We start from the raw sequence: 72,089 nt of genomic DNA on the forward strand, positions 1-72,089 counted from the left end.
ATGGATTGCAAGAATATTGTCATTCTTACTTTCCAGTATCCATAATTTGTTTTGTCAAAGAGAGGAGGACGAACAGAGGAGCTTCCTTCTTCGAAGCTGAGATGTTGTAGTTGTCATGCTAGATGATGGTCAAATCAAAGTAATAGCAAACCTGTACTCTGATACCAAATGAAAGTGCACTAGGATCGAGGCAACGAGTACTAGAGGGGGGTGAATAGTGCTTTTAAAAATTGTCTACGGAATATTGAAGGATTTTGCAAATCGAAAATCAAACACACAAAGAACACAAGATTTTATCCTGGTTCGGTCTAACCCGACCTACATCCAGTCTCCAAGCAAAACCCGCTTGAGATTTCCACTATCAACCTTGTTAACTACAAGATCACACAGACCAAAACCGGTTCCACTTTCAGTAACAACCCTACAGAAAGCAAACAACTCCTTTAAACCAAGGAGTCATTTTTACAGAAAAATAAGTAACAACTTACAATATAACCTATGAGCCTTTCTTTTGAATGCAAATGAGATGCAATTGGCTTTTGAGGTTGTTGAAATACTCTACTCACGAATTCACTATCTCACAAAGTGATTTGAGTGAAAAACTGAAGTGAAAATATCAAGTGAGTGAGAAAATAAATACTTGAATGAATAAGAGTGAAAAGCAATAAGTAAATGATTCAAATTGATTGAATTCTTGTTGTTTTGAGTGTAAAATGCACTCATATTTATAGTTAAAGTTTTCCATACGTTGAGAGTATGAAAGGGTGTCAAAACTGTTCATTTTGAATGATCAAAACGTTTGAAAAATAAAAAGACATGCCTTTTTGAAGTTTCAGGAAAACGGCAAAATTAGTCGACTGAAACATCAGTTAGTCGACTAATAGTTAGTTATTAGTAGACTGACAATTATCGTCGGTCGACTGATCTGTTAATCGAGCCGTTTGAAAATCTGAACTTTTGAAACTTAGTCGACTAGAGAAAAATTAGCTGACTGATAATATCATCAGTAGACTAAAAAACTTTTCAGTCGACTGCTGCTAAAATCTTCTGAAAAACAAACATTCTGTTCGGTCGACTGATAAAATCATTAGTCGACTGTTGCTAAATTTTCAGAAAACACATGTTATGTTCAGTCGACTGATAAAACCATTAGTCGACTGCTGCTAATTTTCCAGAAAACAGACATTTTGTCCAGTCGACTGATAAAACCTTCGGTCGACTAATTTGACAAAAGTGATTTTTTAGAAAATATGGCGCGAAAGGATTAGTCGACTGGTAAGTCGATTGGTCGACTAATAAACATGAAAATTTAAGAAAAGAGTTTTCTAAAAAGATTTTCAAGAGTGTTTCTTTTAGAAAAGTTTTTCTAAAGACTTTTAAGGTGAAATGCAACCTAAATATGCACTCTAAGTAAGGCTCTTACAAGAATCTAAGACTTTTAATGATTTAAACATTTGCACACTAGTCTTCAAAGATTCTCCATCGAATTCTTCAATTTCTTCATAGCCTTAGCTGAAATGCAGTTGATTCCACTTGCTCATCATCAAAACCTTGTACTTGAAGTATCATGTATGGCTTCATTGTCGTAACAGTCTCACACATGCTATGGGTTATTTTTTACATAGCTAAGTGCATTTTTCTTCATTTTCAAGTATAATGTTTTTCACACATACTAATTGTTATTTTTCACATAGTCGTGTGGTCTTTTCATTATCACATGAATCATATTCTTTCTACATATAGTATACTATATGGATTTAGCCATGACATCATACTTTCATATACTCATTTCACATAACTATATGGGGTTTCTTATCATGTCACAATTTAAATCATAACCCTTATTCAAACCAATACATTATATTGTAGGTCTCACTTTATAAATTATGATTTGCCAAACATAATAAACACTCTCACTATTCAAAATTTCACCACAGAATACTCACATTATCCATGTGCATCATCATCACATGCAACATGTTTTTAACTCTCATCAAGTTAAACACCACCTGATCATTTTGGATCAATGTATATATTCATACCCAAACAGTAATAAATATGATTAATAAAATTATGAACGTCATCATGTTGTATTCCACGCATAAAGCTTCTAAAGCATAAAATCATGCATTCATACAAGCAAATCATAGGAGTATGATTTATGATGACTATTTATCTTACTTTTTCAATACATTACAATTAAGCAATATGTGCATATTAAAACATCACAAACTAGAAGCAATATGCATTAGAAGTAAGGCATAACATAAGTCTCATGTTCATATTTAATTTGGATATGCACCAAATCTATAATCAATGGAAGTTATCATTTTCATATCCGATTATCATTTGGATATGCCAATCACATTCTTTTTTCAAGGATTTAATATCATTAAATAAGCAATCAAACCACAAGTTTGTGTACATATAAGTTCAGATCCATTGTCACATCAAAGCAAAAAATTATACCCATGTCCATTGGATTTATATGAGTTCATAACTAAAACTGACTTGAGATGTTAGCATCAAGTCCAACATGATTCATAGAGAAAAATGGATCTCTATGCAAACTTAAATAGTTCAAGCAAAATCATGGTTCACATAAGATTTATCTGTAGTCCAAATTAGAGTTACTGAAAGCACCTAGGTAAGTGGGGAAGCGCACTTCGAAAATGTGAAACGTCGTGCTTCCGAAACGTGCGGAAAAGCACCATTTTTAAATGGGAAGCACACTTCCCTTTAATAAGAAACATACTTCCCTTTAATGGGAAGTGCGCTTCCCATCACGCTTTCTTTATTTTTTTTAAATTATATATATATATTTGCTTCTTCCTCGCTTCCTAGGTCACTTCCTAGATGATTCTCGATTCGCTCTTAAGTGGTTTCACACTTCTCGTTTCCTAAAATTTTGAAAGTGCCTCGCTTCTCATATTGCTTCTCGCTCTTGTTTCCTCAACTGACAATCATGATCCAAATCAATATCCTTAAGTTTGAAATTCAAATAGATTTATATAACATATCTAGTATTATACTTTTTTGGATCTATCACTGGATTTATCTAATAAAAAGACTCAATAAGAAACTACCCAAAATGCATACATCAAATAGTTTCACAAAACTAAGTTAAATAAACTTTACATAGATTCACAAAACTAAGTTAAATAAACTTGAATACCACAAGAGTTATCCACATCCTGCGTAGAGGAAAACCTTAAATTTTATGGTTTTTGTAACACCGTGGGATGCGCGGAATGCCATCCACAGCATCCAAAATACAACCTTATTTTTTTTCCACCCCTTACAAAAAGAATAGGATGCGGGAAACCATTTTAAAAAAATGCATCGACAAGCGCACCACGCCCGTCGATCTCTCTCTTTCCTGTGTAGTGGCGGCCGCTGGAGGAGGGAGGCGAGGCCAATGGCCGACAGAGGGGGAGGTGAGGTCGACAACCGACGGAGGGCGAGGCGACGACAGTGGCTAGTGGAGGGGGGAGGCAAGATCGTCACCGCAACCGTCGTCTTCCTCCTCCTTCGTTGTCTCTTTCTCTCTCTGCTTCTTCTGCATTAGCGGCCACCGCCGATTCCGATGCAACCGCCCAGTGGGGGGTCTCCGACACCTGCAAGACCACCCACGGCACGTCCACCAGATGAAGTACTGCAGAGATCGAGCATCTGAAACATCTTCTCCTTGGTGACGGACTCCAGAAAGCTGAAGAGCAGGCACGCCCCTTCCCTCGACTGTGTGGCCATTGTTCCTGATTTATAATTTTAAAATAATTGGGGGTTTGTGAGACGAGAATAATGCAAAGATGGGTGAAGAAGATTTTTTCTAATCTTTTTTTCTTTCTCACACTCCTCGCACCAGAACAATTGTCTCACTCATTTTTCCTCCCCTGCTCTGCCTATGCTCGCCGCCTCCTTCTCAGCCTGCATACCCAACAACCAAACATCGAAGATCCTCAAACCGGACCTTAATAGTGCGAGTCGCAGTGCACGCCAACGATCATATGGTTACAGCAGGGACAGGACCGAGCCCGCAGTCATTGAAGCTCAGGCTTTCTGGAAAGATCTGGTGTTTGTCCCAATTGTTCGCAGCAAACAATGAACATTTAGAACACAACTTCCGAGTACTATCCAAACAAATGTTGGACTTGCTACAGTTACGATACGAACAAAACTAGTGTTTTGTTTCATTTTTTTCTTCATTTCGTCCAATCCTGGACAAACCATCAATTATACCTGAATGCATACCTAGAAAATTATTCTTGGATCTCATAGTGCTAACATGGATCCATCTCACCTATATCACGCAAGTCAAATACCCTTTTTGAATTCAATGGTGTTGCCTAGATCCAAAAACATTCAACCGAATCTATTCATATCCATTTAGGTTTGAACAGATTCAATATGTTTTTAATGGATCCAAAAGTCTATTAGAATACATGTTCCAACTTTTCAACTTGCTCACATGTCTACTTTATTGATCAAAGCATCATATCCAATAGTATGTGATTCAATCCAATTTGATCCATCATAAAATCTAGACCAATACTAGGTCATAATGAATCTATATATTAATAAGATTCAAACATGAACAAATTATAAAGAATATTAAAGTAGACAAATCTAGACCCATACATTAATGCTAAAAAAGTCATCATAAATAAGTTTTAACTAAAGCTAGTGAAGATACTCACTTGATAATAGCAAACTATTAACTACGGTCAGAGGTAGTAGTCACCGACAACTATTAAGTATGGCTAGGGGTTGTAGTTAATGACAATAGTCATTGATGACTATTAACTATGGCTTATGATCGAAGTTAATGGTATTTTTTTTACATGCATAGATTAAAGATCTACTGAATATAAATGCATCAACATTGCATCATATGCAATTATCAGAAAAACACATTAATGAAGCAGTAAGAACTTAAAATGTTTAACAGCTAAGAAATTTCACCAGTGAGCAGACGCCTGGATATTTTGAAGCCTATTTTATGAATTTTAAACTCGTGGTTGTTTTTATATCAAAGTTTTGAGAGTAACGATTTTTTATTTTGTCAAAAACAGAGTTAAAATGAGTTTGAAGAGTGCCTGACAAGTTTTAGGGGCAAAATGATTATTTCAAAGATAGTTTTGGGGACATTTATGACCCGATAGTCATAATTGTCCACACCTATGTCGATTGACTCAGGGACATATTTGTCATTAAATTTTATGTTAATAATATTTGGTAAATTCTTTTTTATACGAATTTATGTGAAAATTTCATAATTATAAGAGGGTATTTTGGACCTAGTTACTTTAACTAAATTGGAACCTAGTTGGTAAAACTAGACCCAACCATGAAGTCATCTTTAGTTGGACTTGGGTTGGGTCACAACATCCAAACCCAAAATCCATTTAAAAAAAAAAATAACACACGTATTCACATAACCCCCTCCACTTATCTTCTCAATCTTTCCACTTGTTTTCCAATCACCCTCCACGTTGTTGTGCATGCCTCTTTCCATTTGTCATCCCATCACTCTCTCCCTTACCATATAAATACCCTCATACAATCCCTTTCCTCTATCATTATCCACTCCACTTCTCTCTGCTCCCTCTCGTTCTATCTTATCACGGTGAGACCCTCACCACCTGGCCACTCACCCTTGCTACCACCACCGTGTTGATGTTTTACCCTCATAGCCACCACCCAACTTCAATTCTTCTCCTTGCACCTTGCACCACCACCACTAGCCATTATTCTTGCTAGACTGTTTGAGCAGCCTCCACCTGCTCAGCCACAACTTGATTTGCTTAACCATCTTTTAGATATTCTGATTTTTGAGGTAGGTGTTCTTACACGAATCATTTGGTATTATGTGACATTAAAATATATATTTTTACATAATGCGTACAAAAATCATGCAAAATTATCTCAATTTTGAAGGAGATAACTAAGCTTGTGAAGCACATGAGTCGACTCCTGTAGGCTAAGGTCGACCCTGTATTGGTTCACAGAGTCATTATTCAAGCTCGAGGGTCGACCCTGTTGTATACGGTGTAAACCTAGACCAATGAGGGCTGACCCCTATTTCTGAAGGGGTCAACCCCTGCAGTGTTTTATGTTTTCTGAAACTCACAAGGGTTGACCTCTGGGTCGACTATTGCTGGGTATTGACCCTTGACACACGAGGGTTGACCCTTATTTCTTGAGGGTTGACTCTTGTTGAGTCTAGAGTTGATCCTTAGGTATCTGGGTCGACTCTTGCTGAGCAAGAGTCGATCTTAGAACTTTGTGCATCAACTCCTGGTTCTAGGAGTGTCGACTCTGGTGTATAATTAAATGTTGGATTCTTCGATGTTTGGCTTATTTTTCTCAAAGAACAATGTTATGTAAATCTTCTTGTTAAAAATCCCCTAAAATAAGAGTTGACTTTTCTGATCAAGAGTCGACCCTTGGCTCTGTGTGAGTTAATGGTATGATCAAGAGTCAACCCATGACATGATATGAGTCGACTCTTTTGAGGAGAGAGTCAACCCATGTATGTTTGTGAATTCACTCTTTTGAACAAAAGTCTACTCTTCTCAAGAAAGAGTCAACTCCTTTTGAATTGTGTAAGGCAACTCCTCTGTTAAAGAGTTGACCTTTGGCACTTCATGAGTCAACCCTTCTTACCAAGAGTTGACTCATGATAGGGAGTTAACTCTTCTGAAGAGAGTTTCAACCTCAATGCTTTGGGAATCGACTCTTCTAAGCAAAGAGTCAACCCTGGAGGTTGATGGGTCGACCTTTACTGAATTGAACAATTTTTTTTTAGAAGATGTCAACAACGAAACTTTGTGAGTCAACTCCTGAGTTAGGTGAGTTGACTCCTAAGTTGAAATTACCTCTCCTTTGACCCTGGTTGTGGATTTATGATGATTTGAACCCAAGAAAAAAGTTGTTTAACTGGATATAGGCATGATTAATTGGGATGAATCCAGTTCTTACCTTATTTTTCAAAATACCTTGTTGGTTTCCAAATACAAGTGTATTAACTTTTGGAACACCAGAACTTGTATGCATAATGAAATGAGATATTACCTTTGGCAATATGCATAAACTATTGTGGCTCATGTGGAAGCCTGAAGTTTGAGGAAACCGACTGATAATTGGGGTGTGGCATGCACTTATTTTTTTGTATTGTAAGACATGTAAGTCATGAATGTACTAATGATAGCTCTATAATGAGCTTGGGGTTATGAAGAGCCCTTATGAGTGCAAAGACACACATGTTGAATATGCACACTTAAATAAATGATTCACTGACACTAGTGATATGCTCAAATGGTTCAAGGCACCCAAAAAAATGGATGGGTTATGAGATAGATAACCCCCAAAACCCATTACGAATTTGTGTTACCTTAGAGAGAGTAGGCGGTATAAATGTCGAGTGACACATGATAGGTTCATTTATCTTCTTGATATTTTATGAGAGCAAGGCGTCCCAGTTGGTCTACAGTCACTCAGAGGTTAGAAGGTTGGGGTTATCAATGTGTCATAGGTGATAGGTCTCCAACTACTGCAATTACTACAAGATGCATCCTAATTATTGTCTTATAGTGGCAAACGGAAGCTATCTCTCAGCCATTGGTCGCTCGCTTGGACTCTTGAGCAACTAGTTCTTCAGGCAATTTAAAATATAATAGCATAATACACACTCGAAGTGATTTGTTCTATTATGATGTTTATGTGTCCCCAAGTACTTGGGGGAGCCTTCAATCAAAGAAAAACAAAGACCTTGTTAATCACACAATTTTGTATTGAAAACATGCCTGAACATATTAGATAGATAAGTATACATGTTGCATGGTTTTCATTCCATATCTACTAGGCTGATAATTTCTATGAATATCTGAAATGTGATATAATATATGTAATATAGTTTCTTGCATTTTTTTTTGTATATACTTGTCAAGCTTTCATGAGTTTGGCCCCTTAAAGAGAATACATACAATGAATGCCTTGTTGAGCAACGCAGGCCAGGATGTGAGGCGAGGATAATGCACCAGGGCTTCTAGGCTTTATTTTTGATGATCTGAAAAACTTGTTAAAAATTTTAAACTCTGAATTGTCTAAACCTTGCATCATATTTATTTTGAAATGATATCTATTTTTGCTCAAATTTGCCTTGTTTTATTTACTAGCATTTAAATTACTCTGATTTGTTTGAAAAACAAAAAGGGTTGAGATTCCGAATATAATTCTCATTATTAGACCTGAATCCAAGCCTTATGGGAAAAGTTGAATCCAGACCTACCTGGTTCACACCACACCTGTTACCTGCCTGAGGTTTGCTAACTTAGGCTAATCAAACGATTTCTCCTTGCTTTAGACCTCATTTTATATTGACAAAGAAAAATTTTAAATTTTTCCTAAAATTTTTCCTTGCTTTAGACCTCATTTAACGCTTTTCCAAAATCTTACATTCCTTATCGGGTTTTTTCACAAGCATCCTTCAGTGTAGGGCAAAAAGGTCATTTAACACTTTCTATGAAATCGCCTCTCTTATTTGGAACTTTCCAAAAGCATCCTTTCATAATTCATATAGGTCAAAAGGTCATTTAACGGTTATTTTCAGAACCATCCATACCTTATTGGGCCTTTCCATAGCATTCTTGATGATGGGAAAAAATATGGATTAGTATCGTTATGGCAGGGTGTGTTTGAAAAAACACGAAAAAAAAATCTGATTAAACGCCAACCCAATGTTGTCAGTATCGGTATTGGCCCTGAATGGGTTGGGCTGCCGATTCAGCTGTATCGGTCAACACCGATACTCAGCTGAATAGTTCTGTATAGGCCCAAAAATAATAAAAAATTATGCCAATCATTACGTGACATGTGTTAAAACCATTAAAATAACTTAAAAATAATATTATTTTTTTTCAGATTTATTAAATATTAGCCGTATCGGCCCTGCAGTATATCGAAATTCTGCCGATAAGATGAGTATCGGCATACGCACCTATACTGATAACATTGCGCCAACCTGCTTAAAATATGTATTTTTAATGTTTACGAGGAAGAATGAGCATATTTTTTGAGAGGATCACGTCAGGTAAAACCCTCAGAGGTGCCCTGAATTAAACTTGTTAGTACCATGATTTCCGCAAACAATTGTTAGTTTCTGACTCCATGAATAAAGCAACTTTACCACCAGAAGATTAAACTTGTGTCTGTGCCAATGTTGATGCCAGCAAATATTGGAATTGGCTTACAGAAAAGGGGTCGTTTGTGGTCTATAATAGCCAATTCTTGACGTCAAGTATAAAACTGCGTGCGACATCATCCCGTAAAATCTAGAGGTCTGCTGATTCAGAGATTCTCTAGAGGACCTGCTGAATCAGAGATTCTGTAAGAGCCTTGGGCAGCCCCATCACACTATCTGTCGTGCCAACCTACATAAGCAGTTCCCCAAACCAATTAACTATGACCACTTCCAGGAACAGCAACAATAGGAAGCACAAAATGCAAGGAGAGATATAACACTAGACTATGATGAATAACCAACCACTGCTTCAACAAAGGGCCACACCAGTGGATGTTCAACCAGCAAGCCACCTGCAACGTTGAGCACCATACCCTCATCGATCTAATCACAGACCATCACCGAATATCAATATTTACGACTAAATGCAAAATAAGATATATTGAGATGAGTTGAAACAGATTAAGCTAAAAAAAACTTACCAGATTATCAACAATTTCATCAGGTATCTCATGGAAGTAAATCTGCAAAAAAAAAAACAGGGCAGTTGATGATCACAAGAAATGTCTTAGATGAGGTGAGATAGAGACTCGGATACCTCAGCTTTGTCACATTCTCTCCTTCTACAGCCTGTCTTAAGGTTGGTTACAAGTATAGATCCCACAGTAGATGTATGCCCCCCTGAATAACCTGCAAGCCAAGATAAGTAATTGGCATCAATTGCCACCATAAAAAATATGCAAACTGTAGAAGAATCTCCACTAGATTGCACCTTTAATGAATTTGCGGGCTTCCTCCTTGCTCGATGGTTTTTCTCTAATCACACCACCATGGACCACAACCTCGAGAAATGATCAAGTACCCAAAACCAGAAGTTTGTAAATCTCAAAAGTTTGCAAGATAAATATGGTTTCACATTAAAAAAATTACATGCAGCATCAGGCGGATCTTCCATATGTATTTTAGGGCTTGTCTTGGAAGGAGAACCGGATGAACTTGTATGAGCCTGTTCCCTCAAAATTTTGTCAAAGACCTAGGTTTTCTGAGATCTCTCACACACACATACACAGGAAAATCAAGGGAGGGAAAGAAGTCCTTTTTGGCAGATGCTGCTAAGCAACACCATTCAAAAAAGAAATAACCATTGACAGGCAAAGAACCTCTCGTATGAAGCACCTCTAAATATTGAATTTTAAAATATTTACAGGTTTAAGCAAAACATGAGTTCATCATTAGTCTCAACTTACAACCATAGCATTCCCAGCACCAAATGCTCCAGAGCCAAAAGCATATATGAGTTTTTTGTTAGCAAAAAATTTAGCAAGCGGACTTTAATATCAGCAATTTTATATGCTAGCTTAGTTATTTCCAAATGAAGGAATAAGCACACTCATTCCAAGCTCAAAGAAGAACTAAAAGAAGATAGAAAGGAGACTAGAGGTATTACTATGAGAGGCCAACGTGTACCTTTCCCTTTCTTCCCTTTTCTTTTGGGGGTTGGGGAAGAGGGGGAGGGGGGGTTCAGAAATAGGGAAAGTAGCAGCTATTCATGGGCAATTTGAAGAAGTTCGTGGAACCTGAAAAAGCATTCAGGCTTGCGGTGTTTTTTAATTAGATGGGTGTGATCTGAGATTCAGTTCTGTACTGATGGGAATAGGTGAGATTAAAAAAGAAAGAGAAAGATCGAGAGGGAGAAAGCTAATGGAAAGAAGAAAAAAGGCAAGATGAGGTTTAAGAGATTTAGAGAATAGAAAAGAAGAAAAACAAAAGGAAACACATTTGATGATTTAGATAGATCATCCTTGAAGAGGCCTTCAATCAATCATCAGGTTACCTTGCTAGAGATGTGTGCTCGGATCGTGTAAAATTTAAAAAGATAGAGAAGATGGGAGATGGAGGAAGAGAGGAATAGTTGCAGCAATGGTTTAAAACACTTGATGCCTTGGAGTTGGATGTTCCATTAGAAAGTATTCACTTAAAATACATGGGAAACATTATAAAAATACCCCTAATAAGTTACATCATGTTGGGAACTGAAATACATAGCATGGCAACGTGTATTACATGAATGTCACACTAAGACTCATCCTCCATAACAATCCCATTGGAAGGCAAAAGATTCCTCAGCAAGTAAAATAATTTGTCATTGAATTTAATACTGACTTTAGGAAAATACAATGAGGACCAGGAGGAGGGACTATAGGAGAAATATTTCCTGGAATACAATTCTAGGCACAGTAATTGGACAGCATGGGTCAGGAGTTCATGGTGCAGAAGTTGACGACCAAAAACATCGCTGTCCTTTTTTTAGATAGGGATGAAGCATTAATAAACAACAATTTGATGCTATAGTAGAGCATACATGAATATAATATTAAATTAAACTTAATTTGAATTTTAATGTTGAATTCAACTTTCACATCATATTCAAATGAAAATATGAACACCAGTTTCAGATATGGTCAGGATTCATCCTTTATGTTTTTGAAGTTGGGATGAATTAAAGAATAACATGAAAAGGTAACAATACAAATAGAGGTGCTTTGGAAGAGACGAGATTAAAATCAGATCTGCACCATTTGAATGAATGAAGAAGATCTAATTCGAGGCACATATGCACTCCAGTTGTTTCAAACATAGACGTGATTCTCATAAAGACACAATGTGCACTATGATGAGACCTACGGAACAGAACATGACACAAAGTGCACATCCTAGAGTAAACAAAAATCTTATGAATACAGGATTATACATTGTGCAAATAGTTTTGAATTTCCTTTGTACTAAAAACTTTGTCCACATTAGAAAATTCATAGGTAAAACTGCCATTAATATAAACATTGGATTCTATGTTGTGCAAAAGAAAAGAAAATAAAAATATGGCAGGCAAAAACACAGCTCAACATGTGAGGGCCAAAGTTGGAAACCCTAATTTGAAGTCCAACACGCCTTAACATTAGGACTAGTCAGAATTCCAGATGTTCCATGGGGATCAAGACAAGCAAAACTAGCTACTTGAAATAAACTTGGGACAGTTTCATAGAAGTTCTATGACAAGCATAAATTATGCCATATCAGGTGTACGTGAAAAAGCCACAATCACAGAGACTGCTGCAGTTTCAGCCTTCTCACCTAAAAAGACAACTGCCATTTCCTCACTGCCATGACCAAATCAGTGGAGTCTGTCCAGCATATTCCACATGATCCTAAATAATGCAATAGACCAGAAAAGCAGGAACTTTAAAGGAACATGGAACAGAAACAGACTAGGAGTTTTCTTTCACACAGAAATAAATAAAAAACTACAGCCCTTCAGTACAGCATCATTCTTACACAAGAAAACAATCGAATACGCTATTGTCTGCTGGAATGTAACTGCTAAACTTTTGTTGCCTCAAAACAAAATTGCAATTTCGTTTTGGGGACAGGCATGTAGATAACAACTCCTAATGTGACACATCAGTTTGTCAAGCTAAATATTTTAATACTCAACTAAAAGACCTACAATTACCAGTACAGGTCATGCAGTTGTGAAATCAAAGGAATATAGGGAATACTATATCGGCAGTTATCAGAAGCACTGGTTCAGCACTGTCTTCTTTGCAAATAGTTGTTTGAAGCTTGGATATGACCGCATCTGCCTGCCAGAGGGCCATATAGCAAAAGTTACATGCAGGACCATCCCTAGAAAATAAAAAAGTACAGAATTATTCACTTTATAACAAATTCTTTTCTTACGTAGGTATTTCATCAAAACTGTCTTATACAGTTAGAAAATTGAGCAAGCCATAAAGTTAGAGATATGATTACAAATTTACCTACTTAATCTTAAAAGCTAGGTTACAGGGGCAGGTGCCCAAACAAACTCAAAGTCAAGCCACTTCTTGTGATTACTAAAGAGCAATTTGGTTATTGCACATTGCATAATTCCATAATATAAAATGTTTACCATCCTATGTAGATTAGTGTGCCTCTTGACTGTGATGAATAAAAGTGAGTACTTCCAAGAACTCTCAACTCAATTAAGATATTTCATATTATGAGTAGGAGTACTTCCAAGAACTCTCAACTCAATTAAGATATTTCATATTATGAGTAGGCAGATATACAGAATGCCCACTTTTGCAAGATGGAATACTGAATATACCCCTACAATGCCTTCGATTGCAATGAACAAAATTGAGTAATTTCAAGAATTCTTGATTCAATTAAGACTTACAAATTATGGGCAGGCAGCCATATGGAAAGCTAACTTCTGAAACATGGGATACTAAATATACCCCTAGGTGCAACACTCATTCAAAATTCAGTAAGCTAACTGCTGAATCAGAATATACTAGTTATACTCCTTTTAGACTGAGTGTCATTACAATAGCATAATTTTAATAATGTACAGTATTTAGAAGCTCTTTTTAAGATTATAAACAGGGAAAATGTTGTAATTTCATCTACAGCCTCTTATATTTTTTTCAAATGAAGAGGACATTAAGCCCTAATTAATCACAAAGATGGGATGTCAATTCCTCTACACCCTTCTCCTTTTTACATTTTCTCTCACTATTCAGAATTTCCCTCCCCTTTTTCTACTTACATTGCATAGTTTCTTGCAACATTTAAAAGTACTCTTGAACCTCCTATTCATCCAACACTCAACTTTTGAAAGCCAACATTACCATCTAACACAAATAATGGGGCCTCAAGCCCCAAGTTTCAGATTGTTAATCATAACCCTTTTACTATTGTTGAGAAGTCAATTTGCACAACTTCTAGATTTTTTCATGATTTTGCATATACAGCAAACCAACATTCACTAAAAGATTCCAAGCTTTGATGAGTTCATACAAGTAGTTAAATTACACAGACTGAATTCATAATAGAGTTATATGACCATCTTTAGCAGGATGAAGATTTATCTCCATGGTCATTTGATATTGTAGTAAGTTTAAGAGGATACTAACTTAAAATTTTCCACTTACATCTATAGAATAACTTCATAGAGTTGCAGTGCACAAATAAATGAATAAGCGTACCATGACTAAAACAAGAAGCTCCTTTCACAGACTTTTGACTGCACAGAAAAATTATGATTACCACATTCAAGTGACTTCAAACTGACGCAGGCATTCGTATAAGCAAGTGGCCTGTTATTTATGGAAATGGTAGTCTTTTCAACAAGGTTTCAAGTTCCCCTAAGAGCTGTTGGATGAATAAGAGAAAGAGACGGGAGATAAGCATCAAATAGAAATAAAAAAGACAAAATCAAAACAAGGTATTAAAATAGTCCAAGGTATAAAGGAGAGTGCATGCAAATGATGCTCCATAGATGTTTCTCTCATTTCCAAATGAACCCATGCCACTGCAATAAGATAGCACCTTCTAGACAGCATGGTTGTGCTTAACTATATGATCACTTTTAAAGGAGTGATTTGCTAATGATTAGATTGAAATGAATCAAGGATGCACGAATACAATGCCAACAAAGGGCTACACAAGTGCACAACAAAGCCGTGATCACTAATGGATCGATTACAATCACATAAAAAGATAAAACACAAAGGCACAAAAGCCTATATGAGAAGGATTTTATATAAACACACAAAATGCTTCTAAGAGCATTGAGAAACAATGAGGTTTATAGAGCCTCACTCAATAAGTGGGAGGCAGTCCAACGACTAGTTGGACTGTCTCCCAACAGTCATAATATGACTGTTACAAAGTTTTTAAAAAGAAACAAAAAAACTAAAAAGAAAAAGGAATATTACACTTAAGTCCCTAGTGGACTATACTACATACAAAAAGGCAGAAATACCTTTGTCGGGTATTTGTATACATATAATTTTAACACTCCTCCTCAAACTTACGATGAAAACACCAAAAGTTTGCTAAGAAGATACAAAAATCGGGGCAGTGGAAGAGCTTTGGTGAAGAAGTTTGCAATCTGAAATTCGGACTAGACATATGGCAAAGTAATAGTCCCCTTCAAATATTTTTCGCGAAGATAGTGACAATCTATCTCAATGTGTTTTGTTCGCTCATGAAATGTGTGATTGCTGGCTATATAGATGACACTTTTGTTATCGTAGCATAGTTTTGAAGATTCGGAGGCATCAACACTCATATCGAAAAGTAGTGCTATCATCCACACGACTTCAGTGGTTATGGTAGTCATTGCCTTGTACTCGGCTTCCGTAGAAGATAAAGACACTTTATGTTATTTTTTACATCACCAAAAAATGATAGAATCACCTAAAAATACACAAAAGTCAATAGTTGAGTGACGGTTATTGGGATCTCCTCCCCAGTCAGAATCAGTATAAGCAATAAGATTTAAAGATGAGGAAGAGGATAAGAATAGCCCTTTAGATATGGTTTTTTTGATGTATTGAATTATTCTTAATATTGCACTCATGTGGACCGTCGTGGGCGCATGTTGAAATTGACTAGCAGAGTATACAACACGCACAATATCTGGCTTTGTTATGGATAGGTACATTAATGATCCAATAAGTTATCGATAATGAGTTGGATCATCTAATAACACTCCATCTTCAGCTCACATTTTTCGCATTTATCACTTCAGGAGTATCAGCATATTTTGTGTCAGTGATTCCTGAGCACTCAACAATATCAGCTGCAAACTTGATTTGAGATAAAATATATCCTCTTGGTGAATAGGCTACTTCAAGTCCTAAGAAGTATCTCAAAAAACCAAGGTCAATCATATCAAAGGATTTTTTAAGCAAAATTTGAATATCTTCAATTTCCTTTTGATCATTCCCAGTGATGATCATATCATCAACATACAAAAGAAAAATGATCAATGAGGTACTTGTAGATCTCACAAAAAGAGTATTGTCAATGTAACAAGATTTAAATCCAAGTTTTACCATTGTACCATTAAACCGATCATATCATGCTTTAGGGGCTTGTTTAAGCCCATATAAGGCCTTTTGAAGACAAAAAACCATATCATTTTCAATAGTCAGACCAGAGGAAGGATCCATGTATACTTCTTCATTTAAGTTTCCATTTAAGAATGCATTTTTAACATCTAACTGATATATCGACAATTTTCTAATGGATGCTACTGCAACTAGAGTCCTAACTGTAGTCATACAAGCTACTGGGGCAAAGGTCTCCTCGTAATCTATATCATATTATTGGGAATATCCTTTTGCAACTACCCTTGCTTGATATCTCTCAAGAGACCCGTCACTTTTTGTTTTAATTTTAAACACCCAGCTACACCTTATTGTCTTCTTTTCGATAGGAAGAGGTTGAATTGCCCAAGTGTGAGCTTTGTGTAATACATCTAATTCAATTTTCATGGCTTCAACCCATTTTTTTTGTTTTTAGCTTCGTCATAGTTGGATGGTTCATGATAGGAATGAATGGCTAAAAGACAAGCCCTATAGTTTAGGGAGAAGGATTCGAATGAGACAAACCTAATTGGAGGCCTATGTGTTCATTCCGACCTTCTAACACTAATTTCTTTAATATTTGTTAGTTGATTATATCTTTCAAGGGCACATGGATGCTCACCATTATTTCGTCTGGAGCATTGAAGAAGATCATGAGATGGCTTGCTACTTGAGTCATTAATAGACTCGAACGTTTCAATATCATCACCAATACCTTTATTGGGTAATAAATCAAATAAGAAAGCATACTCGGATTCTTCCTTAGGAATTTCAAAATCAAATCCATTGTCATTTTCTAAAAAAGTAACGTTTCTAGAAATGTAAAGTTTATCATTTGTTTTATCATAACATAGATATCATTTTTTATTACCAACATAAACAAGAAAGACACATTTTATGGCTTTGGGAGAGAGTTTGTTATGTTTTTCAAGAAGCACGAAGCATTTACAGCCAAATACCCTTAGCCTTTTCAAATCAAGAGAAATTTTAAAGAGTTTTTCAAGAGAAGATTTGTTTTCCAATGTTTGAGAAGGCACTCTATTTATTAGATAAACTGCGGTTAAGGAGGCTTTGACCCAAAATTGTTTTGGAATTTCTTTTGAAATAAGTAGAGTTCTAGTAGTTTCAATGATGTAACGATGTTTTCTTTCAGAAATCTCATTTGGTTGAGGGGTCCTAGGACATGATTTTTTATGAACAATTCAATGATTTTTTAGATATAGTTGAAATTCATTCGAAAGAAACTCTCTCCCAGAGTCAGAGCAGAAGACTTTAATGTTTGTTTTAAATTGATTTTTAACAAGATTATGAAAGTTTTTAAAACATGAAAAAACTTTGGATTTAAGTTTTATGAAGTAAATCCAAGTATGTCTACTAAAATCATCTATAAATGTAACATAATATGAATAACCACATTTTGACATAACAGGAGTGGGACCCCATACATCTAAATGCATTAATTCAAAATTTTCATGACATAGAGGTTCTAGATTCAAAAGGTATCATTGTATTTTTTCAAGTATACAATCTTCACATACAAAATTTTTATCTTTACAAAATTTTAACAAAAATGAAAAAAGAGATAATTTGGATATACTTGGATGTCCTAATCTTTTATGCCAAAGATCCAGATTAATGTCTTTGACATGATTACAAAATGAGTTTTTTGGTAAACAGAAGGAATCCATATAATAAAGGTCTCATCGTCTATGGCCTTGCCCAATCAGCTTCCCTAACTGAAGATCCTGCACCCAACAAGCCTTAAATGAGAAGAATACTTTACAATCGTAGTAAAAAAATTGAGAGATGGAAAAAAGATTTAAATTCAGTTTGAGAATAACTCTCACTTTTGGAACACATTTTTTTTTAAATATCATCAAGGTTTCCTATGCTTTTGACTTTTAAAGAGGTATCATCGGCAATTGACACATGAAAAATATGATTTAGTGCAATCGGATAAGAGAGACTCATTGTGAGTCATGTAGAAAGAGGCACCCGAATCTAAAATCCAAGAAGTCTTACCTGGAGGAGAAGAGATGGCGGCATCGGACGTAGAAGGAGTGGCCTTGAGAATGTGTGAGACTGCCTCTGCTATTTGGGCAAGGTTTAATTCATTGAAGTTGCTCCATTTTCTTGATTTTTGAGGCTCTTCACTTAAGATGGTTACCTTTTTTAAATTTTGGACACTCCGTTCTTATATGCCCTGGTTCCTTACAATGATGACAAATAATTTTACCTTTGTATCCTCCTCCATTATGTCCTTTCCCGTTGAACTTCTTCTCAAAGTGAGGTGGTTTATATGTTTTCACAAAGTTTCTAGGTCTTACCATGGCAAGAACCTCATTATTAGACTTAGTGCATTCCAAGTCTTGTCTCTTCTTGACAAATTTGAGCAAGTGCCTCACTTATAGAAGGAGTAGTGACCCTATGAAGTAAGGAAAATCTTACTTGCTCAAATTTCGATCGAAGGCCATAAAGAAAAGATAAAAGATTTTCTCTTTCGATTTGGGATCTTCTCATATCAATAGCCGAACATTTTCATTTTGGTTCCAACATAGCTAATTCATCTCAAATAAGGGATAAGATACCATAAAAGTCTCTCACACTCTTATCTCCTTATTTAGAATTACGCACATTATCTGAAGATAATAGAGTCTAGCCATATCCTTTTGGATAAAGGTACTTTTTAGAAAACTCCATGCATCACATGCCTTCTTGAACTTGATGATACTAGTGGCAATTTTAAACTCCATAGTATTCATAAACCATGAGGGTATTTGGGCATTGCTTGCTTCCCAATCTTCCATTTTATTTTGATATTCTTGCAAGGCTTTCTCCTTTTTTTCTTCGGACAAGGCCTTGACTTGATCTCCTTCTCTTCTTGTCAAAATGAGTTGTGGTTCACAAGTAGAACCACTAACAAAACCCCATAATTTTTTACCCTTGATGTGATTTTTCATCGACGTTGCCCACATCAAGCAATTGTTTTCATTGAGCTTGTAAGTGATGACGGTGGCAGACTCTCTCTCTCCCATGATGAATACTTGAATATTTGAGTAGAGGAATGATCAAAGAATTGAAGAGCACTTCTTCGCGTGAAGTAGATACGTGATTCACCTTTTCTTCAAAAACCTTACTCTGATACCATGAAATGAATCAAGAATGCACTAATACAATGCCAACAAAGGGCTACACAAGTGCACAACAAAGCCGCAATCACTAATGGATCGATTACAATCACATAAAAAGATAGAAAACACAAAGGCACAAAAGCCTATATGAGAAGGATTTTATATAAACACACAAAAATGCTTCTAAGAGCATTGAGAAACAATAAGTGAGGCTCTATATAGAGCCTCACTCAATAAGTGGGAGGCAGTCCAACGACTAGTTGGACTGTCTCCCAACAGTCATAATATGACTGTTTCAAAGATTTTAAAAAGAAAAAAAAAACTAAAAAGGAAAAAGAATATTACACTTAAGTCCCTACTATACAACATATAAAAAGATAGAAATATCCTTGTCAGGTATTTGTATACATATAATTTTAACATAGATGCTCATCACTCCTAGAAGATCTTACTTTACATCTCTAATCTGCTATACGATCATGACATAATGGCAACATGACGATATTTAACATGCCTCTGAAAAGACATGTTTTGTTCATATCGGGTCACGGGTCAAGGGAGCCAGACCCATAATCATGTCCTTTCATTAATGGCACATGTGTAATTATTCCTTGTTGTAATGTCATATAAATGAATAGATTAACAGCCGACTCCTGTAAGTGGAATCGGGTTTTCAGTGCAGCTCCTTCTCTCTCTCTCTCTCTGTTCCTCACCCTTCACGCATGGTAAAACTCTGGATGTATAAAATCTAACATGGTATCAGAGCCACGTTGGATCTAGGATTGCTTCCAAAGGTATGTCTAAAAAGATCGTTCAGTCTCCCAAGTCAGAAAAATTGATTCTCAATATTTTTTCTCCTTCTCAATCTTGATGTCTGATCACGTTCTTCTGTCAAAACCGATTCTGTCTCGTCATCCTATTCTCAACATATTTCTTGGCATCACCATCTTGATCAGATCTGATCTGATTCAGATCTAATCACGTCTCTCTGTTATTGATATATTTTGTGTTGTCTTCTTAGCTCTTAATCTGGCTCTAACTTATCTTGTTAATTAGATATGATCATAATCTGATCTGATCACGTAATCGGTTATCCATTAATCTCGTTTTATTCTTTCTTGATCAGATCTGAGCAGATTCAGATTTGGCTTCATTTGCCATTTGACTTTTTCATTCCTTTCATTCTTGAACGGCTTTAAATCAATATTGGATATGAGTTTTGCTTATATGTTCCTTTAAATTTTCGTACTCAGTGCTTCCCTGTTTATTCAAATCTGGATAATTACAAATATGATCAGAATTCAATCTCTAATCTAAATTAGATACCAGATTTGGATTTTGTTTCAGTTTTCCCTTCATTTTATTGTTTATTGTTCTTCACATAGCCTGATATAGTCCATTCTGCAAAAAAAAATGAAGGAGGTTCCAGTTGCTTTAGTCATCGGCGTGACTATTCTATCAGCAAAAAAAAAAGGTAAGAGGCTGCAGGAATTTCCTTGAAGTTGAAAGTTGTTTTGTTTGATATACTGATTTCTTTAGCTATTATCGGGTTGTGTGCTGGACACATTCTTATTATTGTGAAACATGGATTCATTTCCTACTCAGTCTGGTCTTTCTTCAAGCTTTCTCAGTCAACTCGTGTCTGAAAAATTAAACAACTCCAATTTCCTAACTTGGAAGAGGCAGATCATTCCTTTTATTAGGAGTCAGGATCTTTCTGGACATTTGGATGGATCTGTTCCAGTCCCTCTAGAGTTTATATCACGAGAAGAAAAGGACAGTAAATGAGCATCTACCACAGTATATGTTAGAAATCCAGAATTTATAGCTTGGATGAAAAAAGACCAGGCACTAGTTGCTTATATTACCTCTACGTTGTCACAAGAGGTGCTTGTGGCAATTCCAGATGGTTGTACTGCCATACAACTTTGGGACAGACTAGTTCAGACATATTCACAGGTTTCTCAAGCCAGGATTGTATTTCTTAAAAGGGAATTTCAGATGTTAAGAAAGGATTTCATGACTATCATGGAGTACTTGAACAAAATGAAGATCATCACAGATCAACTAGCAGTTGTTGGATGTGCAATGACTGATAAAGATATGGTACAACAAACTCTGAGTGGATTGGGGCCTGACTATCATATGATTGTTACTTCCTTATTATGTTTACCTGAGCTGCACAGATTTGAAGACCTGCGTGCAAAATTACTTCAATATAAGATAAACTTAAAAGGGTTTTCTGAATAATCATATATACATACAGGGACGCAAGATGTTCTTTCCACAGGGGTAGCTTATGGACGAGGACGAAAAAGTTATGATGTTAAGGGAAGGAGAGGACAAAGAAGAAGTGGACAAGGAGGCCGTGGACTATTACCTAACCCCAACATATATCTCTGTTAAATATGTATATGTAAATGAATATATTTCTGTACTGTATTGTACCACTTGTACAGCATACTGTACTGTATTGTACTACTGTACTGTATTGTACTGTATTGTACAGCATACTGTACTGTATTGTACTATTGTACTGTATTGTACAGCATACTGTACTGTATTGTACTATTGTACTGTATTGTACCACTCGTACAACATATAAATATCAATGGAAAGGGGAGAAGACATCATTGCCGCCCAACATTTTTTTTCTCTCTTCCCTCTTACCTCTCTCTCTATCTCTTGCTACGATAGTAAGGTGACTCCCACATCTGATTTCTCACATGGTATCAAAGCCAAGGGCGTGGTAATCACGATCATCTGGAAGGCCCCTAAGGACCTTGACGTGCGTTTTTGGGCGTTCTCAAGGAAAGTGTTTTTTTTTCATCTTTTCTCTGTTGTTTCTCCGTTGAATCACTATATTTCGACGTCGTTTCTTCATTTCCTCATATCGTGCATCTTTTCCTTCTTACATATTCTGTTATCCCCAATTTTATCAACCCTAATTTCTGTTTTCCCCAAATTTGGGAACCCTCATTTCTCAAAAGTGCCTCTTTTCTCAAACTTCTTGTGATTTCTTATCTATTTCTTGCAATATAGTTGATAAATCGTACATTCTGCACGATTAACTAAAAAATCATGATTTCCAAAACTCAAAAAGTTTCTGTCCGTACGGTTCTGTCCGTACAACCTACGAATTTCTGTCGTGCTGTTTGATTCATCTTTGATCTTCTTCCTTATGGATTCTAAAATCAGCCCCGGATTTCTTTCTCAACTTGTTTCTCACAAATTAACTCATGATAACTACTTACTTTGGAAACGCCAAATTCTGCCGTTTATCCGAAGTCATGGTCTTTCCGGGCATCTGGATGGGGGATCACCCGCCCCACCTATGACTATTACGCAAGAGGTAACTGGTAATGATGGGAAGGTGAGTTGCATTGCTATTCCAAATCCTGCGTATGATGTTTGGTTTCAGAAGGACCAATCTGTGGTTGCCTATTTGACTGCCACGTTATCTGATCGTATATTACAAACTATCTCTGACCATTTTACTGCTGCAGAACTATGGAGACATCTTGCTCACTCTTATTCACAGGTTTCTGAATCACGTGCACTTCAACTGAAATGGCAGTTCCAATCTATGCGAAAGGGAACTAAGACCATTACTGAATTTCTAGGGGATATCAAAATTATCATTGATCAGTTGGCCGCTATTGGATATCCTGTTTCTGACAGAGATGTTGTTCAGCAGGTATTGGGAAGCCTTGGGCCCCAATATCGTATGTTTTGCACTGCATTACAGGTTGCCTCTACACTTCCATGCTTTGAGGATTTACAGGCCAAACTCCTACAGTATGAAGTTAGTTTGACTCAAGATCATCTTATTGATGATCCTCATCCTGTCATGTTTACATCTGGGTCTACCTCATTTCGTCCACCTGCTGCTCATATGGGCCGTGGAGGACTCCTTCCTACTCCTACTGCTCCACCTGCCACTAGAGGTACCCGTGTCCCTACTTGCTTCCATTGCAACAAGCGTGGCCATGTGAAAGCAGATTGTTGGCACAACCCACAGAATCGCAACAAGGCAGGGAGGCCAGGACCAAGAGCTGGACAGATGAATGTTAGACAGTTTCAGGGGCAGCCGCAGGAAAATTTTCGAGCACATCAGGGTACTGATCAGGGACAGAGTGCAGGGTTGCCACATGATGTGCAACAAATTCTGATGACTGCATTTAACAACATGAATTTGCGTCAGAATGATGATGGAGTTTGGTATATTGATTCTGGAGCAGCCGCACATGTTACTTCTGATGCAGGTAAACTTTCCAACATGGTTCCTTATATTGGCACTGGCACTATTGTCACGGGAGATGGTTCCCACCACCCTATTTCTCATACTGGAAATGCATCTCTCTCTTTGTCACAATCTACACTACCATTGAAAAATGTCTTACTCACTCCTGCCATTGAGAAAAACATTTTATATGTTTCTAAATTGGTTGATGAAACAAATTCATCCATGGAATTTACTCCGTCTTCTGTTTGTCTTAAGGACCTTCGAACCAAGAAGATGCTCGCTAAGGGTGAACGACGCGGAAACATGTACGTCTTCGAAGCAGCCCCCGGGACTTTGAAGACGTCATCTACCGTGTCTCCATCTTTTCCTGCTTATTTGAGTCAGTCTTCTTCTGTTATGCAATGTAATAAGTCAGTTTCTTGGCATCGTCGGTTAGGTCATTGTAGTCAAGGGTTCCTTGACAAATTGTCTTCTCAGGGTTTTATTCCCAAAGTCAAATTAGATCATAAGTGTCCTAGTTGTAATGTCTGCAAGAGTCATGTACTTCCCTTTCAAAGTATCAATAAAAGAGCTTCCAAGCCATTTGAAATTATTCACTCTGATGTTTGGGGCCCAGCTCCTGTTTCATCTCTATCTGGCTCTCGTTATTATGTGTTATTTCTTGACTCTTTCACTCGTTACACTTGGATTTACTTTATGAAATCTAAATCTGAAGTGTTCAAACTTTTCAAACAATTCCATGCTCTTGTTCAGAACCTTTTCAATTCAAATATCACTTATTTCCAGTGTGATGGTGGTGGAGAATACATATCTCATGATTTTAGTGAATATTTAAAGGACCATGGCATCACACGTAACTCCTCTTGTCCTTACACTCCACAACAGAATGGAGTAGCAGAACGTAAGCATCGGCATATTGTTGAAACCGCGTTAAGTATGATGCACAATATTGATATTTCTTTCTCTCTTTGGACTGAGGCCTTTCACACTGCAGTGCATATCATTAACAGGTTGCCTATGGAATTATTAGGAGATCAGTCTCCTTATTATTTGCTTCACGGTTCTCACCCTTCTTATGATGATTTGCATGCTTTCGGATGCATTTGTTATGTCCATGTGGATCATTCTTTACGTAACAAGTTTCAGGACAGAGCAGTTCAGTGCAGATTTCTGGGATATGCCGATGGGTATAAAGGATATAGATGTTATGATCCTATTTTGGGTAAGATTAAGGTGTCTAGAAATGTTGTTTTTGATGATGACCATTTCAGCACTTGTGATACTTCTCAGGTATATGAGCAAACTACTTATGATCCATGGCTTTGTGATACTTTGCTATATGACTCTATCAGAGATCCTGTTGTTGATGAACCAATTCAGTTTGAAGTAGACAACTCCATCATCCAGGATGCACCTTCACGGTTTTCAGGTTTGGTTTATGCCCGTCGAGGAGCCCCTTCAACTCCATCTCACGAGGCTCCCCCTCTTCGACGATCCACACGTGAAAGGCATCCTATCCATCGTTGGGTTAGTTACAACAATTTTTCTCTTGACTTTCAGTTGTTTCTAACCAATGTGGCCAAAGAGAAAGAGCCGTCTACTTTTCATCAGGCAGCCCATTCTCGAGCTTGGGTTGAAGCTATGAACGAAGAAATGGCAGCACTTCATGAATGTCATACATGGGATATTGTTCCTCGACCTGTTGATAGAAATGTTGTTGGTTCCAAATGGGTTTACAAGATCAAGCGTAAACCAGATGGTAGCATTGAAAGATATAAAGCTCGCCTTGTTGCACGCGGATTCACACAACAATATGGGCAAGATTATGAGGAAACTTTTAGCCCTGTTGTCAAAATTGGCACCATTCGTGTGATCCTCACTTTGGCACTTCAGCATGGTTTGTCTCTTAGCCAGTTGGATGTCAAGAATGCGTTCCTACATGGGGACTTGAAGGAAGAGGTGTATATGGAGCAACCTCCTGGATATAGTGAACATGATGCGGCTACATGGGTTTGTAAATTGAGAAGGTCTCTTTATGGTTTAAAACAGGCATCTCGGTCTTGGTTTGAGAGTTTCTCCATGGAAATTCAGCAGCATGGCTTTTCTAAGAGTATACTTGATCATTCTTTATTTATGTATAAGAATGATCATGTTACTACTTGGGTTCTTATATATGTTGATGACATCATTATCACTGGGAGTGATGATGCACATATTGCCTTGGTCAAGTCTTTACTCATGGCCAAATTCAAGATGAAGAACTTAGGCCCATTGTGATACTTCTTGGGAGTTGAAGTCGATAGACAAGATGATCGACTCACTCTAAGTCAACACAAGTATACTCTTGACATTCTTCACACCACTGGTATGATTAATTGTAAACCTCTCAGCACCCCATCTGTCTTAAATCATAAGTTTAGTGCAAAAGAAGGCCAATTATATCATGATTCCACTTTATATCGCCGCATTGTTGGTATGTTGCAATATCTTACATTTACAAGACCTGACATTGCTTATGCTGTAAATCAAGCATCTCAGTTTATGCATGCTCCCACTGATTGTCATATGGAATGTATTAAGCGTATTCTCAGATATCTGAAAGAGACTATTGGAGATGGATTGCTCTATCACAAAGATGAAAGCTTCACTACAGGACACTGTTTACTTACATATTGTGATGCAAATTGGGGTGGGGACCCTGATGAGCGTAGGTCGGTTTCAGGATATTGTGTTTTTATTGGCCCAAATATTGTCACTTGGAGTAGTAAGAAACAAAAGGCCATTGCTAAATCCAGCACTGAGGCAGAGTACAGGGCAATGGCAGCAGGGACAGCTGATGTCACTTGGGTACGGCATCTTCTTCAAGAGTTGAATGAACCTATCTCTTCCTCTCTGCTTTTATGTGATAATCAAAGTGCCATTAATATTTCTTTTAACCCTATTCATCATTGTCGCACGAAGCACATTGAGATTGATCAGCAGTTTGTTAGACAAAAGATTGAAACAGAAGAAATTGAGGCTTCGTATGTCAGATCAGAAGACCAAGTAGCAGACATCTTCACCAAAGGATTGGTTAGTCATCAATTTTGGTTACTTAAGGGCAAGTTGAGCATGATTGAAGATCATCCTCAACTTGAGGGAGGTTGTTAAATATGTATATGTAAATGAATATATTTCTGTACTGTATTGTACCACTTGTACAGCATATTGTACTGTATTGTACTACTGTACTGTATTGTACTGTATTGTACAGCATGTTGTACTGTATTGTACTATTGTACTGTATTGTACTGTATTGTACAGCATACTGTACTGTATTGTACTATTGTACTGTATTGTACCACTCGTACAACATATAAATATCAATGGAAAGGGGAGAAGACATCATTGCCGCCCAACATTTTTTTTCTCTCTTCCCTCTTACCTCTCTCTCTATCTCTTGCTACGATAGTAAGGTGACTCCCACATCTGATTTCTCACAATCTCAACTCACAGCAGAGGCCAATTCCTACTTGTTTTCTGTGTAATAAAAAGGGGCACATCAAAGCTATTTGTTGGTTTAATCTCCTAAATAAAGGAAAACAACATAGACTGAAGCAAAGAGAGTAACAGATAGCACAAAGGCCAGCGGAGAAGGAAAAGAGTTGTTGTTGTCAGCTTTAGCAGGATTAAATCTGAAACAGAATGAGCAAGGTACTTGGTATGTAGACTTTGGGGCAGCGACTCATGTTACTGGTGATGCTGGTAACCTCCTAAACCTTGTTCCTTACATTGGTAGAAATAGTATAATTACTGAGGATGGATCCCACCATTCTATCTCTCATATTGGAAATTTCGTTATACCTATGTCAAAGTCCTCTCTTAGTCTTTCAAAGGTTCTTTATGCTCCTAACATCAAGAAAAACATTGTTTTTGTTTCTAAACTTATTGATGATATCAATGCTTTAGTTGAATTTACTCTCTTTTATGTTCTTGTCAAGGATCTCTGCACGAGAGAGACGCTCGCTAAAAGAAAACGACAAGGCAATATATATGTTTTTCAAGAAGATCCTTCTGCTCGTGTTCGTCCTGTTGACCCAAACTTGAAGCTCTCCTCATCGTCGTCCTCTGTGATTCCCACATGTGTTTTTAGTGTATCTGAATCCAATAACCCAAATATTTGGCATGGTCGTTTACGTCATTGCAGTAGTAGTTTCATTGAGAAGCTTGTCTCAAATAACCTCATTCCCAAGTCTATTTTAGGAATAAATGTCAATGACAACAAATGTTCAAGTTGTCTCTTATATAAGAGTCATGTTTTACCTTTTCATTCTATCAATAAAGGAGCTTCAAGACCTTTTGAGATTATTTGTTCTGATGTTTGGGGGTCTGCCCCAGTTGCTTCTATATATGGAACTAGATATTATCTTATATTTGTTGATAGTTATTCTCGCTATACTTAGATTTTCTTCATGAAACACAAGTCTGAGACCTTCAAGTTGTTCCAAAATTTTCACTCTTTTGTCAAAAATCAATTTTCTCAAAACATTCTTTGTTTTCAATGTGATGGAGGAGGTGAATTTTCTTCAATTGGCTTTACTAACTTTCTTAAAAGTAATGAAATAAGAAGGGTGTCTTGCCCTAACACACCTCAGTAGAATGGGATTGCTGAAAGAAAGCATCACCATATTGTTGAGAGTGCTATGAGTATGATACATGATAGTAATCTTCTGATTACTTTATGGACAAAAGTCTTTCATTCAACAGTCCATGTAATAAATTAATTGCCCATGACTATTTTGAAGAACAAGACTCCTTACTTTTCCCTATTTGAAGTTCATCCCAACTATCATGATTTGAGCGTGTTTGGTTGTATATGTTATGTTCATATTGACAGTTCAATGAGACATAAGTTTCAGGACAAGGCTTTGAAGTGCAGGTTTGTGGGCTATGCAGATGACTATAAAGGATACATGTGCTATGATCCCATGACCAAGCACATCAAAATATCAAGAAATGTTATCTTCGATGAATTAAATTTTGATCGTCGATGCATTAGTCCTAAATCAAATTCCAGAGTTGAGGTCTATCATTCTTGGTTGAATTCTGAACTTTTCTCTGGTACTAATGATGTTTGTCCTTCAGATTGTGATCAAAAGGATAAAGAATTTATGTCTGCTGATAAGTTGATGGTACAGGAGAGTACAGAGCCATCCTTGGACCCAAAAAGGTATAAAGGTTTTGTTTACACATGACGAGGAAGAGAGGCGCCCAATATTGTTAATCAGGAAATGGATACATCCTCTACATCCACTTCTACTTTTGATGTTAGAAAATCCACTCGCTCTCATCATCCGATAGAAAGATGGGTCAGTTATGAAAAAATTTCACTGGACTTTCAACTTTTTCTAACTGCTTTGAGCAAGGAAGATGAACCCACAACATTTTCTCAAGCATCAAATTCTAAAAGATGGATTGAAGCAATGAATGAAGAAATGGAGGCTCTACATGAATGTGGTACCTGGGATGTTGTTCCAAGACCACCTGACAGAAATGTAGTTGGATCAAAATGGGTATACAAAATAAAGTACAAACCGGAAGGGACTATAGAAGGGTACAAGGCGAGACTTGTAGCCAAAGGATTTACACAGGAGCAAGGACATGATTATGATGAGCAAGGTTGTTAAATGCGATGAGGCGAAGCGAGGCGTAAGCCTCGAGGCGTTGAAGCGTAAGCTTCATGATCAAAATAATAAAATATATAATATTAATAAAATAATAAAAATTTTAAATAAAAACTACTAATAAATGACAGTATAAAATAAATTTTGTCCTCACAAGATCAATTAAGTTCCAAATTCTCATAGTGAAACTTTGAGAAACCAGAGTTTGAACCTAGAGCTTCCCTCTACATTGGTCTAAACTAGAGCTTTAATGTCATTTTTACCCGAAATCGCGAAAAATAAGAAGAAAAATTATAGAATCAAATTGACCATCATGCTGAAAACTCATCGAAATCCATCTAAGAACGAAGAAATAAAGAAAGGAGATGAGCAAACAGGGGAGGAAGGGTGGTGGTGCTACCTCAGGCCATGCCAATACGGAGTTTTATCCTTCCAGATTAATTGATAACATTCCTTGGAAATACAATACAGAATTAAGCATATAGGTAAGTCTGGATTTCGAGCAACCAACTGATGTTTAATGGCTCAGTCATAATGAATAAAAATTAAGGCAAACCTCATTAGTTATCAGGCAAAGACATTATGACAAACCCCATGCAGATGCATAACCCAAAACCGACCGGTGCATAAAATTTCCAAGAAATTATTTTTTCATCTTGCCCATTATTAACTTCTTTTTTTCCTTTTCAATCAGTTGAGTTGTGAATTGGACAGAGGAAATAGAACAAGCTCCAGTTCAATGAAGCCAACATATGAGATCGAATGGCTACGACAAGCAACACACGAGAAGCATGACCCATCATTTTCCCAGCCGTCCAACCAAGGAAGTGCAAAGCAAGGAGCAAAACTCCATGGATGCGTTGAAGGCCCAGAATCCAAGTTGCAGGAGAAGAGTCAAAAAAGCGTTAGCAAGCACAGAAACGAGAGAAAAAAGGCTGACAGGAACTGGCCCTACCCCCGATGGTTTGCTTTCGAGTGCTGATAACCCTTGCCGGCTGCTAGCTTATTGTGTATCGGCTTCATAAATTAAGTAAACAACAGGATAAAACTGAGAACACCTCACTGCAATGCCTAGGCTTGAGTGTGCGCTTCGCCTCTGAAGCGTACGCTTCAGGTACTGACGCGTACGCCTCTCACAACACTGATGATGAGACCTTTAGTCAAGTGGTGAAAATGGGAACAATCAGAGTCATTCTCTCTTTAGCTATTGAACATCAATGGACAATTAGTCAACTTGATGTCAAAAATGCCTTTCTCCATGAAAATTTGGAGGAAGTATACATGAAACAACCCACTGGCTATGCAGAAGACAATCCTACAAAATACGTATGCAAATTAAAAAGGGCGATATACGGGTTGAAGCAGGCATCCCGTTCTTGGTTTGATAGTTTCTCTCTTGAAATACAAAAATATGGTTTTAGGCGATCTCTCATTGACCATTCCTTGTTTATATTCAAGAACCAAGACATAGTTACTCTGCTGTTGATATATGTAGATGATATTATCATCACAGGTAACTCCAAAGTGCATATTGAGGAGGTCAGACATCTCTTGAATCAGATATTCAAAATGAAGGATCTTGGTAAACTACAATACTTCCTTGGAATTGAAGTTGACAATACTTCTGAAGAAATGACTCTCACTCTACATAAGTACACTATTGATGTTCTCAATAAGGCAGGTATGAAAGATTGCAAACCCTTGGGAACTAGGGATGGCAGTGGGGCGAGGCGGGGCGGGGGACAAGGTTTCCACCCCCGCCCCGCCTCAAAATTTTATCCTCCACCCCCGCCCCGCCTCCGCGGCAGGAATGGATTTTATCCTCCACCCCCGCCTCCATCCCCGTTTCATACCCTTCATCCCCGGTCCAAACGGGGATGAGGCGGGGCGGGGCAGGGCGGGGATATTGCGGGGAAAAGTGGTCGGGGCAGGGATTAGGCGGGGATCGTGGCGGGGATGGGGCGGGGCGGGGAAAAGTGCACATCCACCCCCGCCCCGCCTCCGCGGCGGGGATGGATTTTATCCTCCACCCCCGCCTCCATCCCCGTTTCATACCCTTTATCCCCGGTCCAAACGGGGCGAGGCGGGGCGGGGCCCCGCTTTCCCCCGGTCCACTGCCATCCCTATTGGGAACTCCTAGTGTCCTTCACCAGAAACTCAGTTCTCAATATGGAGATCTATATGAGAATCCTATAAAATATTGTAGCATAGTAGGCATGTTGCAATACCTTACTTTCACTCGACCTGATATTGTTTACTCAGTAAATCAGGTATCTCAGTTCATGCATGAGCCATGTGAAGGGCATATGGAAGCAGTTAAATGGATACTTCGGTACTTGAATGGAACAGTTGGGGATGGTCTTTTGTATAAGAGAAAGACAAATGAGCAAAATGCACATGAAATTACTGTCTATATTGATGCAGACTGGGCGGGAGACCCAGATGAACGTAGATCGGTATCCGGCTATTGTGTGTTTGTTGGGATGAATTTGGTTTCTTGTAGTAGTAAGAAACTAAAAGTTGTTGCTAGATCAAGTACAGAAGCCGAATATAGGTCAATGGCAGCTGCTACTGCTGAAGCTACTCGGATTAGGCACTTACTGACAGAAGTGGGAGAATCGATCTCTCGATCTCTTCTTTTATGTGACAATCAAAGTGCCATCAACATGTCCTTTAATCCCATTTATCACAGTCGTGCCAAACACATCGAAATAGATCAACATTTTGTGAAACAAAAGGTAGAAGAGAAAGAGATTGAGCCTGAATTTATACGAACTACAGATCAAGTGGCTGATATATTCACAAAAGGATTGACCAAAGACAGATTTTGGATGTTGAAAGGCAAGTTGTTCATGGTTCAGAACCATGCACAACTTGAGGGAGGGTGAAAAGACGTGTTTTGTTCATATCAAGTCACGGGTCAAGGGATCCAGACCCGTAATCATGTCCTTTCATTAATGGCACATGTGTAGTTATTCCTTGTTGTAATGGCATATAAATGAATAGATCAGCAGCCGACTCCTGTAAGTGGAATCGGGTTTTCTCTGCAGCTCCTCTCTCTCTCTCTCTGTTTCTCACCCTTCACGCATGGTAAAACTCTGGATGTATAAAATCTAACAACCTCTTGGCCTAAGGTTATTTTGCAGTAGTAGTAACATGGCAGAGATAATTCCATACTTTGATGTCTCCCCAAATGTCAATGGGTTTGGTTGACTTCAAATATGAGAATTTCTACCAATCATTGTCCTTTACTTTATGATAGAATTAATTCCTAAAAGATAATATGGAGAAAATGCAGCTAAGAAATGATGAGAGGCTACCATGAAGGCTTCAATAGCTGCCCTTTTGATGTGATGGAAACAATCTATCCTAATGAGTGGTCCATACAGTACTTGAGATTCCAGGGCATTATTGGCAAATTGGGGGATGATTGAAATTCCAACCCCTCCCCCCCCCCACACACACACACACAACTTGAGAGGGAGCTTTAGAGGAATATGTAGAAAGTGTATGACACACTTATTTATTATGGTTTAGGGGTATTTTGGTCTCTTCACAGCCCATGCGATATTTTTCAACATTGTGTAAGGGGGCAATGTTGTTCTTAGAATATTAATTTTAGTTATGCTGACATAATATAACCTTGATGCATGAGAAATCTCTCTCTCTCTCTCTCTCTCTCTCTCTCTCTCTCTCTCTCTCTCTCTCTCTCTCTCTCTCTCTCTCTCTCTCTCTCTCTCTCTCTCTCTCTCTCTCTCTCTCTCTCAGAAACTCCTTTTATTAGCCGTGCTAATCCTCAAACTGTTTCATATATTGGTGGTTCAATTAATGATCTAAGCAGTGAAAAGCGCTAGTCGGCCTAAGTGTCAGTCCCTAAAAGGCCTAGGCATGACAAGCTGGCCTAGACAGGACCAAGAAAACATAAAATAATATATATATATATCAAATTCTTAAAATCAATAGAAATTATATATTCAATGCAATTTATGAAGCTAAACAACTGAAAAAAAAACATAATTCATGAACGAATCTAAACAATTAAAATATAATTACATTTTTAATATTCAAATCCTTTCAAACAAATATTTGTTTAGCTACATCACCTAGAGATCACAAAAGAACATAACTATTTAAAATTTAAAAAAATAGAATAGCTTAAATGTTTTATAATACATTATCAAAGCATGAATATAATGTTTCAAACATTATAAAACGACAAATATAAAGTAACAACCTTGGTGCTCCCCACCTAGGTACTCGCCTAAGCACCTAGGTGCTCCTAGGTGGTAGGCTTGTGCCTAGGTAGCCTAGGAAGCTTAGGCAGGATTTGACTACTAAGTTAATGATCAATGATTTAATGTATGGCTTTGTGTTTTACTTAAAGTTTTTTTTCTTTTAGAATGCCAAGAAGAAGACAATGTTGGTATGTTAAGCTACTAGAGCAAAGAATAGAAGAATTATTCCATGAACTGCTAAGAACTAATGATAAAGATGGCATTAAGGTGAAATAAAGATGGCATATTAACACAAATAAGCCAAGCAACCAGGACACTGAAAAGACCTAAAGACATAACAAAGTAGAACAAAAGTACATAAGGCCTACTATGAGCCAATAACCATAATATTAATCAATGTTGTAAGTATTGTACCATTCGTTACTATGGGGAATATCGATATGAAACACACTCGTATCACGATATGAGTGTGTATCGTATTTGTATCATATGTATCATACTATACAGGATATATCATACGATACAGGTTCACCGTACTTAAAAAAGGGATGAATCATAATTTTTCAGTTTTGGGTTTTAAAGACATCTTGAGGACTGACTTCCACTTTTATGTAGAAGCCATTAGAGAGGTATCTACGCACCCTAGGACTCGTGAGAGCGATTTGAAGGTCGATATGTGCACAAGGGAGAAGGTTTTTGCGGTTTGTTTAAGTAAGAGTGTAGTTCCACCATTTTTCTACTTAAGGAAGTGGGTTAAGGTAAAAAAACTTTACTCTTTGCTTCTTATTGAGTTTTTTCTTGGGAATATGGCATCAAATGATCCGACAAGGCAATGGGGCACTCAAGTAATGAGTGAAAACCAATTAAAATTGAGTAGAACTATTTTCATATTGTTTTTTTCAGGCGGTATCTCTCGGCTGAAGCATCATTTAGCTGAGACACATCTCAATGTTGTGGCTTGCACGTCAAGAAATTTGTCAGATGTCTTAAAATGGCAATGTCAATAATTACTCACTGATCTGAGAGAAAAAAGAGAGTGAGGCAGAAATAGAATATGTGTAGCCCTGGGAGGACGAAGATGAGCTCCTTACTTCTGATTCTACAACCCCTAGCATAGCATCAGAAGTAAAAAGTTTTGTAGTGAAGGGGAAAGGTGTGGCTGGTGCTAGTAATAGTAGTGTCGCAGACCAAAAAGAAGAAGAAGAGGAGGAGAAAGAGTATGAGAGATTTCTTCGAGAGGAGGTAGAGCTAGAGACTCTATCAAGAGCTTTTTCCTTCATAGGATTGCCTCTGGGACGCAACCTGACATTTGTACTGCTACAACTCCTCAACATTTAGTCACGCAGGCGAATGTCGCAGTTGGGAGTTAGTTCTATGACACTTGCATTTCTTTCAATGCGGCAAATTATTTTCATTTCTAGTTCATGTCAGATGCAATAACCAGTATTGGGCCTGAATAACATGCCTTGAGAGGAAAAATTTAGATACTAATGTGAATGAAGTGAAGACATATTGTGATGAGATGAGGTAGTTATGAAAAGAAACTGGGTGTAGCATCATGGCAGATGGGCGGACATACAGAAAGTCAAAGACCTTGATAAATTTCTTTGTTTATTGACCCAAAGGAACTATGTTTTTTAAGTCAATTGACTTGTCTGATACGCCCAAGACAATAGATGTATTGCTCAGGGTATTTGATCAGATTATGGAAGAAGTTCAACCTTAAAATATTGTTTAATTCATTACTGATAATGCAACAAATTATATGGCAACATGTAAAGAATTGACAGAAAATTATGAACCCCGTGTGTTGCCCAATGCATAGACCTTATGCTTGAAAACATCGACAACATGGATGAGATAAAGACGGTTGAATGTTGTCAAGAAATTACAAAATTTATTTACAATTATGCATGGATTTTGACCTTGATGAAAAAGTATAGTGATGCTGAGTTGATTCATAGTGCAATTAATAAATTTGCTATAATTTTTTTGGCAATGCAAAGACAAGTAAAGAATAGAACTATACTAAAAAAATGTTTTCATCAGATGAGTGGAATACATGCTCCCGTACATAAAAAAGAAAGTCAAGAGAAATTGTAGATATCTTATTTAAAAGTGAATTATGAGATTCATGTGTGAAGTTGTTGAGAATCACTATACCTTTGGTGAAGGTGCTTTGATTGGTTGACAATGCAGACAAATCGGCTATGAGTTATCTCTATGAAGCCATGGATAAGGCAAAAGAAGTCATTAGAGATAATTTGAATGGGAAGAAAAATTGTATATCCCTATATAGAACATCATTGATCATAGGTGGACTAGGCAACTTCATCAACATCTTCATGTTGCAGCATATTATTTAAATCATGCATTTAGATAATCTTTTATATTTAAAATGGACAAGTCAACAAGGAATTATTGGATGGCATTGAAAGGTTGAACCCTGATTATAGCGTTAAAGATCAAATTCATAAGGAAATGAAATTTTATGATAATGCATTGTATTATATGGGGAGACCTGCAGTAGTGTGAAACCATGTCACGATGTGTCCACGTAATTTATTTTATCTATTTTAATTTTAATTTCATATTGTTATTTAGTTATAATGTTTTGTATTATTGTATATGTTATTGTCTTATTGATTTCTCATTTTTTTTTCTAGACATGGTGGGTCAAGTTTAGAAGTGATGTTTCAAACTTGAGAGCTTTTGTTATTCATATTCTTAGTCAAACGTGTAATGCAAGAGAAATTTGAGCGTCTTTGAGCAAATATATACAAAATGAAGAAATAGATTAAAGTACAAAAGGCTTAATGACCTCGTTAAAGGTATATAAATTTATAAAGTTTAATTGTTATTTTCATGTGTTTATTTAAAGTTTTTTATATCATACAAAACTCAAATAATTTTAATTCTTTTATGTCATCTTTTTAGGCAACTAAAAAAGTTATCATCAAGGAGGTATAAAAAGCAATTTAATCCCATTAGTTTGAAAAAATTTTATGTATTGAATGCATGGGTTCAAGAAGAATCAGACATTCTAAATAAAAAGTGCATTCACTGGATAAACGTGGAAAGAGCTCAGGAGTTAGATGATGAATAGCCCACGTACATTGGAGATGATATAAATGTGGAAGAAGGAGAAGAAGATAATGATGATGATGATGATTGATGGTTATTTTTAAAAAACTTGGTTATTCTTTCATGTGTTATTTTTAAAAAACTTGGTTATAACATAAATGCTTCATATGTGATTTTATGGTTGTATTTTGTGCAATTCATCATTGTTTTATGTGTTATGGTTTTTTTTTTTTTTTGCTAATTTCTCATAATTTTTTTTGAATTTTTTAGAAAATTTTATTAAAATTTAAGATTTTTTATGGTATGATAAAATACTTATTTTGGACTCGACAGATACCGATACGGGTAACGATCCTATACTTACAACCTTGGTTTTAATTATTTTCTAGTCAAAGTATACGATCAAATACTATACAAACAAAATCAGGAAAAGGGAGAAAACCAAAAACAGAAAAAACAAGTACAGGATCAGAAAGTACGGCTAACCTTAGCTTCAGCTAAGGCCATGACAAGTTCTTCAGGAGTATCTTTACGGATAGCTTTTTCATCAATGTCTGCAGTCTACATAAAAATAACAAAAATGGAAGTAAAAAAGGAATGGAAAACGAGAGAAGGGAAAAGATGATTATGATGTATGCGAAGAGATGGATTGAGAACGAACCATAACAGTGAAGTCGTACCCCATATCTGCTAAAATTTGTTGACGAGATCGTGATTTAGAGCCCAATATAATCTGCACCAGACTTCACAACGTCACCATTAATGGATGCATACATCAACGGGAAGGACGGAAGGTGAAGCCACCACACGTGGGGGAGAGAGAATCAATAGGATTATAACAGATAACAGTCGTGCTCTCCTTTTTCATGCCATCGCTACGACCACTGTCTTCCCCCTTCTAGAGAGAGAGAGAGTAGAAGGGGATAGCAGTCCACAGCAGCTAGGTGTTGCCACTTGACAGACCGAAACACGATGGGATGCAATGCCACAAAAAACGCATTCTCACGTTAAAACAAGCACTCTAACCATGCCAAATATGTATATCGGCGAAGAGGATTTTGCGTCCTCTGGAAAAGATCTGAGCATCGACATAAATGACAACAAACTATAACCGTCCCGTCACTTGAGGTCGGCCCCTCGAATGACGGAAGAAGAGAGGCAACAAATTACCTTGAAAGACGAACGGACAGGAGACATCTTCGTTTCTGTGCGACACCGGGAATCTTTGCCTCCCAAGTTCCCCGTTCCAAAGATAACTCAGCTATAACGTGAATGTGCGGATAAAGGGAATGAGAGGTGAAAAAGGATAGCTGCCTCATCCCCCTACCCGGGTATGAATTTTTTTCATAATCGTCCCTACCTTACAAACTCCGACGGGGTACACTGCCGGTCCCAAGCCCGGATAGAGGAAGGTTGCGGTAGGCCTGTGACAGCCAGCATAAAAACTTAGTCATACCCTATGAAAATGAACCAATATGAGAATTTCGTTAGGGGGAACGCCGCGCTGTACTCTCTAGGCCCGGAGGCAGTGATAAATGGGTAAAGGTTGCTAGGTCGTCGCCCAGAAGCGACGCGTCACACCGGCGCCCGGGTATGGTGTCAAATAGGCAAGGGTTCCCTCACTTTGTTGGACGGGTGAGGGTAAAGAAGTTAGTCCAAGACCATAAAATTATGGTTAGCCACTTGGAACATAGAGTCTTTAACTGGTAAGTTGATAGAGTTAGTAGATGTTATGTGTAGGAGAAAGATTGATATTTTATGTCTACAAGAGACCAAATGGGTAGGTGAGAAAGCAAAAGTGATAGAACCTTGGGGATATAAGATTTGGTATACAGGAATAAATAGGAATAGAAATGGAGTAGGGATTGTTATGAGTCGCCAGTTTATAGATAATGTAGTTGAGGTCCGTAGGAAGGGTGATAGAATTTTATTTATTAAATTAGTATTAGGTACAGATATTATTAATATTATTAGTGTTTATGCACCTCAAGTAGGTTTAGATGATTCCATTAAGCATCAATTTTGGAAAGATTTAGATGGAGTAGTACAAGGGATATCTTATGGAGAAAAGCTTTTCATCGGCGGTGACCTTAATGGACATGTAGGCATTAGTAGGGATGGATTTGAGAGTATCCATGGAGGCTATGGTATAGGAGAAAGAAATTAAAGTGGAGAAAGGATTTTAGATTTTTGTTTGTCCTATGATATGATCTTAGCAAACACTTGGTTTAGGAAGAGGGAGTCTCACCTAGTAACATTTAAAAGTGAGGTTAATACGAGTCAAATAGATTTTTTCCTACTTAGAAAGAGAGATAGGGGTTGTTGCATCGATTGTAAGGTTATACCGAGAGAAAGTGTAGCTACACAACATAGAGTCTTAATTTTAGATATTAGAATTAGACAATGCCGCAAAAGGGATAGACATAGGATAGATCCTAGAATTAATTGGTGGACACTGAAAGGAGCTAAACAAGGAATGTTTGTAGAGCAGGTAGTTAAGGAAGTTGATTGGTGTCTCGAGGAGGATTCAGAATCAATGTGGAATAAGATAGCGGGTGGCATGAGAAAAGTGGCTAAGGAGGTATTGGGTGAGTCTAAAGGCGGTGCACCACTAGGAAAGGATACATCATGGTGGAACGAGGATGTTAAATTAGCTATTAAGGTTAAAAGAGAGTGTTATTGAAATCTAAGTAAGAGTCGTGATAATGAGAATTTGGAGAAGTATATGTTAGCAAAGAAGGAAGCTAAAAAAGTTGTTCGAAACGCGAGGGCTAAGGTATATAAGGAGGTTTATGACAAGTTGGATACCAAAGAAGGCGAGAAGGATATTTATAGGCTTGCAAAGATGAGAGATAGGAAATTGAAGGATTTGGGTATGGTTAGATGTATCAAAGATGAAACGCAAAGGGTTTTAGTCAAAGATGAGGAGATTAAGGAGAGATGGAAAGATTATTTTGATAAGCTATTTAATGATAGTCATGCTCAAGATCTTGGAGACTTCTCCATTCCTTTTCATGAGATAAATCGTGACTTCATGCGCAAGATTCAAAAGAAAGAAATTGCAGAGGCTTTGAAGAAAATGAAATCAAGAAGGGCAGTTGGTCCAGATGGTATACCTATCGAGGCTTGGAAATGCTTGGGAGAGAAAGGTTTAAAATGGTTGACAAATCTTTTTAACTTGATTTGGCGAACAAATAAGATGCCTAATGAGTGGAGGAAGAGTACTTTGGTGCCTTTATATAAGAATAAGGGTGATATACAAGATTGCACAAACTATCGTAGTATAAAACTCATGAGTCATACTATGAAACTTTGGGAGAGGGTGATTCAGTCTAGGTTGAGGAAGGTTGTCATGATATCGGAGAATCAGTTTGGTTTTATGCCTGGAAGATCAACTATGGAAACTATACATCTTCTTAGACAACTTATTGAAAGATATAGAGGGAGGAACAAAGATTTGCATATGGTTTTTATTGATTTAGAGAAGGCATACAATAGAGTACCTAAGGACGTTCTCTGGTGGACAATGATGAAGAAAGGTGTTTCTCTCAAGTACATTAGTATAATTAAAGATATATATGAAGGAGTAGTAACCAATGTCCGCACTTGTGGAGGGGTGACAACCAATTTTCCGATAACGGTTGGGTTACATCAAGGATCTGCTTTAAGCCCTTTCCTATTTGCGATAGTGATGGATGAGCTTACGAGATCAATTCAAGAAAATGTACCGTAGTGTATGTTGTTTGTTGATGATATTGTTTTGATTGATGAGTCTAGAGCTGGGGTTAATGCTAAGTTAGAATTATGGAGACAAACATTGGAAGCTAGAGGTTTTAAGTTGAGTAAGAGTAAGACTGAATATATGGAATGTCGGTTTAGTAAGCAACGAAGTAGTGATGGGAGTGTAGTGAAGCTTGGTGAGCAAGAAATACCGGTGAATGATTATTTCAAATATTTGGCATCCATCATTCAAAAGTATGGAGAAATTGATGGAGTTGTAAATCATAGGATAAAGGTTGGGTGGATGAAATGGAAAAGTGCAACTGGAGTGTTGTGCGATCGTAGAATGCCATTGCGGTTGAAGGGAAAGTTTTATAGGATGACTATTAAACCCGCTTTACTATATGGTACGGAATGTTGGGCTGCCAAGAAACATCATATTAAAAAAATGAGTGTAGCTGAGATGCGGATGCTTAGATGGATGTGTGGAAATACAATAAAAGATAAGATTCATAACGAGGAGATACGCAAGAAGGTAGGTGTTGCACCCATTGAAAATAAGATGCGAGAGAATCGTTTACCGTGGTTTGGACATATTCGGCGAAGGCCTAATGATGCACCAGTTAGAAGGTTAGAGAAATGGAAAAATATATTAGTTAAAAGAGGTCGGGGTAAGCCTAGGAAGACTTGGATGAAGATGATAGGAAAGGATATGAATGCTTTGAACCTCACCGAGGACATGGCATTGGATAGAAATGATTGGAGGAAAAGGATTCATGTGGAAGACCCAAAATGAATTTCTTTTTTAGTTCATATCGCTGACCCCAATTGTTTTGGGATGAAGGCGTAGTTGTTGTTGTTGTTTGTCCCTACCTTACAGAGAGTACTTTATAAAACATCCCTATTTTAATTGATTTGTAAAAGAGGGCATTTTTTATGCTGGGGTGCTGCACGCTGACAGACACCCATTTCAATGTTTTTGGAGATGGAGATCTCAACGTTCTCTCACGTTGTCTTGAAAACCCTAGGACAAATGCACTATTACGTTAGGTGACGTTTAGTTAACTCCGGTAAAGGTGAACCAGGGTTGGTTTAGATTTTTTTTTCTGAAAGGAGTTGGTTAAGAAGAAGCCATTTTAAAAAAGTTCATCCTTTCTCAATCATTACATGGAACTCTCTGACTCTCTCTTACCATCTGGTAGGCCCAGTTTGTGCAAGTCACTATGTGATGGGACATTGCAAGTTCAAACTCCACTGATGGCTTGTTGAATAACTGTCTGGTAGTATGAGCCGAACTGTTTAGGTTGGGTTGGCTAAAGGCTGTTTGTAAAAGAGAGGGGCTCTAATTCCTCCAGCTCTGTTATGAAAAAAAAAAAACTCTCCTGCCCTCATCCACTTTGAAAAAGAGGTATTTCTCTCACATTTTTTTTATTCAAAATTTAATGGCTATAAAAACACTAAAATTTCAAAACATAAAATTTTCTTATTAAAAATATAATCTGAGGGTTGATCTTTAATAATTTGACTATCTTGAACACATATGTAAGGTCAAATTGAGTCAAGAACCTATGAGTTCCAGCTCTACATCCCCACCAAAGACATATCCCAGTTATTTTTCTTCCCCTTGTCATCTGCAAACATTATCACTACAAGCATGAAAATACCATGAGAAGGCAAAAAAGAGGAAGAGCACTGGCCCATGGAAGATAAAAAGATATGGTCTATGATGGACTATGTCACAATGACAACATTATTTTGGTTGGACACACGGACCATACAGCTAATATTTAGTATTTTTAATGATCATTATTATTGATTACTTTTTAATAATATTTGAATAAAAACATGCTTATTCAAATATTAAGATAGTTTTTATTAATTAAACAATTAGAAAATTCTTGACTACTTGGGCTCGGTTATGGATTGCTTGCACTATGATCCAAACAAACCACACATCCAATGGTTTAGGTATGTGCCATATGGCCGAATATCTAAAACCCAAACATCTATTAATATTTAATTTCTGAACTACCCTTTCATATTTTTTAACTAATCAAAGATATCTCTAAGAGTAATCCTACCCATATTACAGTCCCTTGATTCGTTACCCATTAGGACAAAATTTGGATTCAACTCCAATTTACAACTCAACTCACATGATCCATTCTCAAAACCCATTTGCAAGATAACTATGCCATCAAGATGCATGTACAGCCCAACACATGATTCAAATACGATGCGCAATTTCGAATTATTTTTTTAGAAAAGGACGTGAGAAACATATGGTTTTATTTGTTAATCAATGCAACACTAATTTTGACGTTTTAATACATATAAATGCATTCTTAGTGAACAATTGTTTAAAATTATTAAAATATTATAATATTAAAATAATATTCATATGTGTGAGTGTCCATGTTGTTGGAAAATGTGCTAAGTCAGGATACTGAAAATTAATCTATAAACTTTACAAAATACAAATATTAAAATGAATATTATAAATTGAGTATGGCATATATGCATATGATTGCAATTAAGTGTAAAATTTCATTACTTTTTTTACGAGGAACCATCACTTCTTTTTTTTTAATTTGCAATAAGAAAAGATATACACTTTATACATGATTGTTATCAAAATTTTGTGGGGAAAGACGTGACTTACCCAAAATTTTGCAAGATCCTTTAAAAAACCTTTAGAAGATGTGGGGATGCTCGTTTCAATCCCTTGTTGTCCTTTCTCTAAGAAAAAGATAAAAAGAAGGCAGGTTTTCGATCTCCACAGTTTTGAAGCTTACTACAGCATATTGAGGTATTCAAAGAGATGAAACATGTATAAATATTTGATGAATTGACCATATGAAATCAAAAGAAATAGGCAGATTGATATGGAAAGTACTTTTTTCAAACTTTTGGGGTATGTTTGATTCTTTGGGACTCCTCCTCGGTTCAACATCTCCGCGTATGTTCAAGAACTCTTGCAATGGCTACGCATGACAATTTAGGGCTTAGGCCGAGAGAGAGAGAGTCAGAGTGTGGACAAGGGTAAAGTAAGCATTCTCTATAGAGCCAGCACTCAAGTATATGATTTTCAGATCCCCCTAACTCTAGGGGTCAACTCCTATTTATAATGATCTTTGATGAGATATGAATCAAGGATTTTTTGGATAAAAGTCCAACCCAAATGGGTTCAAGCTTATCCTTAATGGGGATAAGGCTCAACTAGGGAGAGCCTCACACGAAATGCATAGGAGTCTTAGTCCAACTGAGATACGCCTCTTTGAAGGCTTATTCATGAATTCGATGGGACCAAACGACACACTAGAGTGTCATTCTAGGCGGGATCGCACTCTAGAGTGTCATCCCATGATAGGACGACACTCTAGTGTGCACACCCAAAAAAAATTGAGTGTCTACATATGCCTCTTTTTGTTATTAATCGAATGTGATTTGATTTATGCCAAAGAAATAGATACTTTCAAATGGGACCGACCAATTTTAGCACCACTAGATTGTGGATACCTTTTGAGTCTCGTCAAACGAGGTTTGACTAATGTTAGGACAACTAGGTTGTCAAGACTATTTATGGTCTGGCTGAGCGAGGTTAGATCAATGTTAAGGGAGAAACTGTGCTATTGGGACCTTTTATAGTCTTGTCAAAGGAATTCAGGCCAATTATGTGACAATTGGGTTTTTTAGACTATTTTGTAGTCTTTTCGAATGAGTTAGGCCAGTGTCATGGGAGGAGCTAGGTTGTCGAGACCATGTGGGTCTCATCGAATGATGTTGGGCCAATTTTCTGGAATAACTGCATTGTGGAGACCGTTTGGGTCTCACCAAATGAGGTCAGGCTAGTGTCGGGAAGGAGAATTAGGTTGTGGGGATTGTTTGGGTCTCGTCGAACAAGGTCAGATTAGTTTTGAAAGGTGATTAAATATTGATCTTGGCTTTTCTCAGGAGGAAGAGCTAATGACTTTGATAACTACTATGCAAGTTGCACCATCCCATGAAGCATTATTTGTCTGTATTACTGACTTGGTATGAACCTGCAATCGCTCTTGGCTCCCATTGACCGCTTTATTTATATAGGAGAGAGAAAATGTTATGCTTCAGACAAGAGTCGCATATGTAACTCCCATTTATGCCTTTTAAGCCCATTTTTGATTTTTTATGCCTTTGTATTTTTTTCAAATTTTTTATAGAGAGCTTGTGGGGATAAATACAAAAAGTATTATGCCTCTACCCATCCACGATTATAGATGAGGGAGCTGATGATAAACTTGTTGACCAACTAGTAGGCTCTTAGATAGGGTAGAGTTGCCCTGGTAGTGACCACCATTGGCAATTCAGGTGATGCAGGTCATAGGCATCCTTCTTTAGGATGATCAATCAGACATGAGGCTTCCTACCCCAGTGAGGGGAATCAATTACACTTTGATCAGGTAGCCCTAGGTGGAAAATGATAGAGTTCTTTGTGCACACTTCAGGCTTAAGATCCTTATGACTAGACTCAAGTGCCTATGGTGCATGCTATAGGTAATGTATTTTCATAATGCAATGTCACTCATGCTTTTTGTGGGAGAGTGGGTAGCCTATGGTGACGTGACCGCAATGATTAATCAATCATTTAAGATAAAAGTTTTTTTGTTATTTTCTCTCTTCTCAAAATTTAGAGCCTTCTTGATACGTTAATTCTTGCACTTCAAATTCATGCACTTAAGACTTTTCTATCTTGGGTTGGATAAGATAGGAATACTCTTCTTCATTGGGATTTTTATCATCTAATTCTACCTTGACTTCAAGTGACTAGTAATAGTGATATAAGATTAAGCCTCAAAACATTCCTGATAGGTCTAATGGTTCCCACTAAAGCTTGAACTCTAAAGGACTAAAGCTTGATGAGAATGCACTCAAATACATTTTTTGCCCCTAGGTAAGCTCTTTTGAGTCTTTGTTTTTAAAAGAGACTTATTTCTCACTTTTGCCATCCTTTGACTTGAGGTCTAACAAACGTAGGTCTCATGGCTATCCAGTCCAGAAGGGATGCCACTATCTATTTAACCTTTGCCCTTGAAGGTCATGTGATCGAAGCCTGCTACCTCATCATAGGTTTAGAGGTAAGTATTGATTTTCTCCTATCACACATTTTATATTCCAACCTCTACCCCTAAGGTAGTCATATAACTGTAGCTTTTCACCACGCCATAGATATAAAGGCAAGTATTGGTTTTTTCTTTCTTTTTCTTGTCTAACCTCTATTCCTGAGGCAATCTTATGACTGAAGCCTGCCACAATGCCATAGACTTGGAATAGGTGTTAGTCTTTTATGCATTGCTCATTTTATGCATTTTTTTTTCTTTTTCACATATTTTTTTTATGTTTTCCTTATCGAGATAGAAAGAAAATGCCTCTCAGGGAAGCAAATTAGCATTGAAGGTATTCAACACCTAACTTTTTCTTAGAGCGTTGGTTACCTACGTGAGTTTCTAATGGATCTATATTTATGCATTGATGATAATCTCATGCCTTTATAATTCATCCTTATAAACTCATGGGATAAAACCATTGGATTAAAGTACCTTGGCCTCACTATATCGCCATCTTAGCTTTTTCTAAGACTTGGATGCCCTATGTGATAGACTCGTCTGCTGGGACATGTTTGAGTGAAACACCATTTTGAAGAGAATCAGATCAAGGCTAATATTTTTTAGATGTGACGCATTGACCATATCTGATAGCTCAACCCATCAGCATTGAGAAGCCAATATGAGTCCCTAGGAAGGACCTTCTTAATCATATATAGATCCCTCCAATTTGGGTACCATTTCTCAAAAGATTGGCTATAGTGTGATGGATCCGTTTGAGGACAAGTTATCCAACCTTAAATGATCTCTAAATCACATGCTTTGTATAATTGTGCTTTATCCTTCTCCCATACTTATTGCAGACAAGGTGAATCGGGTTGCCGAGACCTAAACGCTAAATGTGGTTGGATCAGTTCAAGGGATAATTAGGTTATCGAAACCCTTTGAATCTCGTCGAACAAGGTTGGGCCAGTGTCGAAAGCAACTAGGTTGCTGAGACCATGCTTGGTCTTATCAAACGAGGTCGGACCAGTTTGAAAGCAATTGTTTGTATGCTCGACTGCTAAAGGTCCCCTCCCATCTACTGAGGAAGGGTTTTCCTACTTTTCAAAGAGAACTCAGGTAACTCAATGATATCCTCTCTCTTGAATTCACACTTTGGTCATACTCCTTTGACTCGTTCCCACATAATTCTTGATGAAAAATGCATCATTGGATATGTTGAAGAAAACAAAAAATATGGGCCTAACAAAAGCTTCATTAACCTTATCTACATGAATAACATGCGTATGCAATGAAGGGGATATCTTGGACCCCAAGAGAGATTTTTTTTCTGGATTTTCTTGTTTTTTAACATTTTTTTGGATTTTTTAGTTTTGTTTTTTTTTTTGTCTTTCAAAACTTTTCATTTTTTTGAGATTTTTCACTTTTTTGATTTTTGCTGTTTTTCAAAAAAACTATTTTACATAATCCAATTTTTTTAAGGCTAGCTTTGAGTGGGTTGGTCTTCTTAAGAAAGAGAAATGGACGAGTTCAGATTGTTGCCCAATTTTTTAGGTTAAAGGCTCAACTCTTGCAAAAGAAGTGTCAACACAGTATCATTTGATGTAATCGGACCCTCCAATGAGTTGATGGTGGTGGTGCTCCTTTTGAAGTGACCCTTCAAGACCAATATGAGTTTTTTTTTTCTTTCTTTCTCTTCGGTCCCTTATAGCCAATTCCTTGGTTTTCACTTTAGGGACGGTTGTGAGAGGTGTTTTGAAACCATGTACCATAGGTAGTGGATAAGAACATGTACTGTAGGTAAGGGCTTAGGGAATGTAGACCACTGTGTTGGCAAATGGTCATTTCGCTATGGCCTTCTCGGGAAGCCAACTCTCCTTTGGTTCACAGGCTTGGACTCATTCTTCAACAATGTGGTTCAAAAAAGGCTTTTTAAATATTTTCATATCGTTATTGTCTTGCTTTGTCTCTTCTTCATCAACAAGCAATTCACCATTGTCAATGTTGTCATGTATGATATGCTTGATGATAAAGCATTTCTTAGTGTCATGACCCACAACTCTATAATATCTGCAATATTTGGATTGGTCTTTGCCCTTCATCTGTGGTGGATTTAATACCTGAGGCAATTTGACTAGGTCATCTTATAACGAAAGATTCATGACTTGTGATTGAGGTTGTTTAAACTATGTAAAGTCCGGTCTTCGGTCCATTTAGGGTTGCCACCATATTCATTCTTATTGGAGTTCAGCTTCTTTGGGGCAGTCTTCTGATTGCTTGTCATTTGTCCTTAATTGTTATTTTTCTAGAGAGTTTATCTTGAGGTTCACATAATGTTGACCTGACCTTTGGACGAGTCTAACTTCATATATATGTTGTTGTCTCTGTTGTTGGATCTTGAGGTTCACACCGTGCTCTATTCCTAAAAGAAAGGGAGATAAAAATAAAGAGCACGTAATCATATCAAAACAAGGTCTCAATCAACACTGATTTGTTGGATGTTGTATTTTCCTATTTTCTATGCATCATGAATTTTCTCCAACAAATATTTCTAAAACATGCGACTAATGCAAAAGACCTATATTTGAAAAAAAAAAAAAAAAAAAAAAAATAGGTAAGATGGTTGTACATGGGTTCCAACATCGAGACTTTCACCATTTTCTGGTGGACGACCGAAAACAGACGCATGATAGAGCTAGATGGCACTGAACGATAGTGGGTGCAGACAATAGAGTGGTGATGTGAATAACACTTGGGCAGACAAGATTTATGCTGGACGATGGACCCTTTTAGGGCTCCAAGCAGCAGACCCTGTGAGACAGGAATTTCTCACAGGGTCCGTTTGCAGAGATCACAAATGATCAGGGAAGAAGTGGATGACACTTTTGGGAGTGCCATCCTCTAGTCAGACGACGTAGTGGGTGGTTGTCCGGTGTGTTGGACAGCAGGCTCGATCTGGCAGGGAGGTTGCCGAACAATAGGCTCTATGGGAGCCTAAGGCAGGAGATTGCCAGGGTATGGGACCTTCAGACGGTCTGACCGGTTTGTAGATGTTGCAAACGACATGGAGAAAGATTGGACTGCAGAGAGGTCGGTCTCTCGAGATACCGGACAAGAGGCTCTTAAGATGGTCTAATAATGCAGATGGCAGAGAGGCCAATCAGACGACGGGCTCCATGCTGTCGACGATAGACGCATAGCCCGGGTCAAAAGCCACGAAAAGCAGTCAACAAAAAAATTTCAACGGCATTACTGAGAGTGTTGTTCAGGATTGGACGACAAAGGAGCCGATCAGACGACGGTCACTGGCTGGCAGGGCGGCTGCTGGACAACAGGCCCCGTGAGAGTCTAAGGCAGCAGACTCTACGAATCAGGGGATGCTAGGCGGTCCGACTGTCTGCCGCCTGGAATTCATGAACTTGGCCATGCTGCATGTGAAATATAGGCTTACCCTTGGTTGATATTGAAGATCATGAATTTGGTTACATTTTTATTCAGACCCTCACTTTTCTCCTAGTGGAACAACAAACCCAAACCTGATTAATGGGTAATTAGGCAGGCCTCATGCGTACTCCAGTCTAGCTCAACCCATTAGCATGCGTGTCTCCTACCATGAACTAAGCATTTTGTGGGCCATCTTCTTGAATCGTGGCTCTACTTGATTCAAGCCTTAGCATTGGTCCTGAATCTTTTGTAGTCCTGGTCTTGTTATGGAGTAGTGCTCATCATCTCCTGTTCTTCACTTGTTGATTCCTTGTCATCAATAGTGACTTTGAAGAGGGCCCGTGGATGTTCCAGAATGTGTCATTTGGGGTCCTGATTCCCAACAACCTTGATGCCGAAACATCAGCTCTACCAGGCTGGACCGTGGAATCCAACAGGGTTGTCTGATACATCGACTCATACCATTACAATGTGCCTCAAGCAGGGGCGTAGCTAGGATTCATGTGAGGGGGGGGGGGGGGGGGGGGGCTCAAACAGGGGTGTAGCAAAAAAAATATATATTTGGTGCGATAGTCTGGGGTTCGGGGGCAGCGCCCCCTGAATTTTTTTTTTAGATAAAATAAAAAATGACTACAATTATTAATAAAAATTATAGTGGTGGTAGAAACGGGTCGGATCCAGAACGGGTGTCATTGAATTACTCTCTGGCAAGGAAGGCATCATATCTCAAATGGTTGAGACATCACAGGAGAAGCGCTACACCCTTACTTTCTCGATCGGAGCTGCCGGTGATTCATGTCAACTGCCATTGGCAGTTACAACATTTGCTGGACCAAGCAACAAACATACATTATAAGCCCATGGGCAACCTGACATACTAGTCAGCAAACCTGTCGTTAATTGCCAGGGCTGAGCGAACGCGGATTGTGTTCTGAAAGAATGTGTAGAGGCCGGGTGGAGGAAAAAAGTTTTGATAGTATTATTCACATCTTTTTGATACACTTTATGATTTAAATAAATACAAAGAGAGAATAGAAAACGTCACATATAGAGAGAAAATAGGAACCGTATGAAACAGTTAAGATTCTATCCTATTATCCTCTATCACGGTATGCACGTTTGGTGGAAATCGTGGAAGCCATATGCATATATTGTGGAAACTGTATGATACAGTTATCTCATTCAGTGGTTGGTTATCCTATCCAACGACTTCACAAGATAAGATTTATAACACTCCTCTTAAGGTGGGGCATGTGGGTTCAACAACCCCAACTTACTCTTGAGCCGATGGAATGGATTATGCACCAATGGTTTGGTGAAGATATCAGCATATTGTGAAATAGATGGAACAAACTGGGTACATAAATCACTACACTGGATCTTGTCACGAATGACGTGATAGTCAATCTCAATGTATTTTGTCCGCTCATGAAACATTGGATTGACAACAATATGTAGGACAATTTCATTATCACAATATAACATCATGGTTTGTGAATGACGAATACCAAGATCAGTAAGTAGTGATTTTAGCCAGGTTAGTTCACAACATGCCAGGGCCATGGCACGATATTCTGCTTCAGTCGAGGATCGAGCAACTGTGGTCTACTTTTTCATTTTCCATGAGATGGGATTGTCGCCAAGGAGGATGAAATAGCCTGATGTGGAACATCGAGTCATCAGGCAGGAGGCCCAATCTGAATCACAGTAATCGGTCAAATGAATCTTCAAAGAGGAAGAGAGGAGTATGCCTTGGCTAGGCGTCCCTTTAAGATATTTTAAGACACATATAGCTACTTGCATATGGGGAACTCTGGGCTGATGCATGAATTGACTGAGAATATGCACTGAATAAACAATGTCGGGCCTGGTGATGGTGAGATAAATGAGTCGCTCAACAAGTCGTCGATATATGGTGGCATCATGCAGAACATCGCCATGCTCATTATCAAGTTTAGTATAAGGATCCATTGGTGTGGTGAGTGGTTTCGCTCCAAGATAACCACTATCAGTGAGGATATCCAAAAGATATTTTCAATGAGAGAGGAAAATACCATGTTTGGACTGTGCCACCTCAAGTCCCAAAAAATATTTTACCTTCCCAAGATCCTTAATGCAGAATAAAGTGTTCAAGGTTGCTTTAAGGTAGTCAATATATGCAATATCATCCTCGATGATAATGATATTGTCAACATAAATGAGGATGAACACGCAACCAACTGGGGTGTTTCTGAAAAACAATGAGTAGTCTGCCTTTGATTGTGTAAAACCAAGATGTTTAAGAGATGATGAAAACTTTGCAAACCAATTGCATGAAGATTGCTTTAGTCCATAAATGAACTTATTCAAGCGACAAACTTTTGGCTCTCCCTTTCTCAAAAATCCTTGAGGAAGACTCATATATACTTCCTCCTCTAAGTCACCATGCAAAAATACATTATTGACATCAAAATGGTAAATAACCCATTAGAAGATGGTGGCAAGTGCAAGCAAGCATCGTATAGTGACAAGTTTAGCAACTAGTGCAAAAGTCTCATTATAATTGAGTCCTTCAATTTGAGTATAACCTTTAGCGACTAAGCAGACCTTATATCGCTCAATGGATCCATTTGAACGATATTTGACTTTATAAACTCATTTGCAGTTGATGGGCCTTTTATTAACAGGCAAAGGAACACACGACCAAGTGTTATTAGCTTTAATGCCTGAATTTCAGCTGTTATCACCACTTTTCATTTAGGATCTTGAACCGCTTGAATGAAAGATATAGGTTCAATGGTTTGGGTGATAGCTGCTAAGAAGACTTTGTGAGAATCCAAAAAATTATCATAAGACAAGAAATGAGTGAGAGGATACCAAGTTTCTTTAGACATGTTTGTCCTGGATGAAGGGGCTTGTATGGAAGTGTAACATCTATAATCTTTGAGATACCCAGGTTGAAATATTGGCCTAGTCTAATGCCTTTGGTTCTGATCTGAATGGATATGTGGCTCTTGGATTGGGTCATGATGTGAATCTTGCACAAGAGCTTGGTCAGGTAGCATGACTTGGTTGGGCTCTGAAGTTGGATTATGGTTAGGTGTCAGTTAATGAACCAAGGTCATTATTGGATTCTTGAGATATATCAGAAATTGGTATAGGTAAAACCAAACTCCTATCATGTTCTGGTGCATCTATTTGAGCACCTGAAGAAGAAGGGGTTTGGTATCCTCCCCACAAATCACAATGTACTAATTGAAAAGAAGCACTGGTTGAAATAGAGCTTGTAGGAAATGGTAAACGAGACTGCTTGGCAAAATAACAAATATCACAATGATCATCAAATGAATAAGCATCTATTTTATTGGAATTAATGAGCATTTGCAAACATTTATTTAAAAATGTGAACAAGTCCAGAATGCCAAATGTGGGTAGGTGTTAAGGCAGCCAAGACTATCTCACTGGTATTCTAAAAAATATAAAGGTCATTCCACCTCCTACTCACTCCAATTGTTAGTTTCGAGACACGGTCGTACAACAAACAACAATCATTGTCAAATATAGCTATACAATCTAGATCTTGCGTTAGTTTGTTTATGGAGATTAGGTTGAACTTAAAATCAGGAATATGCATGATATTTGCAAGATTAATTTGGGAAGATATTGCGGCATTATCAATATGAGAGCCATGGGTTAGGATCCCATTTGGAAGGTTAACAGGGGAGCAAGAACTGGTATTGGTGAAGTGAGATTATGAAAAAATCCAGTCATATGATCTATTGCACCAGTGACAAGAATCCATTATTGCGAAAGAGAGAGAACGACTGTGAAGTTCAAAACATTACCTGCCAAATGGACTTATGGACTTGCCCGATTACTTTGATTGATAAAAGTAAAAAATTGTTCAACCTGATCCTTGGTGAATGATGGATTTGGTGTGGATTCATTGACTATACTTGTATCCCATCACTTGATTTTAATTGACTCATGCCCCTCTCATTTTGTCTATTAGAAAAACCGTGTAAGTGGAAGCATTTAGCCTTGATGTGACTGACTATTCTACAGTGATCACAGTGCAGTCGAGATTGGCCTTGACGTGATTTTCCTTGTGTCTCAACTATCGCAGTAAGAGGGGTTTCAATAATGGTATTAGGAGCAATGCTCATGCCATGATGTCGCTCTTCCTGCATGACTAGAGAATAAGCTTTCGACACGGTTGGAGATGGTTGCATAAGATGGACTTGACTACGAATTGTGCCATAATTGTCATTTAGTCCCATTAGGAACTAGATAAGGCGATCCAATTGTTGACGATCATGCACAGTCTTCATAGCACTGCAAGCGCATTCAAGAAGGGGGCATGTGAATCAAGTTCATCCCATAGGCCTTTTAGTTTTGGGAAGAATTCTGCCACTGAAGATTGTATTTGCTTTATATTGATTATTTGATGTTGGATCTGATAGATCCTTGGAGCATCCGATTGAGAGAACCGATCCTCCAAGTCCTTCCATACATGGGTGGCGCTTTGAGCATATATAACACTTTTTGATAAATCTTTATGAATGGCATTGAGAATCCAAGAGAGGACCATATTATTACACCTCTCCCAGGCGGCTACCATTTTTTGTGGGTTTGCAGATTTCATGATGGTGCCATTAGCAAAGCTCATCTTGTTCTTAGCACTGAGCATCATGATAGACATCACCAACTTCCACATCGAATAATTTTCTCCTGTAAGAACTTGTGATACAAGCAATGCTCCTGGATTATCAGAATGATGTAGGTAGAAGGGATTAGAATTTGTTGCATCTTCATCCTTCTGTAATTAATCACTAAAAGCCATGAATGACGAGCCTCAAATTCCTGTAGACTAAGATTCGATGTGGCAGAAAAAAAAACTGACATGATATAACTGTTGTGCACAATGCAATGAAGAAATAGGTGTTTCTGTGGAGTTGAGTTCACTCCACACTCGTCTACGCTTCTAGAAAAATGAATTCGGCCCCTTGGCTCTGATACCATGAAAGAATGTGTAGAGGCCGAGTGGAGGAAAAAAGTTTTGATAATATTATTCACATCTTTTGATACACTTTATGATTTACATAAATTGAAAGAGAGAATAGGAAAATGTCACATATAGAGAGAAAACAGGAACCATATGAAATGGTTAAGATTCTATCCAATTATCCTCTATCATGATATGCACATTTGGTAGAAATCGTGGAAGCCATATGCACATATTATGGAAACCGTATGCACATGTTGTGAAAACTATATGATACAGTTATCTCATTCAGTGGTTGGTTATCCTATCCAACGACCGGATAAGATAAGATTTCTAACACGTTCTATAATGTGTATTACAACACACGCACAGACGACCATAGCCCGCTTTGTGGCCCTGTGGTCGATCAAGGTGGTGAAATGTTGTTGGTTGGCCTGGTGGTGTATATGATTTTGAACTTGTGTTTTGGGATGTAAACTTTAGTTTTCTGAAGTGTTTGTAGAGTTCTTGGTAGGCTGGATGCAGTTGGTTTCCTAGTACTTTCAGTCATAGGCGGAGCTGGGGGGGGGCAGGACTGGGTTGTAGCCCAGTTAAAAAAAAAATTAAAAACCAGTCCTAGCCCAGCCTTGATGAGGAGAGAAAAAATGTCACCGGTAAAAGCAACATTACTGGGGCTATGACTTATGCAAAATAAGAAAAGTAAAAATAATAAAAGATTATAGTGAAAACATTAAAGAATATACACATTAAGAATATAAACATGAATAACAATAAAATCTATAACAATATTGTCCACAAATAGACATATATATTCAGAGGATGACCTAGTTATCCACTTGCAGGAACTCTTAGAATCACAAAAAGAAATACCCTTGTGGTGGCACTGCAGTTGCAGAAATACCTAGTTATTCAGTTGTTCTGTCAATGCAGAAAGACGTTGATGAGAAGAACAAGGAGATCGAGTATCAAAGAGATCTTAAGGACAAAGTTGTGTTAAATGTTGAAGCTAATGGAAACATAAATTATCTACAAAGGAAAAACAAATTATCAAACAGGAGATGCAAGTCAGACTTGCTTAACAATCATTCTGTGCAGAATTTGTTTCAATCAAACAACAATAATTTTGAGCTATTATAAGAATTTGGTACAATCAAGCAACGATAATTCTGAGTACAAAAGGATCTACACTTGTGATGGCACAATCATGAGGTGTCAATGGTTGTGATTTCTCTGATGTTAATTAAGTATTCCCTATGAAATCTAGATAGTTTGCTGCAAATCTAGATACAATACCCACTATGCTTGTCTATTTTAGAGTACATTTTCTGTGTGCGTATGTGTGTGCAATGATCTTGTAAGGGTTTATCTCTTTATGCTTTGCAATCATGCTAGAATAGTTTACAATTTTGCAGAAGCCATCATGTTGCAGAAATCTCTGGAAATCTTTTCAGCTTTTATTCTTCTGCAAGATGGTCCTTAAGTTGAAAAAAGTTTAATTATACAGAATATGAAAAACTGAGGGAAAGAAAAAGGAAATGAGAAAAACAAGAATTCCGAGCAACTATGAAACATTAATAACAAATAAAATTCAGCAACTATGAAACATAAATCAATAACCAAGAGTTTTCTCTCCTCATCTATGTCACATGGGTGCAGCACTTTTGTATTTTGATTTATTTTGTCATAAATAAAATTTATGCATTGTTATGAACTTCAAATTATTGCACTAGTGTTATATATTGCCATTAGATAATGTTTAAGAACTTTCCGTTGAGGTTGAGAAAGACTCAGCAGATAGTTTGATTTGTCCATATGAAATAGATTTTTATTAATAATTGTAGCCATTTTTATTTTATCTCAATTTTTTTTCCGTGGGTGCTGCCCCCAAACCCCCGACTATCACACAAATTTTCCTTTTTTGCTACAACCTTGTTTGCCCCCCCCCCCCCCCCCCCCCCTCACATGAATCCTAGCTACGCCTCTGCTTCCAGTGTGTGATTGTTCCTGACTAAGTTGTAGCCCATAGCAACTATGCATAGGATTGTGGAAGGTTTTGTAGTAGGCTTGTTCCTTGTTCAAGAAAATAGATTTAGGGCGACTGAAGAGCAATGTGCATATGCACATCTATATGTATATCATGGAATGAGTTTTATGTGAGGTTATATTGATGTCTTTCCACTTGAGACCAAACTCTTTTGCCTTGTCCAGCATGCTAAGCGAAGGAAAGCCCAATTTTGATTGTCGCAACCCAGGTCTTAGGAGATCCAGTGATCGAGCCCGAGTACTTTACAAAGTACTTGGCCACACAAAACACATAAAATTGTTGTGTTTGTAGCTATCTTTTGTGTTTTAGATTTTATACAAAAAATCACTGCATGCGTAGCGAATTTGTATGTTGTGTTTTACAACATAGGCCACACAAAATCGCTACCTTATAGTGATTTTCTATGTTTTGTGTATGTTTTATATAGAAAATCACTGCACGCGTAGCTATTTTTTGTGTTTTGTGTGGCCTGAGTACTTTGTAAAGTACTCCAGTCTGATCATCTAACCACACCTCGAACTGAGTGGGTGTGAAATTCCCACCCGAATGCAGATCTCACCAACGAAAACTCGGAGGTCCACTGCATCCCCCATGAGTACTCCCAGCTTCAACCTAGTGGTAAAGGATGCATATTCGATGCCCTTCAACTTTGATGCTTTAATCCTACCCACCTAGCAAGTTGTGTAGAGCCCTTGGGGTTATCGTGATGATCAAATTTGTTAATAAGTCCATTGGTGCAATAAGGGGAGCCAGGAATTTAAGTTACGGTGGGCACAAATACATAGTAAAAATAAAAATATTTTCTATGACAATAAACTATACTAGCGAGTGCACAAAAAATTAAGGTACAACATAGTATCATATTCATAATTAGGAACCCCGCTTGAAACCATGGTTTGAAAACACAGGGACTCGAGAATCGACTCATCCACTAGTGACTCGAGATGTGTTCCCAACCACTAATGTACACAACTAGCATATATACCCTAAACTAAGCCTAAACTAAATGAATATATGCTAACACGAGTAGTGAAAACTTTGAACAACCTCTCCTAAACAAATACCTTCTAATGAATGCAACCTATCCTAAGAAGTTATATTTGAATGCATGCAAACAAGAGATCAATGTAACAAACGAGAATACCCTCCAATGGCCTAAAGCTAAAACATGCACTTATATACTATTCAAGCATGTAGAATCATGTTTATTGTTAATTAAAAACACAAAAATACTTAAATTAAATATTCAACTTATTTAAAAAGCAAAAAAAAAAACTAAATGCTATTCAAAAAAACATGAAAAAGTCTAAAACCTAATTAAATATTTACGATATTTAAAAAATAAATAAAAACCTTAATTCTAGCAAACATCATTCATAGTTTTCATACATAAACTAATTAAAACAAAAAATAACAAACCTCCCAAATTTTTAACTAAAATCAATCATGTGAATTATGTATAATGTTGATTAAAAAATATAAAAATAATTAATTAATATTCATCTCATTAAAAACCTAAATGTTAATAAAAAAACACAAAAGCCCTAAACTTAAATGTTAATCAAAACCCTAAATCTTATATAATCAATTATATATTTATGCCCTAAACATAAGATAGAGAGAAAGAGTAGACCTCGTGTGAGCAGCAACGTGCGTTGTGCACTGGATGATTCTGTCGTTGTGGGGTTGGGACGTCATGTAATGCCCCGAGATTTTGAACCCTTGGAAATTTTAAACTTTAATGAAAACATTTAAAATCATCAGCGAAAACCTTTTTCGAAGAGGGGTTCAAAACCTCAGGCGGGTTACGTTTCACTCAAAATGATTATATTGAATTCAAAAGAGAATAATATAACATAATTAAAATACTTTCATTCAAAAGAAAGGTATATCATTTAAAATATTACAAAACCAATACAATATCATGTGTCTAAATTCTGTGTCTGAAAAAAAAATGATTGGCTCATCAACAACATTGCAACATCCTGCATCCGCTCTGCAACTATATCGTATTTTTTCACTTGCAGTTATGTGCCCATAAAAAGGGTCAGACTTGTGAAAGCCTAGTAGGGTTTTGTACCAATTCCAAGTAAAAGTGCAATATTTAACATTTACATCATGGTGTTTTAAATGATATTTTTAGAAATTCAATGGATATGTAGAAAAACATGATTCAGAAATGTTAATAGAGTGAACAAAAAAATTGAGATGTCACAGTTCATAAACAAGCATGCATGCTTAAATAGAGGAAGGAACATGCTTTAAGTATAGTAACACAATAATTAGTATAAGCGGGAAGTTTTTAAGTTTCGATAATTAACTCCCATTGTGGGTACTCACAGGGAAAACTTTGTGTTAGCTAAGACCGTAAGAGGGTTTATTATGCTGTGTATTTTAATATCATGCACAACTAACTTGCTATGTGACTCCACAGGGGCGGTTCAATAGCCAGGAGAGAAGTCTACCCTGGGCTAGAAACAAGGATGCACCCTAACCTTCTGCAGAAGTATGAAAACTACCCATCTAGGATTCAACTGTGGTAGATCTTGTCTCGTATCTTCGATTGCTAGGGATGTTGAGTCATTACCACTTTAGGAGAATATTAACAACAATATCCATCGAAGTTTGTACCTCCTACCCTCTCCAAGGTAGGGAAAAGCTTTGAATGGGAGGCAGGAAGTTTTCTTTCTTAGTCAGTATTTTATTACTTTGTCTGCCTCTCTTGGGCATTCCAGGACATCGATGGACCGCGTACCCCAATTGGGTAGCCAATGTTTTATGACACAGTTATATGTTTCCTTCTATTTAGTGAAAACTTTCTATACTTTTGAGCCTACGCCTGTGAAGACAGATATCGCTTTAAGTATGTGTGTATGGATCATCTTATCTTTCAGTGTTGCTTTGGCACTCTTGGCATTTTTTAGCACCTTGCCTATTCAGGCGGATCCAATGCATACAAGCAAAATATTGTTTCATGTTATTCATCACACCGTGTTGAAATTAAATTGCCGAGATTCCTCAAACCTTAGCTCCATTTTGAGTCGTATGTTTTTCATGCATGCTCATAGATGATGGCTCTCACGTAGTTACATATATGCATAGCCTGACGGGTTTTGTGAACCTTGACAATATAATTAAACTATTAATTTATTGCATATAAATCATGAATTTCACGTAAAAGATTGTATGCGAGCACAGAATAGTACATGAAGCTTAACTTTTACGTGAACTAATGTATGTGATCATGAAACAATGTATGCGAACACATTTTCTTATAATATCATATATGCAGGAATATTTTATCTCCTTGAAAAATATCATTTCTCTCGTAATATATCCTTTCCCTTGAAAATATTTGTTTGCCCTCGTAAAATATTTATAAAAGATTCATTTTCTCAAAAAAATATTTGTACTGATGCATTAATAAAAAAAACAACTGATCGTAAAGTCAAACATTATAATTTTATGAGCATTTGGCAGGAAGATACCCTACCTCAGAATATTTGTTGATAGAAGCGGAAAATACCCAAAATAACCTAGGGAAATTTTCGTCCGAGGAAGTAACTTCATCGAGGGAGGTTGGCAAACTCGAACCTTGCTGGGCTAAGCTAATTTGGGCAGAGCTTAGGTATGGTGGAGCCTAGTCAAGACAAGCCTAGTAGGGTTTTGGTCAAACCGGGGGTACTTAGGGGGGTTAAGTAGGTCAAGGCTTAGGCTCAAACCGAGCTTGGTCTTAGGGGAAAGTAGGGTAGGGTAGGGCTAGGTTTAGACCAAGAGCTTAGCTAGGTCTGAACCTAAGGGTTAGGCTAGCCTACTGGCTAGGAGGGAGAGGTGGGCTAGCCTAGTTAGAAGGGAGGGTAGCTAAGGTAAGAAAAGGAGAGGAGGTGACTAAGGGGAAGAACCACCAAAAAAAGAAGAGAACCACCAAAGAAGGAGAGGGCATCTAGGGTGCTAGAGGAGAGAGGGGAGTGCAAGGGAGATTGAAAGAGAGAGGGCTGAGTTGAGAATGAGGAAAAGAGGAGGTAGGAGTGAAGGAGATCTTGCCAAGTGGCAAGAACAAGTTGCCACTTGGAAAGACAAAGGGGGGGCACCCTTCTTTTTAGAGTCTATGGGCTCAAAACCATGGGTTGTCCCATGGTTATGAGAAGCTGGATAGTTAGGATGTAACTAGGTTAGTTTGATTTTTAGTCTATTTAATTAGGTTAGTTTAGTTTAGTAAACTTTTTGCCTAGTTACCTTTTCTAAGTTGGTCCCTAGTGAAAAATTTATTTCACCTCTAGGCTTAGTTAAGGTATGGTTTTGAATAAATAAGAATTCTATGGGGTTTGACTGAATCTGGTCAACATAGAGTGGGATAACTATGACCTTCACATCATATTTGTCCCTAAAATTTAGCAAAATTACCATCAAGCCCCTAAAACTTGTTGGGAGCGTTTCAAACGCATTACAACTTCGATTTTGATGAAATCAAGACCGTTCTTCTTAGAATTTTGATACAAATGCAATTCTACGTTTAAAACTCTAAATAAACAAGTAAAATTATGATTTTTTCTTAAGAGTTTTCGGTCATGCCCAGGACCTGTACGAACTCGGATTTCGATGAAATCACTTTTATTCTCTTTGAATTTTTGATATGAATGCCACTGTATGATTAAATAACCTAAATTAGACCCTTTTAAAAATAGTTATAATTTGCTATCTTGCCATTACTTCAAATTTGGTTTGATCTATTTTAATTTCCAACAGGTCCACTTATTGGATCGATATCTAGATCTCTGGTAAAATAATTTACCAGTTTCTCATAAAATTTCCCTGATAAAAATTAATTACTACATATATGAGATTTCAATGATATAATAAATATTGAAATATTATCTATAAATCATTTGATTGCAACATCCAGTGATAATTAATGTCAAAGTAGTTTATTTATAAATCCAAAAAAATTGTGGGTATTACATCCTACTCCTCTTAAAAGAATTTTGTGTGCGAAATTTTAATCTTAGTGAAATTTGAAAGATTTGAGGTATTTTTCTAATCGTCTCCTTGTGTTTTCAAGCTTCATACATGTTAGAATTGGAATGCTTTCCTACCAGACCAGCAATGGTTCTGAGCCCGTTTTATGGGACGTACGAGTATTGAACCTGCGATATGATATTCAGAGTAAGGTGGCATCGAGTTTCAGCATTTCTACAAACTATGTTGAACATTTCATTTATAAATCCAGTTTTATAGAATAGTGTTTCAATGGGCACTATTGTTATTCAGAGTAAGGGGAAACACTCTGATGTTAAAGGGTGACCCCTTGTGTGTCAATGGGCACGTCCTTTCTGCGTGAAGGGGCACATGTTATCCATGCAAAATTTTCCCTTTGAGCAAGATCTTTTTTAATTTCAAACATCTCTTTAATTTTGAAAAATTAAAAATTAACTCACCTCCATTTTTGAAAAATAGGGAAAATAGGGACTCGCTCATCATTACGAGGTTCAACCATTCTTGGTGCCTTTGCCAGGGGTAATTGAACCAAGGATCGAATCAATGCTATTTGCTTTGCCTAAATTTGACTGAGAAATTATTTCAAAATCTTAAATGCATATTGAATCATGCTTGTGGTATACAACAACAACAACAACTACGCCTTCATCCCAAAACAATTGGGGTCAGCGATATGAACCAAAAAAGAAATTCATTTTGGGTCTTCCACATGAATCCTTTTCCTCCAATCATTTCTATCCAACGTCATGTCCTCGGTGAGGTTCAAAGCATTCATATCCTTTCCTATCATCTCCATCCAAGTCTTCCTAGGCCTACCCCGACCTCTTTTAACTAATATATTTTCCCATTTCTCCAACCTTCTAACTGGAGCATCATTAGGCCTTCGCCGAATATGTCCAAACCACCGTAAACGATTCTCTCGCATCTTATTTTCAATGGGTGCAACACCTACCTTCTTACGTATCTCTTCGTTCTGAATCTTATCTTTTATTGTATTTCCACACATCCATCTAAGCATCCGCATCTCAGCTACACTCATTTTTTGAATATGATGTCTCTTGGCAGCCCAACATTCCGTACCATATAGTAAAGCGGGTCTAATAGTCGTCCTATAAAACTTTCCCTTCAACCGCAATGGCATTCTACGATCGCACAGCACTCCAGTAGCACTTTTCCATTTCATCCACCCAACCTTTATCCTATGATTTACATCTCCATCAATTTCTCCATACTTTTGAATGATAGATCCCAAATATTTGAAATAATCATTCACCGGTATATCTTGCTCACCAAGCTTCACTACACTCCCATCACTACTTCGTTGCTTACTAAACCGACATTCCATATATTCAGTCTTACTCTTACTCAACTTAAAACCTCTAGCTTCCAATGTCTGTCTCCATAATTCTAACTTAGCATTAACCCCAGCTCTAGACTCATCAATCAAAACAATATCATCAGCAAACAACATACACCACGGTACATTTTCTTGAATTGATCTCGTAAGCTCATCCATCACTATCGCAAATAGGAAAGGGCTTAAAGCAGATCCTTGATGTAACCCAACCGTTATCGGAAAATTGGTTGTCACCCCTCCACAAGTGCGGACATTGGTTACTACTCCTTCATATATATCTTTAATTATACTAATGTACTTGAGAGAAACACCTTTCTTCATCATTGTCCACCAGAGAACGTCCCTAGGTACTCTATCGTATGCCTTCTCTAAATCAATAAAAACCATATGCAAATCTTTGTTCCTCTCTCTATATCTTTCAATAAGTTGTCTAAGAAGATGTATAGCTTCCATAGTTGATCTTCCAGGCATAAAACCAAATTGATTCTCCGATATCATGACAACCTTCCTCAACCTAGACTCAATCACCCTCTCCCAAAGTTTCATAGTATGACTCATGAGTTTTATACCACGATAGTTTGTGCAATCTTGTATATCACCCTTATTCTTATATAAAGGCACCAAAGTACTCTTCCTCCACTCATTAGGCATCTTATTTGTTCGCCAAATCAAGTTAAAAAGATTTGTCAACCAATCTAAACCTTTCTCTCCCAAGCATTTCCAAGCCTCGATAGGTATACCATCTGGGCCAACTGCCCTTCTTGATTTCATTTTCTTCAAAGCCTCTGCAATTTCTTTCTTTTGAATCTTGCGCATGAAGTCACGATTTATCTCATGAAAAGGAATGGAGAAGTCTCCAAGATCTTGAGCATGACTATCATTAAATAGCTTATCAAAATAATATTTCCATCTCTCCTTAATCTCCTCATCTTTGACTAAAACCCTTTGCGTTTCATCTTTGATACATCTAACCATACCCAAATCCTTCGATTTCCTATCTCTCATCTTTGCAAGCCTATAAATATCCTTCTCGCCTTCTTTGGTATCCAACTTGTCATAAACCTCCTTATATACCTTAGCCCTCGCGTTTCGAACAACTTTTTTAGCTTCCTTCTTTGCTATCATATACTTCTCCAAATTCTCATTATCACGACTCTTACTTAGATTTCTATAACACTCTCTTTTAACCTTAATAGCTAATTTGACATCCTCATTCCACCATGATGTATCCTTACCTAGTGGTGCACCGCCTTTAGACTCACCCAATACCTCCTTAGCTACTTTTCTCATATCACCCGCTATCTTATTCCACATTGATTCTGAATCCTCCTCGAGACACCAATCAACTTCCTTAACTACCTGCTCTACAAACATTCCTTGTTTAGCTCCTTTCAGTGCCCACCACTTAATTCTAGGATCTATCTTATGTCTATCCCTTTTGCGGCATTGTCTAATTCTAAGATCTAAAATTAAGACTCTATGTTGTGTAGCTACACTTTCTCCTGGTATAACCTTACAATCGATGCAACAACCCCTATCTCTCTTTCTAAGTAGGAAAAAATCTATCTGACTCGTATTAACCCCACTTTTAAATGTTACTAGGTGAGACTCCCTCTTCCTAAACCAAGTGTTTGCTAAGATCATATCATAGGACAAACAAAAATCTAAAATCCTTTCTCCACTTTCATTTCTTTCTCGTATACCATAGCCTCCATGGATATTCTCAAATCCATCCCTACTAATGCCTACATGTCCATTAAGGTCACCGCCGATGAAAAGCTTTTCTCCATAAGATGTCTCTTGTACTACTCCATCTAAATCTTCCCAAAATTGATGCTTAATGGAATCATCTAAACCTACTTGAGGTGCATAAACACTAATAATATTAATAATATCCGTACCTAATACTAATTTAATAAGTAAAATTCTATCACCCTTCCTACGGACCTCAACTACATTATCTATAAACTGACGACTCATAACAATCCCTACTCCATTCCTATTCCTATTTATTCCTGTATACCAAATCTTATATCCCCAAGGTTCTATCACTTTAGCTTTCTCACCTACCCATTTGGTCTCTTGAAGACATAAAATATCAATCTTTCTCCTACACATAACATCTACTAACTCTACCAACTTACCAGTTAAAGACCCTATGTTCCAAGTGGCTAACCTAATTTTATGGTCTTGGACTAACTTCTTTACCCCCACCCGTCCAACAAAGTGAGGGAACCCTTGCCTATTTGACACCACACCCGGGCGCCGGTGTGACGCGTCGCTTCTGGGCGACTCCCTAGCAACCCTTGCACATTTATCACTGCCTCCGGGCCTAGAGAGTACAGCGCGTCGCTCAGTAGGGAACGCCCCAACGAAATTTTCATATTGGTTCATTTTCATAGGATATGACAAAGTTTTTATGCTGGCTGTCACAGGCCTACCGCAACCCTCCTCCTTTGTCCGGGCTTGGGACCGGCAGTGTATAACTACACAGGCGGAGTTGAATCATGCTTGTGGTATGATCTTTGAAAATTGATGGTTTGGAATATGATGCATGCTTTAAAATCATTTTGATTTTGAAAATATTTAGAAAATGCTTCAAAATTATAATTCCAAATTAACTTCAAAATTGGATTTGAAAATACACTTTGGAGAGTGTTTTGAAATGACTTTAGAAATTTATTTAAAATGAAATTTGAGATAGAAATTGAGATTTGAAATTTGAAATGGAGAATGAAAATGGAAATTAAAATAAAATTGAATTTGAATTTGAAATAGGAATTGATATTGAAATTGAGATTTGAACTTTGAATTTGAATTTGAATTTTGAAAATTGAAATTTGAGTTTAGATTTTGAATTTGAAATTTAATTTTGAAATTGAGAATGAATTTAGAAATTGAAACTTGGAATTGAAATAAGAATTTGAATTTGAAATCAAAATGGGAATTTAGAAATGAATTAGAAATTAAAAATTTGGAGTTAAAAAATAAATTTTGAAATTAGATTTCGAAAATCATTTGAAATATTTTGACATTGGAAATACTTTGAAAATGAAAATGATGAAATGATGTAATTTTATGATAAATGCATTTAATAAAGAAATTCAAAAAGATTTTATCTTAAAAGATGATTTTTTTTATTTTTACAAAATTTAAAACAAAATTAATCTTTAATACATTCATGACTATGACCACAAGTGCATCTCAAATTAATTTATTTTAAATGCTGATAAGAGAAGAAAGTATGATGTTTTTAAAAAAGGACCCAAAGTGTAGGTCAAGTTTTATTCCATAAAAGATAAAAATCTTAAGTATTGTTCGCATTCTAACTATGGTCATAAATGTGAATCATCTACTTAGGGTTAGTTGTCTCTTATTAGAATGGTGCATGTGTCATTCATATTACACCATAGTGCCTTTTAAAAAAAATAAAATGAAATGAAATGTCACAATCAATTACGAGAATTAAAAATGTAACTACATGTTCATTCATTCTAATCTAAACAGGAAATAGAAACTCTCATTAAATGAGATTATTACAATTTTCAAATTTAAAATGAACATTAAAATTCTTCCACACTTCCCTGTAAAATACAAAATACACGAGCAACACAAGAGAAGGAATAGAACGATACCATGTGAAACACACTGAGTGAATGCTAAAAACTAAATTGAAACAAGAAATAATGATGCTAAAGGAATGCAATTACAATTATGAATGCAATTTCACTAAATGAAAGCTACATGCTAAATGCTAATGCAAAGTAAAAAAAAACTAAACATGCACAAGTAAACATACTACTTACACATCAAATGCTAAAACCAAACGGCTAAATGCTAACAAGTAATTACACAAGTAACACATGCAAGTGCTATAAAATAAGTGTTAAACAACCAATAAACACTAAACAACAAATAAAATACACAAGTGCTAAACAGGTAAACACTAAACAACACAAATGCAAGTAATCAGCAAATGCTAAACACACACCTATTGGCTAAGTGCAAGTAAACACATTGCACATGATTCAGATATGCTGCTCAGATTGAACTCACAGCACACTCACAGAATGAACTCACAGCACAGGTAGAGATTGAACTCATAACACACTCACAGATGAATTCACAAGTGACTTGACTTCACCAAGTTAACTCACACAAACGAATTCACACAACAAACTTGATTTCACCAAGTTGAACTCACACAGATAAGCTGCTATGAAAATCAAATTAAAATGCCGTGAAACTCAATTTGAAATGTCATGAAATTCAAAAGATATAAAGTGAAATCGACTTTAAGACTAATGCCGTGAAAATCAAAGGCACAAGCTGCCGTGAAATTTATTTAAAAGGGCCATGAAATAAAATAAAAAAAAAAAGGCTCAACCGTAAAACAATTACCGGAGAGCAGATTCTGATCTGCCTTCACGGCAGAGGCAAGGGATTTCCGGCTGGAAATGTCATGAAATTCAAAAGATATAAAGTGAAATCGACTTTAAGACTAATGTCGTGAAAATCAAAGGCACAAGCTGCCATGAAATTTATTTAAAACGGCCATGAAATTAAAATTTAAAAAAAAAATGCTCAACCGTAAAACAATTACAGGCTAGCGGAGAGCAGATTCTGATGTGCCTTCACGGCAGAGGCAAGGGATTTTTGGTTGGCTGAAGAGGGCATTCTGGCTGATCTGGAGTTAATCCGGAAGAAGATAAAGTGAGGATGCCGGTGAAGTTAATTCTGATCTGCCTTCACGGCAGAGCAAAGTAAGTCCGACTTTCACGGCTGAACAAGTCGGCTTTCACGGTGAGCTGCTAGAGAGCAGATGCCGGTGAAGTGAAAACAATCCGGCCTACTGAAAACAGATCCGGCAAATGAAAATAGGATTTTGGCCCGAGACAGAGCAGGTTCCGGCAGAAAGGAATTCACGGGGAATCACCGACCGATTCAAATGTTTGCGATGGATGCAGAGGCGCCGGCAAACAGAGGGATCCCGGCGGAACAAGGGATTCCAGCCGATGGAATATAATCCGGCGGATGCAGATCTGAGAATAGAACTCTGATTTCATGGTGGATCAGAAATTCACCGTGAAAACATTTCGGCAGATGGAAAGCAGATCAGAAAGAGATTTCTCAATAAAGTCGATCGGATGTCACCGGCGGACACTGGAGAACTTCCGGCAGAGATCGGTTTGCTTCACGGCTAACTGAGATCTTTCGGCAGATATCGGATGAACCAGATCAAAATTCATTGTGAAACCGATGATTTCACAGTGATTTTGATCTGTTCTTCCCGGCAGACGCAAGGTTTTTCTTATTTCACGACACCTTGAAGCTTTATTTCAGATCAGCAGATGCTGATCTGAATTCACGAAAATTCGGATCTGCTGGATCGGATGATTTGTATGCAGAGATGCTGATGATGAGCACGATGCTGTGAGTGATGCAGATGATTGAGATGCAATGAGAGCATGCAGATGCAGAACAGTAACTCACGATACAACAATGAACAGATAAAAATTAAAAATCAAAACAATGCACAACCATGAATGAAATGCAGCTGTGCTATAAGAAATGCAGTCTAAAAGAGGAATGAGAGAGAAGAAAGGGAATAGAGAAAGAGAATAAGAGAAGGAAAAGAAAACTTACAGACGTCGTCTTGATTGAGAAGAGAGAGTGATCTCTAACCTGCCACAGCCGGATTGATCGATCCGACTTTGATTATCTTCAGAAGAGAAATAGGCTTTTCTCTTTTGTATTGTCGTAGACTCGATCTTCCTCAATCGTTAGAATAGAAAAGAGAAGGACAGGCAGAAGAAAGAGAACAGGGGAAAAAAAGAGGAAGAAGAAGGAATGAGAGAACCAAAGGAGTTCGGTTTTTCTCCCTTGAAAATTTTGATTTGAAAAATGATCGACCTCTTGACAATTTTTTATTTGCCTCTCCCCTTGTTCCATGCCTTCCCTCTTCTTATAAAGGAGAGGGTGGTTTAAAAAGATTTCGAAAATGCCTTTTAAGTTTTGAAAAAAAAAAAGGCTTAGTTGTGGAGGTTTTTCAAAAAAACTTTTCTTAGTCATTCTAAAGTCATTTTTTTTTATTTTAAATTTTGCTTTTTTTCTTTTATTTTTTAGAAATAAAATCTAAAATGCAAATGCTTTAGAAAATAAGATCCACATGGAATTTTGAAAGATTTTACAAAATATTGAATTTAGAATTTGAGGATTTTTATAAAAGAGAGTTTTTGAGATAAAAGAATTAGTTCTTAATTTGGATTTTAAAAACAGATATGGATCAAAGCTTTTGAGTAAAAATTGAGTTTAGATCTCGAACTGAGAAAATGAAAGGAATGGATCCAAATAGATATTGGATCCAAATATTTGAGCCATAAAGAGAATTGATTTTGAATTGTCAAATTTAGATTGAAAATAGAAGGATTTGGCTCAGGATTGAACTTAGATGTCTGATCTAGATCCAGATTTGGGTCCAATATAGAAAATGAACTTGGATTTTGGATCTTCAACAAAGAAATGAATCCTAAAAATGATTAAAAATTGACTCAATTGCCCTTCTGAATGACTCAGAAGGTGGAAATCAAGGTCAGAAAGGATAATTTTGGAATTTGGAAAATTTGGGGTGTTTACAGATGGCTCTCTTTGCTGCTAAACCGGTTGAAAACCGAGCTTAGTGGCAAAGACAAAACACACCAAATTTAGAAGAAAGAAAATTGGCTTGAGAAATATTCCTCACGAAGTGAGGTTGTAAAAATACAATCCCTAAAGCTTTTGAAAATGGGGAAAATATAGAAGATCTCTCACAGATTGAGACAAAATAAGCTTTTGAAATGTAGAAGAATTCAGGTTTAGCCCTTGATCTAGATGGGACAAAAATACCTTGAAAATGAGGTTTAGGTTTAACCCTTAACCTGAAGAGGAAGAAACACCTTGAAAAATAAGGTTCAGGTTTAACCTTTAACCTGAAGAAGAAGAAATATGATATTGCAAAAGCAAATTTGGAAAATGAATGAGGCAACTCTTTTGAAGATGTAAACAATGCCAGGTTGCATCAAAATAGACATTGAGTATTTATTTCATGTTTGAATAGCCAGAAAGTTTTTCCACTAAAATGAAATTGTAGTTGATTCAAATACTTGAAATGTGCAAGTATGTGCAAAAGATATTCTCTCTTTTATCTAGAGTATTTCCTCCAACGAGGTTAACTCCATGGATTTAAGAGTCAAATTCAAATTTTAGCGTTGTTGATTTTCTTCAAAGAAGCTATCTATTTCCTTGATATGAAGAGAAAAAAGATATTCTTAATTTCATAAAAGCAAGTAGTAAAAGGATATTATTAAAAGAATGTTGCATAAGAAAAAATGATTCTTGGCAATTTTGGCGATTTGATATCTGAGATATACTTTTTTGCACTTTCTGAGACATAGAATTGAAATATTTTGTCAAAGTTTGGCGAGAATTTCATCACATCAACCTTTAACTCAAAGATGTTTTGATTTTTCCTAGAAGAACACTTCACGTTCCTTCAACTTGGAGATGGTCAGGGTCTTCCTTGTCCCCAGAAATTGATAAAGATGTCTCTTTCGATTGAAATCTTTTGATAGTATGAATCAAATATCTTTTGCGGTTGGTCGGAAGGTTCATCGCATCGGCGTTCAACTTGGCGATGATCTAAACTTTTCCTGGAAGGATACGTCACACACTCCTTCAACTTGGAGATGATCCAAACCTTCTTTATCCCCAGGGGTCTAACTCGAATATCAGTCTTCAACTTGACGATAATTGAGAGAGCCCTTTTGTAGATAATCAATTATACTTGCTTTGTTGAGAATTTTGAATGGATTCTTTATTGCTTAGAACATTTCTACTGCTTTCTTGCCAAAAGAATCATCTTTTAAAAATGCACCATAGCTATGATCAATATCAATTCGCTTCTGGCTTTTCAAGATTATTGAACATTTCTTTACTACTCATATCAAGGATATTTCTTTTATCCTTTTGGTTGATCAACAGAGAAAAGGTTCAAATTTTATCCCTTTTTTGCAAAAAGCTTCACCTTTTTTAAACAAATACTAGAGGTAATCAGAGGTGATTCTTTTGTGCAGTAAAATATTGAAATCAATAATTAACTTCAGTAAACTAACAGAATGTTCGAGAATCCTTTGTGAAACAATTACTCAATATCGAAGTTAATGGAACCTTTGGTTAAAATTTTGAAGAAATAATATGAAAATTAGATTTTGGAAATCTCGACCAGTGAAAACTGGATTTTGATAATCCCGACCAATGAAAAACTGGATTTTTGTAAGAACCAGTATTGAACTGGGTTTGGAAGGACCAATGCTAAACTGGGTTTTGAAGGACCAGTGCTAAACTGGGCTTAGAAGGACCAGTGCTAAACTGGGTTTGGAAGGACCAGTGTTGAACTGGGTTTAGAAAGACCAGTGCTAAACTGGGTTTGGAAGGACCAGTACTAAAACTGGGTTTAGAAGGACCAGTGCTAAACTGGGTTTGAAAGGACCAATTTGAAAAATTGGATTTTGAAGGACCAATTCAAAAAATTGGATTTGAAAGGACCAGTATGAAAACCGAATTTGTAAGGACCAATTTGGAAAATTTGATTTGAATGTTCAAAATATTCATCCAACTAGAAAGTTGGATTTTTAAGAAAAAGTGTAACTTGAGAGTTTTGGATTTTTGAAAGAAAGTCCGAGTCAGAACTCATTTTTGAAAGATCGTAAGAGTCGAAATTCGTTTTTAAAAGATCGTCTGAGATTGTCCTAGTTGGAACTCATTTTTGAAAGATTCTTCGAGTCGGAACTTGTTTTTGAAAGATTGTCCGAGTTGAAACCTGGATCTTTAAAGGAAAATCGGTCCAACTCGAAAGTTGGGTTTTTAAAAGGAAGTCTGAGTTGATACTCGAATCTTCAAAGGAGAATTAGATTAACTTGAAAGAAGGTCTGAATCGAAACTTGGATCTTCAAAGGAGAATTTGATATTGAAAGAAGGTCTAAGTCAGAACTCGAATTTTCAAAGGAAAATTAGATTAATTTGAAAGAGGAACCGAGTCAGAACTCGGATCTTCAAAGGAAAATTAGTCCAACTCGAAAGTTGAAAGAAAGACCAAGTCGAAACTCGGGTTTTCAAAGGCAAACTTTTCCAACTTGGAAGTTGGGTAACTTGAAAATCGGATTTGAGAATGACCCATTCAAGGACTGAGTTTTGAGAAGAAGGATTGGATTTAAGATTGAAGATTTTGAAAATAACCAGTGTTGGGATTTGTTTTAGAAAACGAGTCAATCGATGATCAAAAATTTTGAAAATGGCATGTTCGAGGACTGGTTTTTGACTTGTAAGCTGAATTTGTCGAAATATTGGTGCTTTGAGGATTTTTTATGATTGTGATGATAATTTTGTGAAAATTCTGTACTTTGGAAGATTCACAATTTGAATGAACCATTATAGAAGACTGTGTTGTTTCTATGAATGGTCTCAGGATTATCCCTTATCTTGAATGGGGATGAAAGGAGATTGATGAGAATTATTGGAAATTGAAGAGGAATGATTGTTGAAAAGATTTTGCTTGATCATGCCCGCATATGGGATATTTGAAGTAAGATAAGAATGTTCAGTTTGAAAAACTAGTAAAAAATTGTTCTTGAGGAGATGATCAACCTAAAGATTGATTTTGAAAGGATGATCTACACAAGAGTGGTTTTGAAAATGATCAACACGAGGGTTGATTTGAAAAGATCGGTTCGAAAACCAGTTTTGAAAAAAGAAGATCAACGCAAGGGTTGATTTTAAAAAATGATCAATACAAGGGTTGATTCTAAAAAATGATCAACACAAGGGTTGAATTTATAAAAAATGATCAACACGAGGGTTGATTTTGGAAAAATAATCAATATGAGGGTTCATTTTGAAGAATGATC

General features: G+C 37.1%; 1 protein-coding gene across 3 annotated transcripts; it reads right to left on the reverse strand.

Annotated features, from left to right (window-relative positions):
- Window positions 1-9,173: 9,173 nt before the first annotated feature.
- LOC149841557 (uncharacterized) lies at window positions 9,174-37,894 on the reverse strand. Of its 3 annotated transcripts, none has more exons than XM_089998527.1 (9): window positions 37,691-37,894; window positions 37,182-37,253; window positions 37,007-37,081; window positions 12,799-12,882; window positions 10,014-10,083; window positions 9,840-9,931; window positions 9,724-9,765; window positions 9,545-9,594; window positions 9,174-9,431 (listed from the first exon to the last, which is right to left on the reverse strand). In XM_089998527.1, exons 1-9 carry the CDS (start codon window positions 37,715-37,717, stop codon window positions 9,410-9,412), a joined length of 534 nt encoding a protein of 177 aa, XP_089854653.1. In that variant the 5' UTR covers window positions 37,718-37,894; the 3' UTR covers window positions 9,174-9,409. The 3 variants fall into 3 exon arrangements, with proteins under 3 accessions (XP_089854653.1, XP_089854652.1, XP_089854654.1); XM_089998526.1 differs by having other exon boundaries at window positions 9,545-9,625; window positions 37,691-37,865; XM_089998528.1 differs by lacking the exon at window positions 12,799-12,882 and having other exon boundaries at window positions 9,545-9,625; window positions 37,691-37,863.
- Window positions 37,895-72,089: the final 34,195 nt, after the last annotated feature.

Source organism: Nuphar pumila, chromosome 3 (assembly GCF_984573655.1).
Source record: "Nuphar pumila chromosome 3, dmNupPumi1.hap1.1, whole genome shotgun sequence".
Lineage (NCBI taxonomy): Eukaryota > Viridiplantae > Streptophyta > Magnoliopsida > Nymphaeales > Nymphaeaceae > Nuphar > Nuphar pumila.

What these genes read in the sequence shown, in the direction of transcription:
- LOC149841557 (XM_089998526.1), bottom strand. Translation starts at nt 37,717, where the DNA reads ATGTCTCCTGTCCGTTCGTCTTTCAAG. An exon ending in TGGCCTTAGCTGAAGCTAAG is followed by an intron (nt 12,883 to 37,006) that starts GTTAGCCGTACT and finishes GCCCTCTGGCAG; the next exon opens with GCAGATGCGGTCATATCCAA. An exon ending in GAGAATGTGACAAAGCTGAG is followed by an intron (nt 9,766 to 9,839) that starts GTATCCGAGTCT and finishes TTTTTTTTGCAG; the next exon opens with ATTTACTTCCATGAGATACC.